The following is a 72,089-nucleotide window of genomic DNA, read 5'->3' on the forward strand; positions in this document are numbered from 1 at the left end:
AGGTCTGGATGTACTCCGGCTGTTATTCCCTGTTAAAAGATTTAAACCATCGGGGTATGATAGGTCCCTTTGATGTTTGCTAAGCACAGAGCTAGGGAACAAGGGAGAAAGGAGAAAGAGAAGGAGAACGGGGGGAGAGCTGGGGTGAGGTGTAGTGATGCTGGTGGTGATGCAGGGCAGAGGCTTGTTACTAGAAGGCAATCATCTCCGTGGAGCCACGGCAGAGGAGGGAGGAGAAGCGTTGAACCTCAGTTTCAGCGCAGCCACGCCAACAAAGGGAAGATAAAAGAAAGAGGTTGAAGCCAGGGCCAAGACCCACTGTGGAGCAAAGATTACTGCCAGCACAAAGTTTTGGCACTTCTGCCACTCCAGCAAGTTTTACGTTCCTAATTGCCCCAATTTGGCTCTTATTTATAGAGGTGAGAAGAGGGTTGGGCAACACGGTTAGAGTGAGATAATTTTTCCTACTGTAGCTTAACTATGTGTAAAAAAAAAAATAAAAAATGTCTTTTTAAATATAAAGATGAACAAAATTCTCATGTATGCGGGTTGATAGAAAAGCTAAGCTGTAAAAAAATACATACATAGCTGCAACGGGGGCAAGAAATGCAAGAAGTCAGACAATTGTACAGGTTGTAAACTAACCCCCAGGTTCCTCCAAGTGATGTCACCTGGAGGCATTTTTCAGCAAGAAGTAGAGAGATATATTTTGATATTTGGACAGTGAAATTCTATTAGTAATTCTATTGTACTGTATTAGAAATGATCCGGGACAAAATTACTTGTCGGCTCCAATCATTTAATTGCTTAAATATAACTATAGAAGTGGCACAAAGCCTAACATTAGAAACATTTACTTCAGAAGTTTTCAATATTTCAGAAATTTTGGCTTCAAAATTCAATCCAAAAAAACTATACTTTATTCCGTAAAAGTTTAGGTATGGTTTCCGTTAATAAGAAAAATTAAATAACTTTAAGTAGGGCTTGCTCAAGGGGGATTTCTTTGGGTTCTCTCTATACATCTTTATAGTCTTGACTTTAGTTTGTGCCTCGAGATGACTTTGTTGTGAATTGACGCAATATAAATAAAGTTGAATTGAAAGTAGCCTAGTAAATAAAAATGTTTCAGAGCAGCACAGAATTTAAGATAATTTGTAAATGCTGCAGCTCAGCACAAATGTGACATTTGTCCAACAAATGAGTCTACAAGATTACATACGTATCACCTCCATTTCTTTTACTTGAGGCAGTTAATATCGCCAAATTATACAAAGTCTCCCAACATATGAATCACTTAATGCGGATATTTTGGAATGTTGACATCTCTGTCATCATAATTTGACATGGGCTTCATTACCTTAACTTGTGTGATAACTATGGGTCTATGACACTATACTAGGATCTCTTCTATATGGTTGGTGTGTAGTAGACTATGGACCTGAGAGACACCATTACACCCAAATACTGTGGTTAGTAATTGTCTGACTGCTTGTGATTGTAGACACACTAAAGCTACTTATGTTACTACTTTCTCACAGTAACTCTATTCCTAGTAATAACTGACTAGTTTGAGCTGGACAACATTAAAATACACCCCCACAACTTTAAGACATACTGGTTTAACTGGTACGTGAATAAGAATGATGGTATTACTGTAACTTGTGGTTTTAGATGGTTAAATGTCTGAGTTTCCTCCTCTTCTATACCACAGACATGAGCTTGGTATCAGTCTCTCCATTTCACTCTGGTTAACAAGAATATTTCTCTAAAAATTCCTTGGAGTCAGTTTACTGTCACTACAATTGTATGTATAGTAGGGATTTAAGTGTAGATACGTAGAAATGTGTGATCAATGTTAAAAGGAGTTAATGGATGGTCATTTTCTTTTGAGCTCATTAGCTGCTGTGCTGATGTGACAAGAAATAATCAAAGATGAAATGTTTAGGCTTTGATCTGCACCACACATTTAAGATGAGTTCAAAAATTAATGGGAGTACCAGAACTTTTAGCCTCTAATGAATGAGAAATGCATAATTAGCCTTACACTTGTCCTATGTGTTTATATGTGTACACCAGTGTCTGTGTGAATGTATGCTGCAGCCCCCATCACGGTACAGCATTTGGGAGACAGATGGAAGACAGTCTCAGCAAAGGGAATGCTAAAGATCTGAAAGCGATTTAGGAACAATTAAAATCTGTGATGGTTTATTCTGTTCACGTCAAAAGCACCAATCCTTCTGGTTGAATTGCTTTTGATGACAATTCACTTTTAATTTAACTTTATTTATATACTGCAGCACCAATTCACAACAAAATCATCTCAAGCAACTTTACATATTAAGGTCAAGACAAAACAGATTTGTAACAGATTCCCCTTGAGTGAGCACTAAGGAGACGGCGGAGTAAAAAGTCCCTTTAATGGAAGAAACCTCCAACATAACCAGCCTCCGGGTGGACGGCCATTTTTCTTAACAGGTTGGGGGTGAGTGGAAAGTGGAGAGAGACAAGAAAAGAACAACAACAAGAAGCAACAACACAACATTGGGTTAAGTCACCTAAGCCAGGTCTCCTCTTGGGTTCATCAAAATGAAAAGGTTTGGGCCTTGGATGTAGAGAAGGTGTCTCATAGCTGGGGGCTGGTTCCACAGAAGAGGAGCTTGATACGTAAACCCTTTGCCTACCATTCTACTTTTGGAAATTAGAAACCACGTGTGGACCTACACCCTGTGATCGAATGCTACTTACGAGGTCTTTGAGATACAAAGGAGCTGGACCATTAAGGGTTGTGCATGTGAGGAAAAGATTTGAAATTTATTTCTAGATTTTATGGGGAGCCAATGAAATTTGATATGACTGTTAAAAACCGTTAGCAAACACTGAAAAAGCACAAACTGACACTAGAATATAGAACCTTATGGCACAATTGTCCATCCACCCATCTGTTATCTTTGCCACTATAACCACCCTGCCATGGACATCAATCTTATCTGAGGGTCACCACAGAGAGACATACACAGACCCCACACCGAAAGGCCACAGCCAGTCAGTGGATTAATCCTAGCTGAAAATGAGCATGTGCAAAAAAGTTATTAAGAAATCAATTTGATGTTTTTTCTTCAACATTTTGTGAAATAAATTAAACCAACAATTAGAGGCCACGTGTTTTTTTGGTGACTTAATCTCGGGGTAAATGTTCAGCTCTGAGGTAATTGCCAAATAATTGTTCATTTGCACAACATCAAACGACAAAAGTCTTATCAAACTGCCTAAGTAGCATTATTCCGACCTATTTCATTGCTGTCTTTTGCATGTTCATTAGACAGTTAATCACGGGGGGGAGTACTTTATAGATGGGGGGATTAGTTGAGTCAGGGAGGCTTTTTGACATTCTGACTGTGCTCCACAGGGTTACCCTCCTCACTTTCCTCAGTTCTTCCTGAGATACTCTCACAGTCTGTCATCTCTGGAGATGGAATTCTTTTGACTGTCTTTAATTTAACAACAATCGAGAGGAAGATCTTCACTGCGTCCAAACCTTTCATTAAAGTGTTGATAGTCTAATAATGCGGTTTTATTGTTGTCACACGGCTGTTGTCAAATTGGCTGTTGTTTTTAAAACCTGTCAAACCAGTAAAAGGTGTTTGTACACCTTTTGTTTTGCGGGCTTATTTTTAATAAAACATATGTTTTCCTATTTAATTTACACATCCTTTAGTGGAAGTCAAATCACATTCTGTCTGATGACCCCAGACTACTGAGATTTGCACATGGGCATTGCGTGCAGTGTGTTTACATTTGTCTAAAAGCAGTGTAAATTGAATTCTGCTGTATGTTCCCGACAGTGACTACAAGTGTAAAGTGGCGTGTACAGAGTTGTACATACCACTCCTCTGGGGCCCAACCCTCCCTCATTGTTCCATCAAGGCTCAGGATGATGTCTCTCAGAGCAGGAGGAAAATAATCAATAACTCACGTAGCTTCCTGCTTCCAGGAAGATTCTGCCGTAAATTAACTTGACAATGGGGATGAAAAAGCAGAGGAAGCTGCTGTGGATATCTGTTTGTCGGCTCTCTTCCTCAGATGCGGCGGGGAAAGAAGTACCAAACGGGGAGCAATTGAATGCAAAGTGCTCGTTTTCTCTCCGACTTTTCTGCAAGCGCAGCCTACCCCCCGACCCCTCGAGGCGAGACCAGCTGAAACCTGCATCAGATCAAAAGGTGACATATCAAAAACCGTGTCACAAAAAAAGGCAGTAATGGTTGCCAAAGATGTGGCAGCAGTTCTAGTTTTCTACTGGGCTTTTTCTATTGCTCCCCTGTCTATTGGGATTGTATGGTATCAGAGGGAAACGCACTCTCAGGCCTGCCATGTAGAAGCAGGATTTGATCTTGATGGCTCTATGACAGTTTGGGATGAGGGATAGCGGTTAGTGCTGAACAAGAGACTCGGAGCTGATCAATGGGACTTTTCAGACAGGCCTATGTGCAGAGAAGTTATGGGATGGTACCTCCGTGCTGCTCAGCTGCTCCCCTCTCCACTTTTTCACTTGTTAATAACCACTTTTTTTTTTCTCTTTTCTTTAGTCTCCAAAATCACAGGAGTTTCAACATACAGCGCTGGAAACTGACCTGCCGCCAGCTCGCATTGTTTTGTTCAAGAAATGATTCGTAAGGAGGAACAATCAAAAGACGTGGATTTGGTGGGGAGTGAAAAATAGAGGAAAATCCAAAAAGCTTTTAAGGCAATTATCAGTAGTCAGCTGCAGCCAGTGTATTTTAATTTTAATGAAACGCTACATTATTACTGTTGTGTTTCAGACAGCTAAGCACGACTGTGTTTAAATGACAGTTAACTTTATTTATGCCTTTCAGAAAGACCAGCACAGCGGGAAGTCTGATTACTGTACCCTATGAGTTTTTAATTCATTACCCTCAAAGCTCTGGGACACTAAGGATTTGGGTCTGGAAGCAGTTCATCCTAACACCATCTTGAGCTCATGTTATCTTAGTGAAGTAGTGAAGAGTTTGGCATTATTATCTCACTGTCCACAGACATGAGAAGATACATAAGCATTTTGTCTTGATCTAGTACATTTACACTAACAATGTGACTATTATCAGTAATGTAATACTGTTTATACCTTATACCTAAATATTATGTGGTTGATATTTTGGGCAGTGGAGGAAACTTTCAATGTTGAGGAGCTACATTTTGTGATTCTACATATACTAAAGGTTGTTGTATTTTTTAAAAGTTATTTTCATTTCCATTTTTTCCTCTTCCTTATTTGTCCTTTAATTTCTATTTGTTAATAAAAATGTAAAGCATTTCTTCATACTCTTTTCCTTTTTTATTTTTTTTTAGTCTTGTCTTCATCATCAATGAATGTTTTTTTCTCATAATTTTCATTAGGGCAGCATGATGGTGGAGTGGTTAGTGCTGCTGCCTCACAGCTTCAAGGTCCCTCGTCCAAATCCCTGGATGGTTCCAGCCTATCGCCCAGTGACAGCTGGGATAGGTTTCAGCCCCCGGCAACTATGAACAGGCTAAATGGTTAAGATAATGGATAAATGGATAGATGGATGGATAGTTTTCTTTGATAGGATCCAAACTGACTGATGCTTCGTATAGGACCAATTATGACCTGGAATATAATCCAGTAACTACTACAGAACTACTTCAGTTATTTCTTTACATTCTTGTCACTGAGATTCTTAGAGATCTCTAGAAATATAGTGAGGTCACAAGCTTGGTCTATGTCCTGAGAGATGAGATATTCTTAAAGGTCCCTCCGAATTCTTCTCAGAACCTGATCAAAGGGCTGCAGACAGGACCACAGATGAATGAATGAAGCCATCCAACAACTGTGCCATGATGACAGGTTGCAGAAGTGCATGGTCACCAAAAGAAGAAACATGTTGAAGGTCAAATGCCAGCAACCACATGAAATCAAAGGCAAAAACACACAGTAAGGCACCTTTTACCATTTAGAAGCAGCAGTAGAGGAAGTGCAGGTTTCATTATGGATGTAATGGAGAGATGGCCAAGGTCAGAAAGCAATCATTGTTCTGACACCTGGCCCAGCAGGCAGCTCTGCTCCTCAGAGCATCACCAGAGCTGTCTTACACAGAACAACAACAAGCAATAGAGGCCAAAAGCAATGTCACGGTCCACCCCTCCAACGATAAGAGCGCAAAGGACCTGCAAGAGAGTTTTCTCATAGCAGAAAATAGGGCCTGTCAGCACGTAAAATTCTGGGGCTTCATGTCAGAGTCCAGTCAGTGATGTTAGGTGTGGATATGTTGACTTGACATGTGTCTAAACTGGCTGGAGATGCACTGAGTGAAGAATAACTGTCTCTTTTATAGAAGCCAACTGAAGCTCAGCATATGGCAGGGCCCGTAGGTGCATAAAGTAAAGACAGGAAGCGAAAGAGTGTGAGGTTCTTCCCAGGGATGAGCCGCCATCCCCGTAGAGAAGCCCTGTAATTAGCAGGGCTAATGAAGAATAGGGCTGAGACTAATGTCCCCACTGACCTCTGAGCCCTGTTGGCAGGCTGAGAGGGTGGACTTCAACAGAGCAGAACATGATACTGTGCTAGAGCCATTAACCCTGACCCAGCATTCCCCTCAAGCTCACATCTGGTGCAGGACTGGACCGGTACCAAGTCTCAGTGGGCAGCAAGACTGAATACCTGGGTCCACGGGTAATGAATTGTCTGATGAGCCCCATTATCCCTCATCTACTCTCCAACTGTAAAGTCAACCTTTAGGAGACAGTATGTTATTGGCGGGCTGTGCTTTTTCATAGTTCTGCCATTGACTTAAAAATGCAACTCAGAAGTTCATCCCCAGCATCCTCATGAGTCCTCGCTTTAAATCTGCACACTGTAGATATTCCATCATTATAAAAACTGTTGTTGTCTGTTCCGCACAGCATGGGTCCTCACACTGTGATTACATACCACATGAAGACACCTGTCACGTGGAGCTGTTACTAGCTGTTACCGGCTGTCAAGGTTTCCTACTGATTGTTTGCTGCTGATACGAATGCATAGGAAAAAATGACAAGCCTTAATCCTGAGGAGTTTCATTTTATTTGTGCGTATGCCTAAATCCTAGTTTTAGAAACAAAATGGCACACGCTAAAGAGGCAAAACAATCACAGAATGTGGGGAGGGATTTAGAAGCACTTGGAGGTATTTGGAGCTATATGTTTGTGGAAGAAACCGGGATGTTACTAGCAGGTGGCGGGGATGAGAGTGAAATTAACAAGTGAAATCGTTCTCCAACGATGTATATAGCACAGACTGTACATTTGATCAGCAGTCAAAAAAAAAAAAAAACATGAAAGTGTAATTGCAGAAATTGCAATAACTGTGAAATGATTTCTTTAGTCCTGATAGCAGCATTGATCCACTGGTTGGCGAGTTGTTCTGCCGCTTTCCCCAGACTGAACGATCTCATCAGCGATTTCAAGACTTGATGTGAAAATTTTGTACGACAGATATTCTGCGGAATGAAGCTCGATGAAGACGATGAAGCACCATCATCTGATCACAATCTTAATTTGGCCAATAGTTTTTGGTTCTTGACCAAATAGTTGAGAAACATTTGTACCAGCGTCCGATGTATTTTGTGTTAATTACTAATTATTAAATGCTAACATGCACATTAGCATGCTGGTGATAGCATTTAGCTTCAGTAGAAACTTACAAGTAAATGTTCAAGTATTTGCATCAAAGTACTTATTATTAGGATATGCAGAATATTGTAAATTAACGATTGAATTACACTTGTTGGTGTTTTTGTCATCTTCATAGTAACAGTGGGAGGAATTTTAACTTAATAGCATAATCAATAACATTACATAATGTGCAGTATTATATTATATTATATTAGTGTGCATCTAAAAACTAAAGATGTCAAATGCATGGAGTAGATCAAAAGTAGCATGGAATCAAATTACTCAAGACCAAAGTACATCAAAACTGCACTTATGCAGTACAGTATGAGTCAATTCACATTCACACTGTGTATATTTACAGCTTCAAAACTAACTGTCACAATTAATTGTGTATTGTTATTTAAGGACCTAACCTCACAGGGCTGTTTATCAGCTTACACATTAAAAGTGCCAATCAATAAATCATGTATTTGTGAAACAGGTGAAGTTGTCTGATATACTGTACAGGGTCTTCAACACAGAGGTGTAATGTGTGACATCAAAAAGAGATCAGTAGAGTAAATGGAATTAAAGGCTCCTAAAATAGTGGGTAAAACAAATTAAATAAAATGACGAATGGGTTTGTATGTCTGTTTTATGAGGCCACGCAGAGGAAAAGGGCAGATAAATATTGTATAAATGAATTTATTGTGTAATGTGAGCAATCAAATTAATTAAGGGGTCCACAGCTGTTGGAAGTGAAAAAGGCCATGAATTTTTCAGTGCTACCACTTCTCCCTAAGATTTTACAATAAATATTTCTGGAGGTCTTGGATGAATTTTTCATGGCTGAGTGGGGGAGATGAAAGGAGAATGAGGGATCCAGGGGACGGGAGCTCGCTGCTGCTGACACGCCACAGCGAGGTGCATCGGCTCCAATCTTTATCAATGAAACCAAACCGGCACTATTGCTTTAATTACCCTGCTTTGTCAAGCATTCCACTATCAATAAGGAAAGGCTGGGCCATGTGGTCAGCTAAGGGCGGAGGGAAGCCGGGCGATATCGTAAGGTCCACTTGTTTTCATGGCCTCCCACTTTAAAGGAGGAAATGGTGTAACTGTAATCGAACAGAGGAGTCTGGACCACCTCATCCTCACTGCAATACAGCTGCAGCTCGTGTTTTGTTTGGGAGCTCAGAGGGTTTCGGCGCGATGGTCTGAGAAGCAGCAGCAACACGTTTAAATCAAGGCTGTATCATTTATTTATCCGTGATATCCTTGTAGAAGACAAATCAATAAAACATCAAACTGCTATGTCCACACTGCTGTTTATTATGTACCATGAAGCCATGATGAGCGCCATTGATTTGCATGATGTTGTCTAAGCAGGTGCCATAGACTGAATGAATAAATCAGAAATGTGCCCATGTACTGTATGTTTCCCCTGATTTGGTATTCAGGCTGGTTCCTGAGGTAACAAATTCTGGAGAGACATATGTTTGGTGGGCAATACACCAGCAATATTCCACCTGGGATAGCATACATGAGCAGCATCTACTTCCTTTGCACCTACAAATAAAGCAGAGGGAACAGAGAGCAGAGGTGTTGGTGGAGGTTGTGTGTGTGTTTATCAGCAGGATATGGCGATTTTAACAGGAGTCGTGGCAGCATGACAGCTAACATCACGGACATCAGTGTGCGAAGGCATTTGAAATTATTCTTAGTTGAGTTGAGTTATTAATTAAGTGTGAAATGGACAAGCATCTGTGGACACCTTTTTATTTTTGCCGGGTTTTTTTTTCATGGCTTGGACAAGGTGTCTTTAGTCCAGTTAATGGGAATCTTAAACCTGCATTTGGTTATGTCGTTGTTCACATATTATCACCCGAAGCTGAAAGGGGGAAAGGGCTAACCGTTGCACATTGTCGAAAACCAAATGTTGGTTTTCGACAATCTGAACATTCTGAATGAAGGTTGAGAAGAATTTTTCGGGGTGAGCAGAAACACAAGCCGTTAGCCATTTTCCTTACACTCAATATTACTATTTCACTGTTATAGCAGCAGATTAATGCCCATGGTTGTGGAATCACAAATGCATGTAAAGTACATTTGTTCTAACATTTCCTGACGCATGGTTTTCATTACAGCACCACACCACTACGTTAATCTATTAACAGAGAGGGAAGCAGGCAACAGCTCCACTCAGCACAAAGGAGGACCGATTGTTTAATTCTGTTATATTCTCACCAATCAATGCCTTCACTTCAAAGCGATGGGAAACGCTCGCACCCAAAGTACATTGATCAGTTCTAATACAAGTCATTAACATACAAGTTGTTAACAAGTGAGGCCTCTGTACTGTATCTAGGAATCAAGAGAGTCATCGATAAAGGCAATTTAAGACTTATAATGTCTTAAAACCTTGAGTACACAATCTTCCACTTCAGAACGGGATCAACCACTGTTAAACTGTTTTCTTTCCCTCTGTTCTTCATTCACTCACTCAACCTAAGCCACTAAACTTGAAGCCTGTGCTACGGCATGAGACCGCTGGTATGTTTTACTGATGATAAATTTATAAGCCAAACTGAGGGGAAAGTATTCACCAACCTTGCGAATAGCCCGGGTTTGCTTTAACCGCGGCATATCCTTTTCATCAACAGAAATAGCTCTTCCGAGGCAGTAAAAGCATGCTTAGAAAGTAAAAGGCCATTTTAACGGACGAGGCCGACAGTGGGAGGGGTGCAAGCAGAAACAATCCAGCCTCTGATAGCCCACAACTCCCCACTCCTCCACACTATCCCCGACGCCCGGCCACACCACTACCAACACAGCACGTATCCCGCTCCCTAAAAAAAGCTAAATCAAGGCTTTGAAAAACATACAGCGTCTTTAATAATTCAAGCACTGGTGGGTTTGAATAGCCTCTTTAGCGGAGAAATATACAGTCTCCTGATATAAGATCAGTCCCTCAGGGGCTGCCTCACCATCTTACTGCAGTGTGCCCCTTCCTAACTGCACTAGGGGCTTCTGCTTAAGATGCAACTACCTGCCTGATTTATCAGTCGAACATATACAAGATTGTACACAGTGTACCAACTATTTGAAAAACACACACACACACACACACACACACACACTGAGGGCACTCTGAACTGTGACCCCCCTTGAATCTGTGCATCAAGTGCAAAGTTTTGCAGTAGAGCAATTATTGCAGTTGACTAGCATCTTTACTGAGGTTGTGGACTAACACAGGATTGTAAATATTTAACTATCTTTGCACCCAATGCACATTCATATTTTATCAGGTTTCTTGCAGTTTATTCTCAAAGCAAAGTGTTGGACTGCATAATTATTTCAATTTAGCATTTTTTTCCCAACCTATTACTTCCATAAATACAGGAATTTGAGTTATAGCTCCTCTGAGGGCTAATTTAAGAAAAGCATGCATTAATTAATACAACCTAGATGGAAAGAAGGAAATCCCTAAGTAAGTAAGCTGTTGGCAGATATCAAGGATGATTTTCGCCTTCAAAGGAAATGGGGATGGATTTCAGAGGATGCGGCGGTTTAATCAATACTGTTGACTCTTGAGGTTGGCAGGTGCGGTTGGTGCCTACCTCTGCGTAAAAGAATTTCCACCATTCAGGAAGGAAGCCGCAACGCGGCCGAAACTGGAAATCTACCCGCAACTTTCCAAGGGCCCCCAGTTGTCATTCGAAGTGTTTAATCGGAGTTCGTTTGCGTTTTTTTGTCTTTTAAAAAAAATGAGAAAACCGTGCTGAAATATTTACACTGGCATTTCTTTGTCTTGACTTCAACCACTTCAGTGTACAGTACTTTAAACCTTTTGTTGTATGGCACCATTTGTGTCCACGTCCATTCTCACATCCAATGTGTGGAATAATGAAATAAATATCAAACTCATAAATATTTTAGTGCATTCTAGGAGTAAAGTGGAAGTGTTTTTCTGACAGACCTTGCCCTCCCTCCCCCTCCACACACCTCTCTCTCTCTCTCTCCCTCCCTTTCTCTCTCTCTGCACAAATGCATTGTGTGCACTGGCCGGCCCAATCCATCACTCGGCGTCTGGCGGGTGAAAAAGCACTTTCCCATGGTGGGTGTTTTTTAGTTCTGCCAGCGCTGCTGTTTCAATGGGCACCCGTGAGACCTCACTGATGGACACTCTGGTCATCACTGGCAGGGAGCCTTGGGACTCTCTTCAACCTCCCATCCCTCCTCTCCCCTCCTGTGCTCTCCCACCCCTCCTATCTCCACCTCAGCCGGTTCCACTCACCTCATGTTTTCACTAGCACCTTCCTTTGTCCCAGCAGTGTTGTGCACTCCTTTTTGACAATGATGACTACTGCACCTGCCTGAGTTCTTCCTTGCAAAGTGGGTTGGCCTTCAGAGACCATCTACACTTCATTCAAGGGTTGGGGCCTCTCTCAGGATGTTGAAACGGGACTTGAACAGATTATTACAGTGTGAAAACGAATAAAATGGAAACACTTTCAGCAGAAGGCGAAAATGGTAGAGGAGGCAGATTTGAGATTATAATTGTAATAGATTCGTATGTATTTACGTTTGATGCTTCCATTTTCAATTCTGGAGGGATTCTCAATGGCGCAGCCAGCGAGATATACACAGTGGCTCCCGCTCAGCCCCATTTTGGATCATAACCATGCAAAGTGTAGAAGAAGAGGGTTTTGTGCACGTATGCTCGAAACAATTATGTAGAAATAGATTTATTCAAATTGAAGTCTGCTCTAGTTTTCCTCCGACAAACTGAGATTTGATTTCCAAAATGCTCACTCGTCTCTTCTACACAAAGAAGCCAGCGGGGAGAGGGTGCAATCGCTGGAGAGAAGTGGGCTGGAAGGCAAATCTAGGTGATGCGTATGTTCTTAGAGTGCCCCTGGGTCTTCCATGGGTAGGTAGGATCTGACAAAAGAGATCTGTGCAGCAAAAAAAATCCTCCACTCTGCTTGAGCATGGGAAATTAAGCCCAGATAAAGATTCTCTCTTAAACACACTCCCTTTTCCCTTTTCATCCCTTTTTTTTTTTATTCCCTCCCTCTGCAGTGGCAGAAGAAATTACCCATTGTACCATTAGATAAACCCAAACAACCCTCTCCGTAAGACCTCCAGTTTCTTCTCCAGTCCCAGCTTGGCGTCCCTCGGGTGTTTGTTCAAAAGGAAAACTCTACGGTGCCTCCAGGGGATGTTTAACTCATTGCAATGGCAAGTATTTAGAGAAAACTCAACAAGTTTGAGGCTGTCAAAGCTCGAATACAACTGTCAGGCAGAATTATGTCTCAGAGGCGTCTGATGTGAGGTAATGACCAATTGCATCATTTTGAGAAACCCACCATCGATGAGAACTAGGGCAGACAGCGATTGCTTCTGCACAAGTGTTTCATTTGAATTTGAAACACCGCTGCTAAAAGCATTAAATGATGCTGATTAACTAAGATTATAGCTGCAGCAGGGATGTGATTTCTGTTTTGATAAAGAGCACAAATTGAGGCAGAGCAAACAGTTTTTTTTTTTTTTTTTTTGAGTGGCTGATGAATTATTGAAAGTCAGCAGAGGGTACATCAATAAAGTGGTAATGAAGCGTATTTGTGTGAAATTTCTAATTCTCAAACTCTGTCACTCTTTAAGCTTGTGTATAACACAAGCTTACAGTCAGTTAGATTCATATTAAATGGAACTCTTTCCACAAATAATTATAAATATAAATAACTCTGCATCAAACAATATGATTACTAACACCACTGCTACAGCTTATTATTATTGTAACCACCTACTTTTGTCTTTTGGTCTTATTCACCAAAAAATAGAAGAATATTAAGTAGTCCCATATTATTAACCTCCCAATCCTTACTTAACCCTTTCTATTTCACATTATACCTATTTTATTAATATTTTTGGAAGCTCAGCTCAACCCTAGAATTAATGCTATTATCATTAATTACCACTCTGATCACTACTTTTTCTTGCCCTAACCCTAACCCTCAAATTGTGTTATTAACCCTCTGGGTGGGGCTACAGTTATATTGAACATACAGTACAAAAAAAAAAACTCCTGTTTCTATAAACAGTCTGTTCAAAACTGAGGCTTTGGTGCCCTCTATCTCTCACAGTCAGAATATCACCGCAAAACAAAACAAAACAAGTGATGTCAAACCCGATTCATTGTTTCCTGACCGTTTTATTGATTCGAATCTTTTTTCATGACATATAGCCACATGTTTGCGATGATAAACAGAAAGTCCCGACACACTGTTGATCTACCCTGATGCTGAGGTTGTAAGTGATGGTAACTAATTCAGTTTGAATATTTTTTTGTATTTACACCGATGTCTACAGGTCACTTTCTTTGGAGTAAAACTGTTCCTTTGTTCTGCCTTTTTCTAGCACAGTTGTGGCATGTTGTGTCCACCTGGAGTACTGTTGACCTTCTGCGAGGCAGCTACCTAGTTAAAGAAGTCCATTTTCAAGGCTGTTCTTGCTCATATCAAAACTCCATTATAGATTTTACCTCCAGGGGAACCTAGGGCTCACAAGGTCCTTGGCAATTTTACCTGAGGAAGAAGCTAAAAGGATTTGAATCTCCAAGGATGGGTGAGGAAGGGGAGGGTGTGAGGACGCGAGAGAGGGTGGGATACCCACCCCAGGACCCGAGCCCCTAATCTTTCTCTGCCAAGCAGGGAGCAAAGCAGAGCACAACAACAACAACAACAACAACAACAACAAAAAAAAGGAAAAAAAAAAAAAAAAAAAAAGATGGAGATTTAGAAATGGTTCAGTTGCACTGAACCCTGAACACCAGGCAGGGCCTGCAGAGGTGGTGGTGATGGAGGATCCAAGGAAACCTTGAAAAAGAAGAGGTGGGAAAGAAACGATGTGAGATTGTTGTGGAAAGGTCGCCATGGGAGCTAGTTTCAGCTCCCAGAAACAGCTTCCAATACATTTAACATATATGAAAGAACAACAGCTCTCTCCTCACACCACCCATAACTATGTGTACTAACAAGACAGATGGAGGCCAAAGATGCAGACAGATCACATCAGGACATCTGTCACTTCATGGCAACAGCCTCCTTAATAAGTGACAAGGCTTCCTCACCCATGGGCACAGGATTGTGGTGGGAGGAGGGTGAAAGGGGGGCCGAAGGTTAGTGTCTTGGAGCGGTGGATGTGGGAAGCAGCCGTCAAAGTCATGTGGTGCACCCCCCCCCCCATTCCCGCCCCCCGCCCGCTATTTTTTTTCTTTAAACAACTTGTCCCAATTACAGCCAATCACAGGCGATCTGTGCCTCTGATTATCATCCTGGGCAGTAGACATCAAAGCTGCCGTCTATGGGTGCTGACATGAGGCTGTGCAGTAATTAGTGGACTTCACTGAAGAGAGTTTCATCACCGAATGTTTTGGAAATACAGAATGTCTTAATTTGCAAGGAGGAGGAGGAGGGGGGGGGGGTTCACGTGAGGAGAGAATGATGCCCTACAGAAATAATTAAAACATAATTACAGCTCCTCAGCTGTACGAGGGCCTCACAAAGTGCTGTCGCTGAAGATCTGTCGCTGTCCTCGGGGCATCAACAGAGTAGCAGGGCCACATGCAGATCTAAGATTCACCCCACAACCGCTCTCCCACCAAAGACACGATATGTTAACAGATTTATCAACGTGAAAAAAAAAAAAACAAAAAGCCAAATTCTAATGAATTTCACAGTCACAGTGGTGCTTACTGTATGAGTGCTTGTTATCTGTGATAAACACCTGCATTTATGAAAGAATATGCTGTCTGCCAAGGACAAACCCGACAGCCCTCATCAAACCAGAGAGCCCAGAGTGCACAGCAGGTCGTTAAAGCAATAACTCGTCTCCTTGGCCAGTGTGTCAAACTATATGCGATGCACAGATTGAGGAGCCAGTCGACCTTTTAAATTGACATCATGTTGGCTCTGTCCCCAGGTCACAGTGTGGGTTGATGGCCATTGGTCCTGTGATGACCACTTCATACAAACATGGCTGTGAGTGCAGTCCTGCAAGGGGAAAAGTGCAGGCTAAGTGTTTGTGACGAGTGCTAAGGACGTTGCTTGATCCCAAGGAAGTAATGAAGGCTGGACTGTAGGCGATGTGATTTTCTTTATCCACCTGACGGCAGGCTTTTAACAACCCCGGTGTCAAGCCGGCTTACAGTCACGCATCCTCTTTCTGCTACTCCTCCAGAATTATCAAGACGTGTTTTCCCCAGCCCAGAGCCATGGGGCCAAATGTCACAATTGTCACAATCGGCCTGATTTGATGATGTAGATACTGAATACAATTCAGTGCATATAAGCTGGGGGATACGGGAGAGTGGGTTTGTTTATTATCTCTCTCTGCTGAACAGAACACAGATGCAGTATGAAAATATAGAAAAGTATGAAAATATAAAACTTAGGCCCACTACTGATGAAGTATATGAAGGGCATCAGAGTGTAGAGCCACTCCTCAAACTGCTGTGCTGCTGTAAGCAAATATAATGACATGTTTAAGCTTATTTTGTGTCAACATACATTAAGTATTGATATGAGCAGTTAAAGTCTCTTTATTGACCATCAATAACAGTTTTTTTGCTGTTAATAAATCCTCAAAAACACTGTATAACAATTGCATGATTGTGCATATGTTCACTGTTATAAGGATTTATTTTTCTTTTTAACAGGCTAATCGTGTTTAATGTGTTTTAAATCTATATGTAAAGCAATTGACATAATGATTGATGAACGTATATTTTCTGATTCTGTTTTCTGATCAGACCCTCAGTAAATGTTTATGCCTCATATGAAGTGCTATTACAGTGATGAAAACTACTAGAAACATATATTTATCTCCTCCAAGTATGTTGTATCATTATAATGTATTATTCTTTGTATTATGCAGTTATGACAGGGAGGACATGAGGACATTCGTGACTTACAGTAACTAAATAGTACTCAGCTGGTGAGGGTAGACAGACAAATGAGGCTGTCCCCCCCACAGAATGTGGAGAAATGTGGCCATATAAGCAATTTTTTATTTATTTTTTGCTGCCATCAGACTTTCCGGGCTCCGTAACTCCCGCAAAACTCAACTTACACACTTTGTTTTCTACTGTCTCTAACATACTTTATTGTATATTGTTATTATTAGTAGTAGCAGTAGTAGTATGCGATTGTTCTATTCATCTTTTATGTACTATCTGTCTATAAATATTTATAGATTGACTATATGCTGCTTAAACTTTTAGTTTTTAGTGTTGTGATTAAGTAATATATTTGAATAAAAAAACAGAATCAGCTTTGTTTCAGGTATAAGCTACATATACCTGAAATTCGCTACCAGTTGTCGGTAACTCTGAAGGCAACTTCAGGGTATGGACAACCGCAGAGGTGGTAGAAATTTACACCCTCAATAGTACTGTGGAAAGTACTTGCCTAAAAATATACTCCATCACAAGCGGATGATAACTGTCAGGTTGTTCTGCCTGCATCAAATATACAGAAACTTGCTTTTGCACTGATCCTAATCTCTGATGTTTTCAGTTCAAGGAGCCTTTGATTCTTTGATTAGAGCTCATGAACATAGAGCTCAGGAAAACTGGTGTCTCCACATTCATTACTGTCAATATATATGTAAACCTGCCCAAGCCGGTCTCTCAGCACATTTAGGTACATGTACATGTGTATTCTTATCACAAACTCTTAACTTAGCTTCTGTAAATACATGTTTCACAGCAGATACAAAATGTAATAATAATGTAATTCCAGCAGAGGGCAACACTATGCAACAAATGTGTTCAGTGTTGCACAAGGTTAAAGAACAAATGTAGTGGAATTTCCATTAATTTTAGATTGTGGTTAGATGGTTTTCAGTATTAACAAAATATGTAGGCCAATAATTTTATCCAAGCTGATACACCACAAAACTTCAGTGCTGCAGTTATGTGTGTGTGTGAAAAAGCAGCAACTACCAAGGGCTCGATACAGAGACAAAAGCAAGTCCTGAGGATCGAGGTGAAAGGGAAGAGCAAGGCCCGGGTTACACCCTGCCGGTCATCAGAAGCCTAGCTGGCATTAAAAGCTGGCTAAAAAAGGACATAAAGGCCACTGACATCAAAACAAGGAAGCTCCTTACAATACAGGGAGGGTTTCACCCCAAATCCAGCATCCTAAGACAGTGAACAGAGAAGGAAGGAGGCCTTAGCGAGCTTCAGAGCCACAATCCATGAATACATCAGGAAGATGGCTCTAAGTGATGATGTGCTTAGTAAACACCTCAGGCAGCAGAAACCAGAGGAGCAACTACCGGCAGATAGAACAAACACTGAAAAATCTGACCAATGGCTGTACAAAGCTGGACTGAAAGACAGCACGGAGACACTAATCGTGTCAGCACAGGAACACTCTAAGTGCAAGATCAGTAAAGGCTGGGGTCTTCCATTCCAGGCAGGACTGTGCCAAGTACGGGCTGGAAGTCTGGTTGACTTTGACAAAGTTAACATCCTGCAGGACTTCCAGATAGAGCCTGACAAACTGGTAATGGCCAACCAACTGGACATACTAGTGGTGGACAAACAGAAGAAGGCCAGGGTGATAGATTTAGCAATTCAAGTGAATGCAACATCAGAAAGAAGGAACACGAGAAGCTTGATAAGTACCAAGGGCTGAAAGACGAGTTAGAAAAGATGTTGAAGGTGAAGGCACAAATTGTCCTTGTGGTTATCAGAACAATGGGGGCTGTAAGAAAGTGGCTCCAGCAGATTCCAGGGACAACGTCTGTCTCTCTCTCTCAGCAGTTATTCTAATTATACTGTATGTTTTTGAACTGTGGTTCAAAACCCAGAGGAAACACATGCATGGTACACAAACTCCCCACAGGCATTTCAGGCAGGGGCCTTGCTTGTAGCTGTGAAGCAGCAGCACTAAACCTTCCACCACATTATTTATACTGATTTATGTATTGTCAAATAGTGTACCAAACAGCAAGGGGAAAAAAACAACATTTATTTACTTATAAACCTGAAGGAAAAACTTTAAAAACTTTTCAAATTGTATTTCTTTATTTACTTATTGGTAGCGATTTATTGGAAATCCAGACATTCAATGTTAACAAAACCGAAAAAAAAAGGTAAGACTCCACTATCTGGATGTTTCTAGCTTCTAAATTATTATGGCCATTTCTAGTTTTAAATGATAGCAATAATAATAATCATTAATAATTCTTTCTTTAATAGCACATTTTAAAACCAGTTGTACAAAGCGCAGTTCAGAGAAAAGAACAGATACAAGACAATGAACACATAAAGTAGATAAATAATTGTTGACAAGACAGAGTATTATAATATCTATCGTCTATTCTCCGAAAAAATAAATCAGTTATATAATGACATAATGGCAAGACTGAAGACGGAGTAGCAGAGAAAAGAGCCAGTGGAATATTTAAAAGACAATTCCTAAGGTAATAAGAATGCAGGGTTATATGTGGCGGCTCCTAGACGTCGGTCCTACGGTCCAATTTAGGGCCAAAGTTCAGTAGTAGTGGACACACGGGACAGAGGAGACGGTATTGTCAAACTATTGTTTTTACTCAAAGTAAACAATAAAAAGGGAAAGCTATTTATACAGGACAGTCCCGGAGTGGATGGAGGCCCGGCCTGATCACATTTAGCACAACAGTTGTTTCACTCGGTTGTTGCAAACCTTCTGTTTTAACGAGTTTTAAGTGATCTACCTTCAGTTACTTTAGTTGCTGTTTTTGTAGAATATAATTAAGTGATTGCACTGTGTGCCCCCCACCGCAAAAAAGGTCAAATCTGGAACATGACCCTAGACCAACCAAGGAACACGGAACAACACAATTTGCTTATGTAAGAAATGTTATTGTGGCTTATAGTCAACGTGTTGTGTATGAGCACATTCTGACTTGTAGTGAAAATATTTTCTCACTAGTTCCTGTAATGGTACAAAGCCACATGTTGAGATATCTGACTTATCTTATTAAGTATCTCTGTAATAACAAATCCTAACAGTGAGATCCTATCGAGGGCAGCAAGGATCCTGTCTCTGGAAAGAACATTCAGAGTTTTTTTAAATATAATACTCGGATCAGCCACAACATTACCACCGGTGGTCTCAATAAAGTCTTGGAGGACAAGAGTCAGCCACTATGTGCAGTCTGTAGCTATACAGCTCATACACAGCAAAAAGGGCAAGTACACAAACTCGCTACTCAAATAAAAGTGCAAGTCTTGGTCTAAAAAAAAAAATGTGCCACTTCAAATCCTGAATCCAAAAAAGTAGTCCACCGAGAAAACACGATTGATTATGGTAGTTATGGTAAAACATGTACCATAATTAATAAAAAAAAAGAATCGTCAGTGGTCAGGTGGAGCTGATTTTAACATTTTCTGTACTGACAGGTGGTTTACCCATAATGATGTATTAGCCTTTTTCTTTGTGCAAAATATTTTTTTTTTTATCAAAATCATTTTAATACTTAAAACCAGCAGGTGGTTTTAATTGTTATGACTGATTCTTGTAGTATATTCTACTGTTGTGAGCACTGAGAGAAAATCTGTAAACAAGATCTGGCCCAATGAAATTTCAAGTAGCTGCATAGCAAGATACTGTTACCAGAATCTGGGACATTTGTAATTTGAATGAACCAGCATTTATAAGAGGTTGGTCAGGTGTATCTAGTCATTTTAAAGTAAACCAATATAAATGACATGGATGAAAAAAAATCACTTTTTTGAATATACAAATGTTTATACATGTAAATATTTTTGCATAAAAAAGTCAAAGATACAAGCATAGTGATTTAACTGCTCTACACATTAACTTAAAAATAAATTAAAAGTATAGACTTAGGCCATGATCATTTCTAGAGTTCCTCTACAATTTTTCCAGTAACAACCAAGTATGTGCTCTGGTATGTACGTGTACTGCAGTGTACTAATATTGTACCCTAAATCATCTTACTGCATGATTTAAAAAACTAAGATGAAAACCCAACCATGACTAAATCTGGTGTTCCTTTTTTTTGGGGTTTTTTTTGTACACTGTCCCTTATTAAATAAGCCTAAACATAAATATCTGATACTTGATGTAGGTCAGAACTAGCGCCCATCACTTAGACACTTGCACCCATTTGCAAAAACAGTATTCGATTCCTGATTGATGCTCTCTTTGACCTCCGTGGGGAGCGAGTCGAACAGGTGATCTTCCACAATCAGGCAGCTCCTGCGGAGGAGGCAGCACTGCCCAAGCTGAGCAGGCAGACGATCCAGACAGTTTCCCTTTAGTTCCAGGTGTGTGAGCTGTGACAGCTGGGCAATTTTCTCTGGAATGTAGGAGATACAGTTGTGACTAAGACTTAATGTTCTCAGCTTGGTGCACTTGAACAGTTGCTTGGGGACTAACTCCACTTTGTTTCCTGTAATGGCAAAATGTAGGAGGTTCTGCAGGAAGCCAATCTCGGGGGGTATCACCACTATGGAGTTATGGCTAACATCGAGGTACCGTAGCTTGAGGAGGGTGAATAATGATGAGGGCAGTGTCTCGAGCTTGTTGTGTGAGAGATACAGCAACTCGAGGTTTCGGACGTGACTAATTGATAAGGGAATTGCAGTGATCTTATTATGCCAAAGTTTGAGGCATGTTAGCCTCTTGAGGTGCTGAAAGCTGATGACCTCCTCGATGGTACGAATGTTGTTGGACTTTAGATCGAGCTCCTGAAGGTTGTTCAAACTGAAGATGGCGTGGGGAATCCGCTCCAGCTCACAGTTATGAAGCTCCAGGTCAGCCAAGTTCATCATTTTCTTCAAACTATTGAGCACCAGCAGCTTTGTACCATCGTTATGAATGACCAGCTTGATCAGATGTGGGGACAGATCCGTTATGTTCGTTGGTATCTTTGTGAGGTTGCTTTTCAGCTGCAGAACCTTTAGGTGTCTGAGATCTCGGAGAGACTCAAGTCCGATCATTTTATTGTTCTCAGAGTTCAGGTTACCAACCAAGTACAGTTCCCTTAAATTTTTTAACATGTACACCCAGCTAGGAATCTCAGCAACATCTGTGAATTTGACATAAAGGCACCGGAGGTGATCACGAAGAAAAATGAAAGCAGTCTGCTCAACCTTGGCTGGACAGTGATAGAAGTGGAGCTCCTGAAGATTGATCATTTGTGAGATCTTAGCTGTTATTCGGGCCTCTGGGATTAGTTCTAGTTTGAGGATTTCCAAATCTGTAAGCTCAAACACAGCATCTGGCACTCCGGATAGCATGAAAAGATGAAGTTCCAGCTTTTCTTGAGGATTGCGTGTCACATGCTGCCGCAGCTTCTCGAAGGTCCACTCGTGGTTCAGGCTGATCTCACGAAGTTTGTTTTCACTGACTTCGGAAAGAAAAACCCCAAACCGCTTTGAATACAGCTGGTCATACTGATCGACCATGTGGAGGAGGAACGCAAAGTCGTTCTTAACATCAGGAATGTCACTAAAGCTGCTCTCCTCTCTGACTTTCTCAAAAGAATACTCCTTAAGTGGTCGTCGAAAAAGCCAGAACAATGTGTATATACAGATAACGCCGTAAACACATATGACAGCAATATAACAGACAAGGAATTTCTTTAGCATGAAAGCCATGTTGTGTGTGCAGTGAAACTTAGTGTAGCCGGTCAAGTGCTTTATTTTGGGCTCACACACATGGTCAAAATCTATAGAAGCAACAAAAGTCATGGTGTAGCACAAGATCAAAATGAATTTGAGAGTTTTGATGACTGTCTGTATGGCATACAGCCTGTAAATCAAGTCACTGTCTTCCACGTGGGCGCGGAATTTGCGGACCTTTTCGAACAAGGCCTTCGCTTGCTCGCCATCTTTCTTGTCCAGAATGGTCATGGAGGGAATTTCGCTCACGGGCTTTTCGGCAGAAAATGTGACCCCAGATTTAGCCAGCGCTGGTGCGCACTGGTTCGGACTCCCCTCCTCACTGCTTGTGGACAAATGTTTCAGGAGGGTGGAGGCACCAGCCAGTCTCTGCTTGTTCTCCTCTGAGTCTTCGCAGGCAGTTTCAGACAGTGCTTTAGTTGTCCAAGGGGATTCAAAACATTTTGCAAGTATGGAAACAAAGTGCTCTACTTTGGAACTTGTCTTTGGATACTTGAACCAGAAGTTGCTACTGACCATTAGCACAATAGTGTGGATTAGGGCGAGGTACGGGAAATATTTGGAATACCAAGGAAGGGCAACATGGTAGCACATCTGGTTGACAAAAACATACTGCTGAAAATCCAGCTTGGTCCTAACACCTGTAGGCTGGGGCTGCCCAAACGGGGCCGGCTGGATGAAGTGAACTGTGGGTGTGATTCTATCAGGTGGCCTTTTAGCCATTAGCGGGGCGGCTTGCTCCCCAATGGCACTTTCTTTGTTCCAGAAAACATCCGCTGTCTCCGGTGGTTGGCTGCCCAAGAAGCTCCCAAGCCCCTCTGGTGTTTGCTCCATAATGGGAAGACAAACCACTTGGTCTTTAGTTAACTGCATGGTACCAGAAAATATGGCCAACATCAGCATGACAATACCAAGGTAATCCATGAAGACATCCCACCATGGTTTAAGTATTCGATAAGTCGGCTGGATGTCGTTCAGGGAGGCTACTTCTGTAAGGGTGAACATTCCTGCAACAGAGAATATGGATAAACATGATCTGTTGCTTTTCTGCTTGGCTTAAGTTGAATTTCCATATGTATGGTTCTTTCATGCTGTTATGTAATTTACATATTACTGACAATGTTATGTTTTTAAGCTGTGGTAACCAGCATGTACAGTACAATTGAGTTCATGTAAAGAATTATAAATCACTGCAGGACAGAGATTTAGGCTTAGTTTTTGAAATTTGAATGGGCTATCGTGACTGATTACAACTATTTACAAGTTTACTACCAGGAATTTGACCTTGAATGGGTAAAATGTATTAAACCTTGCAGTGGTGGTAGAAGAATTCAAATCTACTACTCCTGCACTGAAATGTAACTTAAGTAAAACTATAATATAAGTGTCAACAAGAAAATGTGCCTAAAGTCTAAAAATTAAAAGTACTAGATGCAAAAACTCTCCCCTCTCACTGTAACACTATAGTATACTGTTATCATACTTGTGTATTTAGTTATGTGAAGCTTATTTTTAAGTACAGTGCAGTAAAAACTGGAATAAATTGCAAGTACATCAAATGTTGAATAAATGCACTTAAGTTACATTTTACCCAAGATGAGTTGAATTTCACTATTACATATGGTGGACGACAGCAAAAACTAAAGGTAATTGCTTTCATGCAATGTCCCTTTTAGAAAAGTGTATATGTAAGGATTGTACCAGGCTGCATGAAAGTAAAACACATTTTTAGACAGCAGATAGGACAGAGCAAGCAATGTCCCCTCAGTTTGATTAAGTTCTTTGAAAAATGCCTTGTCATCCTCTTTATTTACGTCCTGCAGAGGCTGATTCACTGATCCATTTTATGTGAGAAACGTTCTGCACAGTATCTAATAAAAACCCCGAAACCTTAAAGCGACACAGTAATAGGGAGGTGTTGCTTGCTGTATTTTGTCATGAAGATTTACGGGACCACTTTGTTTTGTGGTGTGTTCCTACTATTTCTTTACTCCAGACAAATTATTACAAACGCCCAAACCAAAGTACACCCACACCAAGAAAACGGTTGGCAATGGGCAGTTTTTTCTACGTTAGCATCTATTGTAGATATGCTGCATTGTCCTAGTTGGTGGCTTTGCTCATCTCTGCTCACTTCCTGCACATCTAACTGGGAAAGATTTCCTGGTGAGCACAAAATAGATAATACACTGGTTTTGTCCTAGTAATTTCAGGCAAGAGGAGGCTCACAGAGGGTCTTGTCAGATTGTTATGGATTTACAGAGGACGCTGCCCTTGAAGTGGGACACGTATGCACATACGGAGATTATGCCGGTCATGGGCAACACAACTTCTGCAGACCTGAATAAAGGCTGAATGATACAACGACTATGTGACTTGTCTGTGCAGCTCGGTTTTCTTTGCATGTGACCCCCTTCCACAGAGACTACAACCATGTGCCAAAGTACCTCACATTGCAGTTATTAAACTGGTTATGAAGACTTGACATGTAGATACAGTTTACAGTGTGGACCTACATTAAAGACTTGACCTGCATGTGAAGCTATCATTAAAAACTGACAATGACATATTTAGCATTTTTCTTGCACCTGCCACAAATTTGTATTATACGTGTGCTGCAAGGATGAAGGTCACTGTTTTCAATGCGGCTGCAGATCAGGCTGAGACCGGCTCTAGCAGGAAGATGCATCTATGGACCTAAAAAAAAAAAGAGGAGGTGAACCTGATGTCCGTGAAGCCCTAAACGCAGCACTAAAATCTGTTCTCCGTTAAATAAAATCACGACGTATTTTATATTTGAAGATGGATATTCGCCGCTTCTACCCACTAAAGCATATTATAACGTACACCTACGTTATACAGCCTGCTAACATCACCGGATGATGATAATTTCAGAACTCAAACTCACCGATACGCACCTTCAGGAGGATCCGATCTACTTATGTGGATGTCAGCAGTCCCGGACAAAGCCTCTCCTTACACGCCATGTTTGTCCGAGGACACGAAGCCGGTCATTCTTCGCCCCAGTTCCAGCGTGGGCCTGCTGACCGGGCTGCGCGCAGCTTAGCCGACGACCCCCCCCCCCCCCAACACACACATACACACTCCGCCTGCTCGGCTCCTCCGTCTCTCATCACAGCCGGTGTTGCACCAGCCGCTGGAAGTGTGCTCGGCTTGGTTTACGCATTAAATCACAGAGGTTAAGCCTTACTGAGTGTCACCGTGAACATCAAGCACACAGCTGATGTTCATTTTGTCTTCACATGAAGATCTGATGGGATGTTCTGCAGGAAAAACGTCTGGAAAACCAGTAAACGGACACATTGAAGTTAGGGACCGTCATAAATGTGCAGAAGGGGGGAATTTAAAGTTTGACCTTTTTGTCCCCTTCAATAATATTTAAATGTCTGTGAGGGTGAAAGTTTTATCTCACTTATAGTAGTTTGTTGCATTTAAGGAGAGAAATCCATTTCCTCACTTCATCTTCATCTACTGTAGGTCTCCAATACCATTTTTGTACCATTTTGTTTACCTTTATGTTAAAATGAGCTCTTCTTATTGTTAGCCACTTTAGATCAACTATATTTCTTTTCTTTAGCACCTGATTTAACTATATAAAAAAAATTAGATTTATCTTTTTTGCCTTATTAATGTTCACAAGTGACATCCCACAACTGTGAAACACTATTTCACCAAAATGTGCAAATAACCCTTTCAGATGTGGCGTAATGGAACAGACTGAATTCATGATTTTTCCAGCAAATGTTTAGTTAATTCAGCACTATTTCTTTTTAATATTACAGACTACAATCAATCAATCAAGTCCAAAATCTGTCACTGTTTTTATTTGACTTTTGCATTGTTGGAACTTTCATAAACTCCATACTTAATGGCATTAACAAAGAAATCAAATTTTATTGGTCAACAAAATAAAAACAGATGAAAATACATTTTTGCTCTCGCACACACACACACACACAAAAAAAACACAACACTATGACATAGTCCTTTAAATTTAAGGTGAATTACAGCAACATCCTTTTATGGTACAGAATTGTTCAACGAAGAAATTACGTGTACTTACATAAGATTTGTCTAGTTTCCATATCCCTGCCGTGGCCCATATTACCGAACAGTCTTTTGAAGTAGATAAAAGACTTTATAAGGGCACCATGAAATATATACACAATACAGCATTAGTCTACTAGGCTAAATTTAAGTGAGGTCCTTAGTTTAGATTTACATTCAGTACTCAAATCAGGCCTATTTTAATGTAGCGGTGACAGGAAATAAGCTTTAAAAAAACAAACAAAAAAAAAAGGTGTAGTTCATTGCTTTCTGGGATAAACTCAGATGAAATGACTGACACCACTCATGTTTATAGGCTAAATACAAAAAAAAAAAAGGTAGAGCAACCAGACATATAGCTTAGAAAAAAGGCCGTAGCAGGTGGAAGTTACTAGACTGGCTCTGTCAAGTGATTAAATGGTCCCGTAAGCAGCAAATCTAAAGTAAACTTTATGATTTAGAGACTGCAAAGACCATAAGAGACTAGACTTTGTTCTAAGCTATGTTAATCTCTTGCTGTAGCTAAAAGGTATGATTTAGGTCTAAAAGGTAAAACACTGGGTTTAATTTCATCAAACTTTCAGCAAACAAAGGGTGCTTTTCCCAAAATGCTAAACCATTTCTTAAAGAAGCATGAGCCAGCTTGATAATATGATGAAACCTACCAGAACAAGCCCACCTGGGGAGCCAGACTATTACACCTTTCCCACCGAGGCAGTTCCACGGCTGGTCAAGAACCAGTACCTACTTTAGAACCAATACTTTGCATTTCAACAGCAAAAAAAGTGGGTCTGGGCCAGAGTAGCACCAACTCTTTGCTGGTTTGGAACCAAGAACCCATTTTTTCAGGGAGTTGGGTTATTGTGACTAACAAGACCAATTAAAGCTTTAAATATTGATGTATCATTTATTAATTTGTATAACTGCACTGGGACTAATTCCAACGCAGATAGCAATCAGGTCAGTGATGTCTGGATGCCAATGTCGGCTCACAAAACCAGAAGCAACATTTCGTAATGCGAGGGTTGTTGTGCTTAGTGTTTCTGACATAATGACGTGGCTCTGCGGTGGCTCTCCAAGCCTTGGGAAAAGCTAAATGGTTCTCAACAGGTTAGCAAATTAGCAAACCAGCTCCGAACCGGCAGCACCAGTTCAGGACTAGCACGAAGTTCACGTTAGTCAAAAATGGTTTATATGAGCTATATTGAAAGTAACTTTTCCCTCTTGTAAAACTCGTAAAAAGAAAAAAACAAAGTTCTTAAAAAAAAAACAACCTTTAACCTGATGTACTATTTGTGAGTTCATACAAAAAAAGCTCTGATTTGCTAAAACAGAACAAACAGGCAGTACGGCTGCAGTAAGGCATCTCACTCAGCCCTCATTTGGTCCCTGACCTCCGAAGGCAGAGTTTCAAAAAGTGTCTCTTCCACGATAAGGCAACTGCGTTTCAAAGCCCGACAGTAACCCAGCTCTTGCGGCAGGGCCTCAAAGTGGTTGCCTTTGAGCTCCAAGTGTGTCAGCTGAGCTAGGTAGGAAATTTTGGGTGAGAGTATCGACAGCGAGTTCTTTCCGAGCTTCAGCGTCTTGAGCTTTTTGCAAAAGAAGAGCTCATCCGGTAGATTTTCAATTTTGTTACAGCTGACAGAGAAGTACTGTAGACTCTGAAGGACTCCAATTTCTGGGGGGATGAATCGGATGTCGTTGTTGGACAGGTCCAGGTAGCGCAGCTTGTTGCACAAGAACAGATGTGAGGGCAATATCTCAATCTTGTTGTGGCTGAAGTAGAGGCGCTCTAGGCTGCCGAGCTTTTTGATGTGCTCTGGGATATACATGATGCCATTGTGCCAGAGTTTAAGGCAGGTGAGTTTTCGAAGATGCTGGAAGCTGATGATCTCTTCTATTGAGCGAATGTTGTTCTCTTTGAGGTCAAGCTCTTGCAGATTTGTCAGGCTGAAGATTGCGTGCGGGATGCGTTCCAGATCACAACGCACTAGCTCTAATTCGATCAGGTTGGTCATCTTTTTCAGGTTGTTGAGCATTACTAGCTTAGTTCCATCATTGTGCAAGTAGAGCCGCTGCAGATGGCTGGAAACATCCACTATCGACTGGGGTATTTTGGTCAAGTTACTCTTGAGCGATAACGTCTTCAAACACTTCATTTCCCGCAGCGACTCAAGCACGATATTCTTAGAGGCATCTGTGCTAAATGATCCAATGAGATAGAGCTCCTCTAAATTGCGGAGGCTGTACATCCAGTTTGGAAGTTCCCTGTTATCGTCGAACTTCACACGAAGCACCTTCAGGTTTTCTTTGAGGAAAGAGGTAGCTGTTGTGTGCAGTTTCAAAGAGCATTGGTAAAGAGACAGCTCCTGAAGGTCTTCCAGCTGAGAGACAGAGGCAGGGATGGTGACATTGTTGATGATCTCTAGTTTGAGTGACTGCAGCTCAATCAGTTCAAAGACAGTGTCAGGTAAACCCGGAAGCATGAACAGCTGAAGTTCAAGTCTGTTGTTGACATTGGTCTGAATTCGCTGACGGAGTTTCTCGGCAGTCCACTCGTGGTTGAGGTTGAGCTGTTTCAGTTTGTTCTCACTGACCTCCGACAGGAAAACCGCAAATCTTTTGGAATAAAGAGGGTCATACTGATCAATCATATGGAGCATAAAAGCAAAGTCGTTCTTGACATCTGGGATGTCACTTATGCCCGTTTCCTGCCGCACGTACTCGAAAGAGTATTCTTTCAGGGAGCGGTAAAACAGCCAGTAGGAGGTGTAAAGGCTTGTCAGTCCATAGACAGCCACTAAACACAGGTAACAGTAAGAGAGCTTAGAAAACAGGTGAGCCATAGTGTGATTACATTCAAACTCTTTATAGCCAGTCATGTCTGTGATCTCAACTTTGCACTGAACTCTATGCTGCACTTTATTCACTAAAGAACTATTATAGGCAATGATTAGGATGAATTTAAACACCTTGAACACCGTCTGGCGAACATACATGAGGTACAGAATGTCCCCTTCCTCGACATGCAAACGGAACTTCTTTACTTTCTCAAAGAGAGCTTTGGCTTGTTCCCCCTCTTTTTTATCGAGGACACTTGCCTTGTCAGCTACAATCTTTTCAGGGATAGACCGCAGGGACTGCGTCTTTTCCAAGCTGCCTTCTCCGGGAGACAAAGCAAGGTTGCTACTCTTTTTACTGTCCTTCTCTTCGGGATTTTCGCCGGACACCTCCGACAGGGCCCGCGTGGTCCAGGGAGAGTCGAAGCACTTGCCGAGCATGGAGACAAAATGCTCTATTTTAGAGCTGGAGCCGGGGAATTTGAACCAGAAGTTGCTACACACCATGAAAACCACGGTGTGTATGAGAACCAAATAGGGAAAGTACTTGGCATACCAGTGTAGAGCCTTCTCATAACACATCTGATTGATGAAACTGTACTGCTGAATATCCAGATTGGTCTTCAGGCCTTTCATTTCCCTGGGTGCATCTGAAATATTGGACTGCAGGTGTATCAGTGACTTCAGCTCCACTTCACTCGTGTTCGGCGACATTCTCTGAGGAAGGCATATGATTTTGTCTTGCATAACCTAAAAAGCAAACGCAAACATGAACAATTGTAAAATTTGGACACTAGGACGTCATTCGTGTATAAAGAAAGCTGGATAAGGCTCCATAGCCTTGTTGCCATTTCACTAAGGTCATCACTCACAACTGTAAAATTACCCAAAGCAGATTTTTCCTTTAGAAAATCTGGCGTCTGGCACCACTACAACAGGCAATGCCTCCAAAATAAGGTTGGTAGTACGAGAAATTTGATCAGTGACCTGAGGTGAAGAGTTACCGTGTGGTTCTGTAATAGGACACACAGTTAAAAAGGAATACCCAAAAACATAACTATACTCAAAGACCCCCCTTTTTACCGGCACTAAGCACAACCAGAGGCATCACACTAAAAAAGTCTGACAGCACAATATTGTAGGTTCAGCAGTGACACGTATCGGTCAGTGGCACAAATTGTTGACCATATTTAAAGGAAAATTCACTGAGCATTTTGTACATTTGATTCTCAAAGCCTTTTTAAACTCAGTGTGTGAATGCAATTTCTTTGTGTATTGTTTATTAGCCCCCTCCCCAATGTAAAACCCTTAGTCTGTCTTTGTTTCTTTTGTTCTACTGTGGATACAAATAGTTCTTTGAAGTTGAACTTGCTGCCTGTACTCAAGGTTGCCCAGTGACCACATGACATGTAGACCATTTTTCGATCACCCGCGTAACGTCGTTTCCTCTGAGCAACCTGGTTTACAGCATTGCATATAAATATTAGCCATAAGTGGGCATCAGTAAACAACAAGTGCCTTTGCTATTTACTGGTAATGTAAATAATGGAAAACAGATGCTCCTCTCTGCAATGCTAATAACAGGAAATGGAAACAGGAGACTTTAAATCAGTGGTTGCGGCAGAAGAGGAGACATTTTGTGCACTCTGTCCAGCTCCCCGATAGCATAGCCCTATGATCCTAATCTACCGCAGCATTAAAATGCAAATAACGTAGACTTATGATGGGAAAATAAAAAACCAACACAACTATTGTGCTAACAATGCTTTAGTGCTGCAGCACATCACAGATTGAAATGCTAAGTCAGGCCTGCTGAGGTCTCTGAAGAGCAGCTCTGCAGAATTTTATTCTTTTTCCCCTTTAACTCTAAATGCCGGGATTATTGTGTCGGGCAGCAAAGTAATTACACAACATGCCAATGTTGATGAAGCTGGGAGTTATAAAGTAAACTTGGCTACGTAATTAACTGCCCTCTCAATATAATAACTATTAGAATGTGTCCAAACATTGTTAGTGAGAGAGGGGAGACAAAAGGCTGCCTCTGCCCTGATAAACATCCTGCTAACAGTTTTTCTAAAAATGTTTGGTATCGTTCCCAAAAGTTTACACTAAATACTCGCACCAGGGCCAAAAAAAAAAAAAAATCGTCCCTGTTCAACACAGAGAGAGAAGCAAAGCATCAGGCCAGAGGAGCTTGGAATCTGGTGTTTACTAAAAAAGGGGCTGGGTGGGCAAATGTTTCCACTAGTAAACTCCTGAAGGACTGAATGCTCCCTTTGCTCCACACAGTCTAGGTTGAAAAAGTCTTGTAAAAAAAACAAAAAGGTTATAAAGAGCGGTTTTGAGCTGGTGCCAATGCAGGAGGCAGAGCAGCAGAGAGCCTATAGGCTTGTTCCAGTGGATTCAATTACTCCAGCTGTAATAAAAAAAAAAAAAAAAAAAAAAAACGTGGAGCCACTGCTTTTATTTTGTTAACATGTTGCAGCTCGTGTATCATGTTACATTAGTGCACAGTAGGTACATTTCTCCTACACGTTCAGAGATGGTTGCAGCGATAAAGTAACCACCAGTGAGTATTTATAAATCAGCACAAGCAGAAAAAAAAAAAAGCCATTAGAAGAAGCAACACATAAAGGGAGAGATCGGCCCCTTAAGTAGAAGCATCCTTTTGGAGGCATTTGTTACTGACCTGAAGTGTGCATCCAAAGACACCAATCATGAGCATGATTACAGAGAGGTAGTCAGTGAACACGTCCCACCACGGCTTTAGGACTCTGAACGCTGGCTGCTGTTCAGTGAACTGCCGGAATTCCATCATAGGAATCATGATGCCTGATACAAAAGAACACAGAATTAGCCCATATGACCTTCAGCCAATAACAATGGGACAAATTATTTTTCCATAGGGGGTTCAAACAATGACATTTTTATTTTATTTTTTTATTTACAACTTAAAAGGCAATCAACTTCATGACATCACTATATGTTTTAGGCCTGCATTTGTTGTGTGTGAATGGAAATGTAGCTAAGCCTCAGGTGTTTGTGTCAAAACATTAGATCAAATGCTCAGTTTTTTCAAATACTTTGGTTTATGGCCACTTATGGTTGGGAGCAAAAATTTGCATCGTACATTTTAACAGTATTAAATAGGCATAAAAACCAAAACCTTTTTTCCCCCATCAACATAATATTTAATGCAGCTATTACAAATGTTCTTATGTCTTATATACACTAATTCACCATTTTTGTTACTTCTCCTGATAAAAGAATATCAATAATATTTAATGCTGAATGTGCATTTAATATTATATTGATAAAGATACAAACTTCAGCACCCAGCTGTACCTGTACAAAGTAACCATGTTCCAACCAGCTTCAGTTGTACTTTGTGTGTATTGGTACTAACACACTAACAAGTGAACATGTTAAACATAACAGTGTTGCTAGCACGGATTCTTTACGCCACGTTTAAAGCAACTGTAGCCTTGCAGGGAAAGAAAAAAAGAAAACAAAACACAGGTCTTTTATTTACTTGAATAGAAGCTAGACTTGTTGCAACTTCACGTTCATTCATTTTCACACACACACACACACACACACACACACACCCACCCACCCACCCACCATTGAAATGAATAAGAAGGGCTGAACATCTGGGTGAATTCAGCTTTAGTAAAGCTAAATCCTGAGTCAAAAACGCACAAAGTCCTTTACAACTCTGTCATCATTAGCATTAACTTAGTGGGAACAGCCTGGTACTGTAAAGTCAGGATGGTTCCTCAAAGTTGTGAGCCCCTCTCTGGACTTTTAACATTATACATCATTTCGGCTTATTCCTTGAGTTCAGGGTAACACAGAGGCTCATTGTCCGGATGTTGATTTGGCACAAATGTACATTACAAATCACAATATTCAAAAGTCAGAACCCATGAAAACTAATATTGCTGAGTTTGGACACAAAGTCTTCATAGTCCAAGGAGCCCACTTGTTTGCAAAGTGCTTAACACCAGGTAGTGAACACTAAATGGAACACAATCTCAGCCCTTTGGTGGATTTACACCCAGCGTGGTCTTGAAGCTATTCATGTCTCAGAAGCCTGTGAAAAATCCTGTCTTTGTTAACAGCAGCATAACAAAACATAAAAAATAAAAAAAAGGAAGAGTGGTGTATCCCTGGTGCTGCTTTCTGTTCCCACTGTCTGTGATCACCATCTGTAAAAGTCCTCACTAAAGCTGCACGTATCACGTTTCCAATATGTGTCTGCCCATGTCTGCAGCGGCATTTCAAATTAAAGGACAGTGGCGATGAAAATTCGGAGGGAGCCATATTTCAAATGACTCTATCACAAGGTTTCAAAGAGCCGGTGTAATTTAACATAAAGTACAAAAATGAAAATCATCTTTAAGTCTAGGAGGGTAATGAATAATCTACAAGATGCCAGACCACAACGTAGTGGTTTAATATCTCCAGCCAGCGTCATAGGGAGAGGTATTGTGAACAGCCGAATACATCTCCACTCAAACTGGAGTCCATTAATATTGAGTTTAGCGGTATGATATTGTTGAATCCGCTGCTAAAAGCCCGAGGCTTTCAAGAGCTCTTATTTTTGTTTTTATAGTTCAATTAAGTGTTTCACACAAAATGTCTTTTATTGATTTTACCATTTCCCTGTCATAACAGGAAGAATTGAGAGTAGCTATCCAGGAGATGTTTACATCCTACTGATGGCTGACTTTTAAGGCTCAAATCAGCCGAATGACATAAGGATATTTGTCTCACTTAGTCCATTAAGTTCGAGATATCCATCTCTCTGGAATGTTGCTTTTGGCACCAACAAATGTTTTGAATTTTGACACGATACAAAGTTACTCTGGGTTAGACTATGAACATTTGACTACAACTACTTTTTGCTGTCACAGAGCTGTCACTGTTTTCAGTGAGACTACACAGTAGGACATTAAGTACATTTACTCACACAGCAACATTATAAAGTAGCCCATTCATTTAATTTATGTACTTAACCGTATATATCTTCAGGGCTCTTTAGTATAACCTGATACAATAATCTCTTGACTTTTCCGATGATATGTGCCCATGACTTGTTAGACTTCTTGGTATGTGACAGGTCTACATTAAAATGGCTCTTGCATATAGGATTATTGGATGAGACAAGTCAGTATTATAGAAAAGTAGTTGAAACAGGCTCCACAATCCACCACCACAATCAGCTACAGTGTTAAAATGCTGGTTATGTTTTCATGCACCAATAACAACGGCATCATTTACAGTAATCTACAAAAAGAAGAAGCTATTTAGCATAATATGTACTTTTTATTTATGATACTCTCTAATCCAAGTCTTTACTTCTATCAGAGCTTTTGCCACTTTGGCGTGGGACTGTCCAGAGTTGCCATAAAAATCTTTAAAAACAAAACAATTCATTGTATTAATGGGGTATTCCAGCAATTTCATATTAATATCCCATAAAAACTATGCACTCACAAGACAGAGTTCGTCAAACAATTATACAAATGGAAAAGGTCAAGATACAGTATCATGACTATTTTTTTTTTTTTTTAAATCTCCCAAACCACTGGATCCTGCTTTTCCCATTTTGCAACCCTATGGCATCTTTGATTAAAGCCGTGCTCTCGCGCCCACTTCTTTGAAACCACACACTTTATAAATCCGACTCTCTGTTGGAGAGACTGACACCAAAGCAGAGCTAAACTTAACGACATCCTCCCAAGAGCTCAGTGTTGCAAATAAACAAAAGTTTTGGTGATGTCAATCTTTAAGGTCAATGTAGGTGGATGTCAAAACAAATCAAATTTGTATACAAGAAAGAATATCCTCTCTCTTTTTTTTTTTTTTTTTTTTTTTTGGTAATTTGACTGATTAAGCTCTTTTACTGTTTAGACTGCAGGGTGTTCATGAAAAGGCCCAGAGAAAAAAAAACCTTTCCACTGGATGAGTCAGCCATTGAGCTGAGCTGACCAGGCCATATCCTTGTCCCTTCCTCACAGGAAATTTGTCTGAATCCCAGAGATCTAAAAACAGACATGTTAGAGAACACACCCAGCCGCAAGCACACCGGAGTCCTGTCTCTTTAGGGATGTGCAAAGACAGAAAAACACCCGCATTGCAGAAAGGAAGAAGAAGATCTTGAGTGTTTGGGAGAGCGACACATGTTGGTCGACTTTACAGGGAAGCTCCTGACAAGAAAGAAAAAGAAAAAAAAAGAAAAAAAAGTGCGAATATAGTCATCAGCTCCGAGTCATCCTGTGGTCAACACTAAGCGTCGATAGATGAGCCGGCTAGAAGCTCAAGTTCGGCTACAGAACCCTGAGGAGACATTCAGAGCTGCACTTTGCCACGACAGAGACTAATGCGCATTCACACTCGCGAGCAGGTAAACTAACGGTAACCTCAGCACAAACTAGTTGGTGCGACGCTCTCCAATGTGTCCGAGGCAATAGAGTAGTGCGGATTTCGGCTACCTGTCTTTTGATGAGTCCCGGACTTGAGGATCTGGGTGTAGGACTTTCATGCGATGAGGTTTTTTTCAAATCCACACGCGCGCGGTCCCCTTTGTTCTATGTCCGCCAACCTTACTGGATCCCGGACCAGACCATGCAGGCATGCACTGCCAAGCCACAGGGGCGTGGACTTACGAGGAAACCCAAGCAGAGACTTTACTGTCTGTGATGTATTTTGTCTATGTGAGACAGCTGTGTGTGTGTGTGTGTGTGTGTGTGTGTGTGTGTGTGTGTGTGGGGGGGGGGGGGGGGGGGGGGGGGGAGTGACAGTGGAGGAGGGCGGCAGCAAGTCTCCTGTAATAATATTCAAATGCGGCATTATCAGAAAAGACTTATTCAATTATTTATGGATTCTCATTTGCCTTGTTAGTGTCCAACTCAGCAAACATGTACTGCATGTGTTTTAATAAAAGTACTGTCACCAACAGTAGCCTAGTTAATGGAATAAAAAAAAAGAAAAAAGAAAAGTAGTTGTTCTACAGACAAACGAACAGGCAGAGGTCGCAGAGGTCAGGGTCAGGCTCAAAAGTTACACTGATCAGATTTCCTTCTTAAAAAGAGATGATCAACAAGCGCAGGAAGATAAGATAGTAAGATGATAACGATAAGAAAATTAAAAATCCGAGCCAAAACAAAAGGTTTCTTAGCAGCACTGACTTCACAGTAACTGGACCACTTCCAATCCTGGCTAAAATCTACACCATGAAGACAAAATATAAAGCAGGTCATCCTCAAAAAAAAAAAAAAAAAAAACTGAGGGAGGCTAGTGAGAGAGGCCACCACCCCTCCTCTGACTCCCCCCAGCAACTGAGATTGTGAAGCAGCACAACTGTTAGCTGGGTTCTGCACTCAGGTACTCTTCATTTGTGTGACGTCTAAACCCTAAGTAAATGCAATCGGCTGTTTCCTGTTTTATATTTTAACGACTTAAGGGTCCCTTTGATATGAAAAAGTTTATTGTTGTAATTTTTGTGTTTAAAAAAAAAACCCAAATTAAATGGAGTGGGACCCAATGTTAAAAGTAATAAAAAGGGATGCTGAACATTTTTTAAAGCGCTGTATGTAAAAAACTACTTTGCTTGTACTGGCTGCTGAATACTACATTAGGTCAATTAAAAATGACATTTGTCTCTAAAATTAAGTAAAGAATGACGTAAAAGAAAATGTCTAAAAATGTTATTTATGTACAGGAATACATGTAATTAGTTACTCTACCTTTCACTGATGTCATACACTGTGTAAACTGATATTTCCGTCCACTACATATGCTTCATAAAACTTTGGGAACTACTGGCTCCTCGCACTCTGCTCTCCCCACGTGGTCCCTCCACGGGCAAAAGCTATTTTGAACTCCATCTGCTTTCACACCTGTTTGGAACTATCACGCTTTAATGACCTAAAAGCTACACAGACTGGCATTGGGACAGGTCGTGCTTGTGGTGGACATCAGCCAGGATGGTGAGTCTGACCAGAGGTTGTTAATTATGGACATTGATTATGAGACATATCTAACATTATGTCTGGCCCATTTAGACTCCAAAACAGAGGTTCTGTTTTGAGGGGAACAAACTAATAGGGTGAAACGTAGTGAAACCTGGGCTTTTCACTCACAGCGAGCAGGTAAACACAGGCTTACACCTCAAGCCGTGGATCTTTGACTATGTGCAATATTAACACCAAACTTTACAGAAGTAAATGTTAATATATATTACACCATTTCATGAAAATCATTATATGGCCTCTTGAACTCCCCTTGGCATTTCGTAGCAGACTACTTAGATAGAAGAACTAAACCCTATGGTTAAGATTTGATTTTAGGTATTTTTACAAAATTCCTAATTTATTTTCCTTTTTTTTATATGCTAATATGTATTTGATAAAACTTCATTGTCACTTACAATAGAACTCCTGTTTAGGAGCCTGTAGACAGAGAATTCTTGAGAGGATCCCACAACCTAAAATGCAAAGTGCCTGCATTCCTACAGGAAAATGGCTTTATAGGCAAGGGAGGAAACTTGTCAAGACACAGAAAGTCCTCTCTTTAGTGGGCAGTTTCCTAATCTGGCCTAAAGCATAATGGAATAAACATTTGCCAACTCATAAGCTCTGATACTGTCTGTGGACCGATGTGATTCTTTTGTTTGTTTGTTTGTGAACTAACACTGTACTTGATGCAGAAACACATACTAAGCTACAAAAGTGCCTGAGTTTTACATAATTATTTATATCTACAAATAGAATAATGCAGGATAGTTGTGTTTCTCTGCCTCTACATGTGGAAGAAAAACATGCCCGCATTTCTTAACCAAAAGACTAAAAAGCTTTCCTGCACACGTTTGACTTCATCACGCTGACAGCCTGACTTGGAACAGCCGTGTGAACAATGCTTTCATGAATGCCTGTGAAAACATGAAGATGGGATAAGCAACAAATTGGCCTTGGGGAGAGTTTATCTAGGCAGCTGTGCACCTATTATGTCATGTGACCAGAAGTTCAGGAAGCACCCATCATTTCTGATTTGGTGTGATAGAGAGAAGAGCATGGAAGAAGTGACACGTTTTTTACTTGTCTGAGTAATTTTTAAGTACGCCAGGTATAGTTACTGCTACGACAAAGCAAATGTATTGATCTATACTATACTGTGTACTATGTTTGTTACAGCTGCTGCATGTCACAATCACAGTGCAATGCTTCCTCTTTTGAGAGATGAGAGATTTACTATTATGTGGCTCAAACAGTTGTAAGTGATGACATAATATGACAAGGATTAGTAATTGTCTGACATCTCAGTCGAGCGCTCACTTTTAAGTGAGTAATGAATGAGTGAATAGGAAGGGATTTTTGGACACAATCATTGTGTCCAGACAACTCAATCTTTGTCTCATCTGACCATAAAACATTCCTCCAGAAGGCTTTTGGCCCCGATTGAGTTTGGCACAGGGTCTTCTTTCTCGGATGACAGGATTTATGCCAATGTAGAACATAATGACTGTTAAAAAAAATGGCTACATCTCCTCATAACTTGTATTTACACAGTTAATTGAATTGAGGATCTTGAAATCTGCAGTTGTTTACATGTGGCTCCAAGAGACATTCCAGACATTCACCATCTTCAAGGCCCCTTGTGAGTCTTGCCTCCTCCTTTCACATCCCATCAGAAAACAATGATGGCTGGAAAGAGCCTCTTGTTGACTTTGTCAAAACAACTAAAAAAAAATCACCAAGGTTTATTCTACTACACCCTGAGGTGTGGTTTAAACTCGGGGGTCGCTTTGATGAATCTTGAAGAAGAAAATCACTCAACATGAAGCTAATGCCACACTCCTTTTTTTTTTTTTTTTTTTTTACTATTTTATCACTAAAGTATGAGGGGACGTTAACTTCGTTCTGCTTCTTCTCCATTATCTGTAGCCTATAGGTACAAAATGCTAATTTCCGACAACTGTAAAGGCAGCGCAACCGTTTCCAGCGTGACTGCATGACGTCTCCTCTTCCTCACCGCTGTGTTTGCGTAACACACTGTTAGCTACTACAGGTAAGTTGTGAGTGCTGCTGACGGTGTAACTTCGGCCACCACATGATACGTGCTTCTAAAGAAGACTGATAGGAGCTGTCATTAAATTCACATTTAGTCCGCTTAGCGGCCATGACGAATCGGAGCTAGCCTAGCCGTTGTTTTTGGGATCTTCTTGCGGTCACGTCATGTAGTCACGGTGCCGTATGATTGGACAGCAGACAGGAAGAGAATCAGCAGCTGTCCTCGTGAGTGCCACTTTGTTTTCATTCGGTTGTGAAACATTTGGTTAATCTTAAGAAGAAATAACGTTAACAACGGAGGCTACGCAAAAGAGACTTCATCGTTGTCTTAAAAAAAAAATCATATCATATTTGCCTTGGATAAAATGAAATTTCATACAAGTCAACTTAGTTTCAAACCCAGTGCAACAACTATGCATCAACACATTGATTTGACATATTTCATAATTCATGCAGCATACAGTCAGCCATCCTCTTAACAGATGTTATATATATAATGTCATGGATATGGACCAAACGGCAGTTACGAGGACAGCTCTTCTTTTTAGTAGCTTTTATGAAAGCGCCCACTGGTGATAACCAGATAAAATAGTCACTAGAAGATCTGAAACACCTACATTCGCTAACACGCGTCTTTGCCAACAACACGCAGTTAGAAACTAAAACCTGTGGAGCTTTTGTTCCCTGACAGTTTTCATGAGTCCGTAGCTGTAGCGTCAGAACGTCGGAGCTGGACCGGTGTGTGCTACACTGGCGCCACCTACTGTTGTACTTTTGCACGACTCCTTTTATTATCTTCTTGAAGTCTCCTCTGTTTATCATTTACACGCACATATGTCGCAGTATTCTGTTGTTTTCAATTTTCAGTTTTAGAAAAAGCAAAGCCAGACTTTATAGCAAAACATTTTTTGCAAATAAATGTATTTAACATGCTGGAGCTAGGAAATATTTGACAGGTTGTCTCAGGTTGTCCAAAAAAAGACAATAACCTTCTTTGTGAATAAATAATAAGATTTGTAGATTATTAATTTTCTTTGCCTGTCAGCACACACAGATCTGTGGTGACCTTTTTATTTAGATCTCTGTTTTGTGTAGTGGAAATACAAACGTGTGTGCATCTGTGTGACAGAAGCAAATATTTATCCAAAAGACTCACTTAAGATTCACCTAATTTTGTTTCTTCTTTTTTTCTAGCATGAACATTGCACAGCAAGTCCTGAAGTGTTTCAAGTTCTCTTGTCATTCAGTTAATGTAAACCTCAGAAGAAGGTTTCCAGCTTCACAGGTCAGTCCACTGCTTAATGTTTGCTAAGTGATAACCTTGTTGGCAGGACTTGTGTTATTTTTATGTTTAAAAATAAAAAGTGAACTTTAAAAATCATTGTAACAACAGTTCACTGCTGGATATATACATTGTTGAGCAATGCTGAGCTTCGAGTGGTTGATGGAGCGTTTAAGCACTGCTGGCTCACAGCTAGAAGGTCCTTGGTCTGAGTCCACTGGCTGGCTGCAGCCATTACATGTGGAGTTTGCATGTTCTTCCCGTGTTTGCTTGGTTTTCCTCTGAGTGCTCTGGTTTTTATCCCTTGTTCTGAAGACATGCACGTTAGGTTAATTGGTGACTCTAAATTGCCTGTGGGTGTGAATGGGAGTGAGGGGTTGTCTGTGTATATCTCTCTGTGTTGGCTCTGAGATACAGTGGCGACCTGTCCGTTGTGTACCCTGCCTCTTGCCCAGTGACAGCTGGGACAGGCCCCCAGCCACCTGCGACTCTGAACAGGATAAGCAGTTAAGATAATGAATAGATAGATGGACCACTTTGTATTTCCATTCTGCTGCACTCAAGGCAGTTGTTAGGTTGCTGGCTCTGTAAAAAGTGTTAAAACACAATGCAGCTAAGCACCTAATAAAATGTTTATTAGGTGTAATGTATTTCGGGAGAATGATGTAATGTGGTTTTGTGTTGTAGCGCACAATGTCATCACGGCACACAAACTCCAAACGAATTGAGGGGCTGGACAAAAATGTCTGGTAAGTGGCTGTTTGTACGACACATGAGTAGGTGAGTTCTGACTTTTCCAGCTTACAGTCAACGTTCTCAGGGAAGCCGATTTCTTTATTGTCATGTAAATGGGAAACCTGGTTTCCGTAATCGGGGAAGGGGATTAGGGAAACCTGATTTCCTCAGGTAGATGTGTCTCGGACAGTGGCGATTTCTCTGCCAATGTATCCACAGAACCAGGTTTCTAATCAGCTTTCTCCAACTTATCGTGAAAGTCTTCTAGATTTCTAACGTTAGACAAGAGAAAATTCAGACTGACAGGAAGGGCGTATAGCACAGTAGCCATTTATTCTTTATGCTATAAATGTGTCGTTTTATGTAATTCATGTCATTTGGACACTTTGAAGGCAGTTGGGGACCTTAACTACAATTTTATAAAACAGACAGTTTCTAATGGAATATTTTTTGATCCTGTTTCTGTACAAACCACATTAGAGTCTCAGTGGATCAGCTTTCAAGATTATTTACTCCCTTTTTGCCATTTGGCCAGAAACATTTTGTAATTATTTGTTTCTCTATCAATTCAGGGTGGCGTTCACATCAGTGGCAGCAGACCCTTCCATTGTCAACCTAGGCCAGGGTTTACCCGATATCCCTCCACCTTCTTATGTGAAGGATGCACTGGCAAAGGCTGCATCAGTGGACAAGATGAACCAGTACACCAGAGGCTTTGTAAGACCCATATTTATGGTAGACTGCTACAGCACAAACCGCTCGTTCATTCATTTGGTAATGTACAAAGCGAGAACCTAAAATGGATTTGTGATGGACAAAACATGTGAACTCCACCGATACACCCCTCATGTAATGAAGCTGCAGTTTATAGGTACAATATCCTAGTATCTTAGTACAGTATTTTCATGTGGTAGTTGGTACAAGCAGATATCTACAAGTTGCTGTATGGAGTGTTTAATGTCTAACTTTGGTCTTGTATTGAATTTAAAGGGTCATCCATCTCTGGTGAAGGCCCTTTCTCAGGTTTACGGGAAGGTCTACGGACGTCAGATTGACCCCCTTAAAGAAATCCTGGTCACAGTGGGAGGTTATGGTTCTTTATTCAGCGCCATGCAAGGACTTGTGGAAGAAGGGGACGAGGTACAGACATCCCATGATGTGTATCTAATGACTATACGTGCATCCATTAATTCAAATGCTCACAGTGTGTAGAGAAAAATATTTTACAATGTTTCTTCCTCCAGGTCATCATAATAGAACCTTTCTTCGATTGCTACGTACCTATGGTGCGAATGGCGGGGGCCCACCCTGTGTTGATACCACTGCGCCTTGTAAGTTTAAAAGAGCTGCCATATAACCACTGCTCTGGTTCAGGAGCTTGAGAAAACAAGTATATTTAACTTGCTGGAGTTAGGAAATATTTGACAGCTACATACCCTCGTTTGTTAATAAATGACCAAAATTGTGGATACTGTGGTTTCTGTTCTTGTTGGAAAGGGGATTTAAATACTCATAAGATCTGTCATTTGTAAAATCCTAGAAGAAGTCTGGAAAGAAGACAATCACAAGTGCTGACTGGTGTCTTGACCCAGATGAGCTTTCCAGTAAATTCAGCTCTAAGACAAAGGCTATCATCATCAACACCCCCAACAATCCTCTTGGGAAGGTACGTATGCGTCATAGCAACACTCACTGCGTTTGAGAAATGTTGCTGACTTGACATGACGGGAAGGAAACACCCGAGCTTACGTTGCTTCCTGTTCTCTTCTTGCAGGTTTTCACCAGAGATGAGCTGCAGATGATCGCTGACCTCTGCATTAAACATGACACTCTGTGCTTCAGTGATGAGGTTTACGAGTGGCTTATCTATAAGGGACACCAGCATATTAAAATTGGTATGGACTCAAGTCAGCACAGTGTTGGCATTTATGAGTCCTCCATCTCTTATGTTATAAGCTGTTCTCCATTGTTAAGCACATTTACAGGGATGAAACTCTAAACCATTTTGCAACACCTGATTTCGTTGCACGTCCACATGCATTTGCGGGCAGCTGTGGCTTTGGGGCTGTAGCGGGTCATTCACCCCTTGGGATACAAAGCATCGCCCAAACGGCTAAATGCAAATTTTATGGATGCTGTTGCAAAATAGGTGATTCTAGATGCTTGTTGACGGCCAGTTAGTCGCATTCTATCTAGCTGTTAACATGCAAGCCTCAGCCAAGTTACAATATTCCACTCATATAGTGGGCTTGTTAACTGTAAACCCCCTCACCACCAACCGCTGTCTCATGATTCACTGAAGTGTCTGGGAGTGTCGGCCCAGCCCAGGCGATAGCATGCTGCTTTAAAGGACTCACAAATGTACTGTAGTCTTTGAGTACACATCATCGCTGTTCTACAGATACAGATTGGTTTTTTTTTTGGACAACTTAAACATTGTTACTGACCTTAAAAGATAAATATGTTGCACTGACCTTTGTGTCTTATTATTTTCTTTCTTTTTTTCTTCTTTTCCTTACTTTATGTCTTTACAGCCACTCTACCTGGAATGTGGGATAGAACAATCACTATTAGCAGCGCAGGGAAAACGTTTAGTGTTACTGGATGGAAGGTGAGATACATATGTGTGGATTTAGAAGAAGATTTCTAATATTCAACAATGCATCATGCAATTAAACTGTGTGTTCTAGCTTGGTTGGTCTATAGGACCCGAGCACTTGATAAAGCATCTTCAGACCGTCATGCAGAACTCTCTGTACACCTGCGCAACACCTTTACAGGCAAGTCTGCCGAACATTTTGATACTGTTGATGCTATCGGAGAATAATCTTTTTACTGCTTTTCTGTACCATGTCCTTGTCTGTTTCTCTTCAGGAGGCTGTGGCACAAGGTTTGCTCCAGAACGTGGAGCTGATGGGTCAGCCTGACTGCTATTTCTCCTCACTCGCAGAAGAACTTGAGGTCAAGAGGGACCGCATGGCTGCCATCGTGAAGGAGGCTGGTATGAATCCTGTGATCCCAGAGGGAGGCTACTTTATGCTGGTGGACGTCACGTCTCTCAGTAAGTTGCTGCCCGTTTGAAGTGACAACACATACAGCGCATTGACGCTCGTTAAACGAAAGGACTGTAGACATTCACATCTTGGTAGATCAGTGATCACAGAGTGAAACTTAAAACTCGCTATTTTGAAGAAGAATTATTACTAGAGCACAAAAATAGAAAAGACGAAGAAATAAATTGGCTGGTTTTTAACTAGATAATAATTTTTTCTGATAAATGACTGCTGTAAATGTTTAAGCTGCCTTATGCAAATTGAAGATTTGATAAAGTTGGACCCTTGCCAACATCATTAATTAATACTGAATCAGCAGCTGGACTGTCTGAAGGGATCCCACCCTGCAACTAATTATTATAACCCTGCTCTGTTTTTATTATAGATCAGGATCTGTCTGATATGGGTGATGATGAAGCTTATGACTACAAGTTTGTCAAGTGGATGATTAAAGAAAAGGTAAATTACCAGTGCTGTGCAGTGCAGTATATATTAGTGTGTGTAATCTAGTGACGCCCATGTTGCAGCCTTTTTGTTTTAATGTAAAATCTTTAGAAACTGGCCTCCATTCCAGTCACAGCATTTGTTGGAGAGGAGTCCAGGAAGCAGTTTGAGAAATATATTCGCCTTTGCTTTATTAAGGTAAATACAAACTTATTTACATCCCAACAACACAGAAAAGCAAAAAAAAAAAACAAAAAAAAAAACATCAAACATCAGATATCATTAACATCAATTGTATTTCTCTTTAACAGCAAGACAGTACTCTGGATGCAGCAGAGAAGATCTTCAAAAACTGGACTAAGATTTAATGGTGCCTGAAGACCTCAACACAGTATTGGTGAATTCTGATTAAGCAGAAGCAAAGTGGTTTGATTGCAAACTAGTGCACAATGTGGAAATTACTAACGTCTCTCTAGGAAACATACTTGAAAAAGGTGTGTACATACTTTAACATGTATCCTGATCCCCAAGCCAACATGATTTAAATGAAATGTTCTGATAAATTCGCTTTAATGTAGTTTGAGATTACTGTTGACTGTTGACATCTTTTATCACTCACTTGATACAAACAGGCACTTATTCATTCTGAGTGTCATACTGAAGAGTTTGATTCAGGATTTTGAGGGGTTTTATATTAGACATACTCTGTTGACTTTCTAATAAAACAATGAAATGCAGATGGTTTTTGGTGCTTTTAGTTTACATAAGTGTAATTAACAAATGCATTGATAAAGTGTGTTGTTTTTAATGTTAGTTTTCTGACACCCAACAACTCCTTTTTCTTTATTTGAATTGCAAACCAATATGTTTTTTTCTTTGTTACATTAATTAGCAAATATAGAAATAAAATGTTCAAAGCTTGTTTATGATTTCCCCGTGACATTTATGCTTGTTATAAGCTTGGTTTACTGGTAGAATACTACTGTAATTGTACGTTTCCCTTCATGGCTGTGGCTGATCTGATCTGATGCTACATATTAAATCATTTCTATTCCTTGAATATTATAAATAGTATAATTGGGCACTCTTTTGATATTTAAAATTGCAAGCCAGAATATTGCTATCGGTTTATAAGTTTCAAAAAAAAAAACCAGCTGACCTATATTAAGCATTTATATTTTTAAATTATGAATCAAAATTATTACGTGACGTGACGTAAGTGGCCGAGCATACGGAATCCGCGGGTTCAGATGGGTGTGTCTTTTTATTTATGTATTTATTTATTTATTTTTATTTTTTTTCCTCAAGTTGCCATAAAAGTTCATGTTTCTGTGGACAGCAGACGGTCACTGCATTAACTCTTTATAAATAATACCGAGGTGTCGTCGGAGCGATTTTCACTGAACTTCCTCAAACAGCTCACTCAGGTAAGTTAGCATGTTTTAGCTAGTTGTGCATTTTGGGCCAAGCCAGGCTAAAGCTCACGTGTCAGTGTGCATTAGAAACGTTTGAATATTACACATGTGTTACTATCGGTGTTACAGGGCCAGAAACACTAAAAAGTATTAGGTTTTCTACTCATTCAGCCTGAGAAGGAGGTGAACCTCTAGCTTCAACGCTGCGAGTCATTTAAAGAGGACACGTGAACCCGGACTCACTGTGCGTGAAGGATTCAAAACTCAGAAACTCATATGCGTAAAAGACTTACAGATCTCAACCTATTTCATCTTCGTGGAATTTATTACATATGCTAATAAACATGTATGTAGTATAACATTTGCTATAAACATAGCCTCCGCTCTTTAATCATTTGTCACAGGGCTCTATTTGGCCACATACGGGCATATGTACATTTATTGACGTGACCTTAAGGCCTTTGACTTACAGCATGAAGTGAGACAAAAGTACAGTGAGACAATGAGACACAACTAAAAGTACAACATTCAGCCCAAACTTGCATAAGACTAAAGGAGCCAGGGATTGAACCAACGACTGTGAGATTGGTGGACAACTGCTCTACCTTCCTGCCCCAGTTAAGGTATGATACGTGTATCTGCTAAAAATATTCAAAAGAAAAATTACATATTATCTTTTTTGACTAAATTGCCATTGTGGCGTTGGCACTGAAATGTCACATTTAAACAATTTTGTTCTCAGTCACAAATTGCAGTATTTTTATGCCGAGACTAACTTTATACGTTTATCACAAATTGTTTCCATGAACTGATCATAGAAATCCTGCAACACCTGTGTTTTTTTTTATTTTTTTATTTTAGTTATTAGACCTAAGCTTGAGTTTAAGTTGAGTGGACCTGCTCTATGATGGGAACAGATATGGAATTGGGACTTTGGACAGAAATTGGACAGAATTTTATCCAACTCCGGTCACAAAGACACCCATCTGAATTCTTTTACAGATATAAACCTGTAAATTATTAAATGATTAAAGTAAACATTATCAAACTGAAACACGAGAAGAGCTCCAATCAGGCAGAATAAATGAAAAATAATCTGAAGGGTGTGCAAGCCCTTTAAATTTGTTGCCTGTGTGTGGGCATTTCCTTGCCGTGCGTCTTTCGCCGTGCACCGCACGTCTCTTAAGGCCTCTAATTTGTCAGGAGAGAACAAAGATGTCTGTAAGCAATTAATGCATTACATAAACATTTTAAATGTGCTTTGTACACTGTCATGCATCCCCTGAATGGGTTGTTTTCAAGGTGGGGTAGCAAAAGCGAAGGGGTCAATAATGAAACGAATTATGGTTGAATTTCATTTCCTTCTTTGCTGCCATCCATGCTGGCTGTCAGTTAAATGCAGTGGACTAATTTTTACTGTTATTTTACTGTTAACAACCTCAGCGCAACTACAAGTGACTACAACTTTATGACTTTAAAACTGTGTGATCTGGCATCCGATTCCAAAATGAATGATTTTTCATCATATGGAGTTCAGCGTATTTGGCCGGCACACGAACAAGGTCACAAGATTTTTATATCTGCTAACGTGTAGTCGTCTAATTTAATTGAATTGCAACAAAAAAAGTGCATGTTCCTTCTTCAGAATTTCTTCAAGATGCAAATGTTCTCTATATACAGTCCACACTGTAGAGCTATAAGCCAAGTAGTACCACCACAGTTAATCACTCGCACCACTCGAGGGAGACAAAGTACATTTAACTGAAGCAGAAGTGACAATGCACATTTAGTATTTTCAGTGTTTAGTAGAAATATGGAGGTATCAGCAATGGTAATATTAAAAGTAGAAGAATACTGTACGTGCTCTGCCACAGTGCAGGATTGTCAGACCCGAGACCTGAGTTCAACGTTCACTATGGTAACACAAAGACTGTGGGTTGGTTGGAAGTTGGATAAACGTGTGTGAAGTGACATAGTGACAAGTGTCATATATCTATGTCTTTTTAGCCGGTGCCATGAAACAGTTAATGCTGTTAATCACAAACTGAAAGTGGAACTGCAACAATGTAATGTGTTGAAAAGTCTAATTCCTGATAAACCATGATGCTTACAGGGTTTCAGCGGTAACACAATGCTAGACCGTAACCGTGGATTTTAATGAGCCATTTCCAGTGCAGCACTTACAGTACCAACTAATGTTGACTTGGCAATTAGGTCATAGCAACATCACAAGCCCAAAGTGTATAATAGGGAAAGGTTGGTAAGTTAACACACGCTATGACCCCTTCTTATGCAACCTCTCTTCAGATGCTCTTGAGCATCTTTACCAACATGTGTAAAGGAGCATGAAACAGAAAGTTGCATCACTTTCATACTAATCCAGTGATGAAAAACAGGAAACTACCTGTAAAATACAGGGTGAGAAGTGTTTTGTCTGTGTGCCTAAGGTGTGACATCTGAACACGAGCTGCAAATATTAGGCGTTGTCCTGTTTATAAAAAGTATTTTTTGTTGTTGAATAAAATTGACGACTACTTCCTGTCAAGTGCAGAACTCAAGCAGGCCCACGTATAGCATGAGGGTCTCTTGGACAAATGACTTGTGTTTCACATCTAAAGCACGTCTTTGTGCGCTCTGGCAAAATTGGCACAATAAACCCCAACTTAAAGCTATTTCCAGCTGTATCAGTCAACAGTGCTATGTCTGCTTTTAATCTAGTGAGGGAAACATTGCACGGTGAAATCCTTTTAATTGTAGCCTCAGAGTTAATAGTTAATGTTCCGAGCTACTTGGCATGAAATTGTGCTGCTGGTAGGGATGAAGGTGCTCTGTTCTGCTGATAAAATGGGGAAGGTGAGGAGGGTCATTGACATCCCCCCCCCCCCCCCCCCTCAGATTAACATCTTTACACCACGGGTGAACCTTTAAGTGTATGCACACTTATGTAATGGAAAAGGAATCCACATTAATGCATAACCACATAAAAATGACACCTGTCTGCGTAGAAAAACATCAATTCCCTTCACGTAGACCTGCATCTTGAGTCCTCTCTCCTGCCACTATGTCCCCAGTCTCATGCTAGCAGACTAGCAACAGATAGTGTATGTATCTATTAGTGTGGGACTTTAACCACTTTCAAACATTGAGTCTGCAGAACTTTAATTTGAGCATAGTGAAACTGTTGAAACGCAATATTGATAGATGTCCTTTTTAACGTTTCCACTGGGCCAACTTTAAAACATGTGACCTTTTAATATGGGCAATGTAATGAAATGTATTTCATTACATTGTGACCTATTTACTAACTTAGTCACACTGTTTGTGGAATTTACTGATTTTTACCTTTGTTCAGTTTCTGGGTCTAGTATTAACTCGCACACTATGCGCCTTTTTGAGTGAATTTTTCATGTGTAGGAATATCTAGCACCATGAATGTATAATGCCTGTAAAGTAGGGTGAGAACTGATGCTGGGAACACAGCAACTGCATTTAAAAATCTGAATAGGATTATAATGTAGGCTGTTGTTATCAGACATATTCAGTGTGCTGTTACCAGATCCCTTGTGGATTAGATGTCTGTCTGCGTAATACCATGACGATTTATGTTAATTATGATTTGTGATTTAATATTGTGTCAATAATCTAATGTCACAATCCTGTCATGGGGGCAGAATTAGGCTTTGGTTGCCCTTAAAATGGGACCAGTGTTTTGATGCTACCTCTAGGTGGCCATGTTGGTCATATTCTGTATCTGAATAAAAGCAAATGCTTTTCTTCCTGTACTCTAACCACACTTTGTTTAGCAAACAAGGTGTCTGATGTAGTACACGAGGATGGTCTCTGTATCGTTACCACATTTTTTTTTTAATCTAGCAGTTTGCACAGCTTCCCATCTTTGTACAGATGGTCTGTCATTAGACCTTTAATGCCTTCTCATTGCCAGGCAGATTTAACCTCCAGACCCAAGCAAACCCTGAAAAATATGGACTGGACACTATGGGGGGATTTGTTTTCGAACTTTGGGACCACCACTCCTGAGTGGTAGTTCTCTTTATGATGAGTAAAGTAGTCTTCATGTGTAAAACTGCACCACCTCTTTAATAATTCCTGCAGTAAAAGAAGCATGTTAAGCTAAGTCCAGGAAACAAAAGGTGTTTAGAGCTAAAAGCATTTTTTTTTTTTTTTAATGAGCTATGTCAGTGGTGGAATGAAGTTTTCAAAAGAAATTAAGAAATGACAGATGGATCCAGATAAAGCACCAATCATCCAAAATATGAATCATAAAAACACTGTTCGAAGTGGGCAGCATTACATAACATGTGAAATACAGTTGAGGGAAACAGTCTGCATTCCCTTTCCACTGAAACGAAAAAAGTTAAACCTCGAATGTTTTTTTATTTTCATCCGAAGAAGGTTTAAAGAACATTTAGCTAGTCATCATCAGAAGTAACAAAAATGGTAAAGGCAATTAAGGTTCTTGCTAAATGTGCAGTACATTTTCTGTTTGTTTTACTCCTATTGCCATTTCAGTGTGAGGAGATATAAAGTTTTGCTCTCAGCTGTATGTATTGTGACCAAGACATAAATATGTGTGAGAATTTCAGGGCTGTGCCACTGCACCCCCCAACCCCCAAACAATGTCCGCTCGTACACAGGCCATATGGCAGTGTGTGCCCAGCTCTTATTGCCAGCCTCTGCTCTGTGCACACGGGCTAACAGCTTGGTGGACACATAATTAATTTGCTTAGGCGTCTGCCGTTTATTTTCCAACCTACATTTTGTTAATTGGACAGAGGAGGTTAAAATCAAATGTATGTCTCTGGGTATGTTAAGGCTACTAATTGCACGGAATTTACAAAATAGCGCTTGCTGGTGGGAATACAGAGTCAGGGGAGATGCTGTGGAGGTCGTTGGATAGAAATGCAGTGAAAACATGATATGTTTTCCTAACGTGCAACGTAGGACTTATTCTAGAGTCTGCAGAGATCACACTGACGATCATGGACGAAAATTTCAATTGTTATCCTTTTGAGAAATGATGAGAAGTTACAGGAAATCAGTGAGAAGACCCCTTCTCTCAGACGGACATGCCTTCAATGGCTCATATAGATTGTGGTGTAATTTCTCATGTCCTGTGTTGTTTACGGCCTAATAGAATCTGACGTAGCACCTCCCCTTCACTTTTATCTGTTGTATCATTTTATCCGTGCCACTACTAAATTCACTGGAAGCACTATCTCTTTAACCAAAGTTGAATCAGACTTGGAACACGGCTTTAATCAAGTTAATTGTCTAGTAAATACAAATGTTATTAGGAGCCAGATATGTGGCATAAATGTCAATTATGCCCTTTTAGAGGTCCATTTTATAAAAAAATTTTTTTGTAATATATCTTCATTTAATACATTTCCTTCATATGGAGTATTTAGAAACGGCTGCGGAGTCAGATGGCAAATTAGATGAGATTAGACATATTTGGTGTCACAGAAAAATGAATGTCCGTATAGCTGTCTTCTCATATTACGGAACTGCTTAAAGTCAGTTTCAACAAGCTGTTCTGTCTGAATTGTTATTTAGGGTTGAGGAGTGAAATTATGGGTTTATAAGTACTGAGGCATGAAGGCAGTGCACTTAGGGGTTAATGACAATAAAAGTGATTGCACTCATTCAGGCTTTCGAGGGATCATCCAGCTAGCCAGTGCCTGCAGCAGCTGTGTGGAGGAAGGGGTGTTTGTATGGTGCCCCCATAGAAGAGCAAAACAGGACACGTTGTCCACGGCGGCAATCCCTGCCGTTGTTAATAACCTGCCTTCCACACACTCACACACACACACACACACACACTCTGGTTCTTTCTGTCTCTCTTTCCCCTGCACTGATTTGCAAGCACAGATTAATCAGAGCATGGGGGCCTTGATGAAATTTTGCTGTTATTGTTCCCAATTTTAGCAACATCTTTTATTGTCTTCATCATTCACTTACAGGAGGGAGAAGGGGGGACTGTGTCAATTATGCAAATGATGTTGCACACTTTTGCAGATTACTTCATTCGGTTCCCATTGTTTGTGAGAATTTAATTATTAAATATTATTATGCTCATGTTTCCTTCAATTTTCTGAAGCTTTGTTTCAATTTGATCTCTCCTCCAGCTGCTCATCCCTCTGCTCTGAGACAGAATCAAAGCAGTCTGGCACACCAAGGCCAAACAAACTCCCCTCAATGTAATGATTTTGAAGTTAGTTCCTCACTCTCATCTGTGGGCTCAGAACTATGATTGGAAAAATGCAGTCCACATCCAGTCTAATGACCAGGAATTGAATTCAAGTTTATTTAAAATTGACATTCAATTATGTGGCACCTAATGATATTTTAATCTCTTTTCTTTAATTCCAAGGAATTGGCTTTTCAAAGGCTTTGTCTGGCAGCAACACAGACGGTCTGAATAAAGAATACAGATTGGTATTAGATCCCAGCGATGATAGGGAAATTAAACCTTTTATAGTTCACACATTCAGAGGAAAAGGCAGAGTTCCCTTATTAGACATTTCAATCACTGTTTCTTGAAGCCATCGCTGCCATCTTTTGACATGATAAGTTGGAAATTTTTTAATATTGCAGTTCGTTTTACAAAGCATTAATCAATTTCTATAAACTCTTATTTGATAATGCTTGACTATTTTAGATTGCGGGAAATCTGCCACATGTAGATGGGCTGATGATATGATTTTGATCATGCTGATTGATCCCTCTAGGTTTTATCATTCGTCAAATCAAAGTACATCGGTATATAAAACTAGTCTCTGAATCAGAAACTCTACTTGTGGCTGTTTCTTACATGCTGCTTGACCACAGTGGTTTGAACATACCTATGGTGACCACTTACCAAAACTGCCCTTTGGAAATGTCTAATGGATATTTGGCCATTTGAAAATAATCATAATAATCAACAGCCCAAGTGTGCACCTCCTAACTAGGCTAAAAATGAAACACATGGCCCTAAATATCAAACTTGCAAGAAGTATACTTGAGATTGTTTAAAAGAAAAAAACTTTGCTGAATGTAAAGAATAAGGAAAATGTTGGTTCACAGTTTATTTACGTTCCTTAACATTTCCGATAACAAAAAAAAATGTATGTATACATTTATAAAAATGGTTGAATGATAGGAAACAAATACCAATAAAGGAAAGTTTCCACTATATGATCATTAGTAGAGGCAATTTAGCGTAAAGTTAAACAAAATAAATATTTTTTACTATGCTAAAACGGCCCTATTCAGAAAAATGTATATAGCTTTAGTTAACGTATTATCCATAACGACAGTAATCTTTTGTATGTGGCGTCATAATAGAGGGCGTGTGTCACAAGAAATGTGATACATTTATTAACCATCATCATTTACATTGTGTGTCTTTTTTGCAATTATTCTCTCTCCTAAGTTTGCCAGGAGGAGTAAATGTGTTATTTTTTTCTTCAATTTTCGTGATTGGATCCATTTGGGCTCCGTGATTCTTTTGCCTACTGCAGTATCACCACTTCCCCTCCTTCCTGACACACTGTTTATCGAATGTATATGGTTTTTCTCACTACAAGTCACTGGTGGAATTAAACACCTCCACCTTTGACTGCACCAATTTAAAGCATTAGGACCAGGTCTTGAGAAAGCCTTATGAATGGTCTTATGGAGGGGAACGTCTGCTTGATAAAGGGTTGGGGGCTGGACCTGAAAAACATGACCCTAGGAAGATTTTCTTGCTGATTACTCAGTGACATTTTCCTGCCTCAGGATACTTCTATTTCTGAGTTGCTCCCGCAGTGGGTGCATTCAGCGGCATGTCCGGCGCCACTCGTCATGTTAGCCGTGGCTGTGGCTGGGAGGAACAGCTGTCTGTGTTTTAACGAGGCCTTAGCCACACAGACCAGCAAGGCGGCGGTGCCGGAGCAGACCCGAGCTCCATTCAGGCTCCATAAGGCCGCGGGACACGTAAACAATGACTTAATGAGAATGCGTGCCATTACTGTAATTAACACAGCTCACGTCAAAGCACTGTCAGCTTTCAAGAGTTTCAGGAAGGTCTTGTGTTACATTGAAAAGGATGGCGAGCGATCACCAGAGGCCACCTTACAACATTTACAGCACAGCCTATACACAGCCTAAACGTTCTGAATAAAACCACCATCCATCATCTGTAATTAAAAACAAAACAAGTATGAAATTCATCATCCACGTCTTTAACGTTATTGTGTATAAATAACTGTATATTTCTATCTATACTATTTTCATTCGGTAAAAAAGTTTTTCCATTTTTCATATTTTTGCTTATCTCACTCACATGTGGAATTTATACATGAAGGCTCCTTAACTAGCACAATCTGTTTTAACATTTATTTTATTAGCTATTGCACTTTTTGAGTTTCCCCTTTGTTCTAAGGCCAAAATTATTATTCTGCGTGCCTGCACGTGCATGAAGGTATGTAGTTTAAGTTTGAAGACATCACAATATGTCTTTCTGTTAAGGTGAAGTTGTACTTCTCATGAATACACATACATGTGTACGTAGGCCTATGCAGAAAAAGGTGTGGGTCATGTCAACTGGAGGATTGTCGCATTCAGCAAACCATAATTTTGAAATCTGTTTTCTTTATTTATGATGTTAACCAGTCAGCTTGTTCAATGCACGGCTCTCCACCGTTTTAAGTCTGGGAGGTGTCCACATCAGGGCATCTGCAATCATCTGCAACCTGTAGTTACCCAGAACACTATTCTCTGCTTAGGCCTGCACAGACCTAGTTAGTATACGCCAGCATAATTTAGTTTTTAGGATTAATCTGATCATACCGGAGCAAATTGAAAGGGAGTAATGAGTAATGCCTATTTTTAAATGATAATTACACTCGAAAATGTTATGTATTAATGTGTGTGTAATGAGTAACTCTTGAGCATGTTGAAATATGCACCTATTTACAAGTATATTAAGTTATTAATTCTTTCAAATGACAGAAGCACAGTTATCTTAATGTCCTGTTTCATTTATCCAGTAGCGGGACACATTGTATTATGTTATCTATTCACAACAAACAAAATGAACAGATCCAAATAACATGTGAATGGACCAGTGTGTGTGAAGAGTCAAGCCTTCACCTCAACTGAATACTGTAGGCCTACCCACTCAAAACTTAAAAACTCCAGTCCAATCCAGTCCAAATTAGATCACTACACAGATCCAGGATCAAACTGTACATACTGTAAATACTGCTGAATGAATGAATCTAATCCTGACAGTGGAATGTGTTATAGTACGGCACAGCCGTAGCCAACAAACAGAGCATAAATAGTGAAAGGCCAAGCTCACACCTCAAAAGGTGGTCGGGGAGGTTGCAAACATGGCTAAATGAGACTCAGAGGTGACTCCGGGTTACAAATTGGACATTTAAGCCTAAGCGACCGTTGTGTGATTTCTTTATATATTATCGTAAACTTTCTCTATCCACTCTCTGTAGGTGGGGGAGGACAGATCCCTGCATGGGAAACCAACCTGCAGGAGCATTTTTCTTATTAGGTAGAATTCTAAGAATTATGATTAATCGCAGCTCTTGCGTTCTGTTAAATTGCCATATCATTTAGAAATGATTAAATATTCACTCCTACAGTATACTGCTACATTATAAATAAATAAAAGTCAAATGCTGCTAATGTAAAATGTGTATAAATGATTTTGGAAACTCACAAGAAGAGAACCATCAAAGTGAATATGGGAATGTGTAATGAACAATTATCTACAAACCCAATTCCAAAGAAGTTGGAACTATGTGTAAAATGTAAATAAAAACAGAATGCAATGATTTGCCATCTTCAACCCATATTGTATTCACAGTAGAACATAAACAGCATATCAGATGTTGAAACTGAGATATTTTACCACTTCATGGAAACTATGAGCTCATTTCGAATTTGATGGCAGCAACATATCTCAAAAAGGTTGGAACAGGGTGATGTTTACCATTGTGTAGCATCCCCTCTTCTTTCAACAAATCTCTGTAAATGTGAGGAGACCAGTTGCTGGAGTTCTAGGAGAGGAATGTTGTCCCATTCTTGTCTGATGCAGGATTCTAGCTGCTCAACAGTCCTGGGCCTTTGTTGCCGTTATGTTTTATGATGCACCAAATGTTTTCTATTGGTGAAAGGTCTGGACTACAGGCAGGCCAGTTCAGCACCCAGACTCTCCTCCTGTGAAGCCATGATGTTGTGATGGATGCAGTATGTGGTTTAGCATTGTCTTGCTGAAGTATGCAAGGTCTTCCGTGAAAGGGACGTTGTCTGCATGGGAGCATATGTTGCTCTAAAACCTTTTATTTACTTTTCAGCATTGATGGAGTCTTTCCAGATGTGTAAGCTGCTCACGGCATAGGAACCAATCCACCCCCAGACCATCAGAGATGCAGGCTTTTGATCTGTCTGCTGATCACAAGCTGAATGGTCCCTCTCCTCTTTAGGCCGCAGGACACGATGTCCAAATTTCAATTCATCTGACCAAAGAACAGTTTTCCATTTTGCCTCAGAACATTTTAAATGAGCTTTGGCTCAGAGAACACGGTTCATGTTTCTGGATCATGTTCACATATGGCTTCTTCTTTGCATGATACAGCTTGATACCAGTCATGTTACAGACCTGTTGCCAATTAACCTAATTAGTTGTCCAATGCTCCTCCATTTATTTTTCATTTGCAGCAGTTACTTTTGCAGCGTTTTGTTGCCCCTGTTCCAACTTTTTTGAGATGTGTTGCTGCCATCAAATTCAAAACAGGCTAATATTTTCAATGATATGGTAAAATGTCCTAGTTTCAGCATCTGACATGTTATTTATGTTCTATTGTGAATTGATAAGATTTTCAAATCATTGCATTCTGTTTTTATTTACGCGTTCCACATCGTCCCAACTGTTTCGGAATTGGGGTTGCAATGAAGGTTAAGAACAAGCATTATCAGTAACTTAAGTATTTTTAATAGTCACTAGTTAGAAATCATGGGAACTAACAAAGTGGTATAAAGTGATTGGTGTCCACTTAACCCGTTGGTATGGTTAATCTTCATATTGCATTTGTGGAAGGCATCAGTGAGTAAGGCCAGTCTAACTGGAAAAGACAAGACCACAGTTTTAACTACACCAGTACAACTCGTAGTGTTGTTGTAACTTATCAGACACATCCTCAGTTAGAAATGCTGCTTTGCATTGTATAATTTTTATCTCTGCAGTATCGTGGCTTAAGCTTTCACTTCCTCCTACACAGAACTTACAGCTCCAGATACTTAGTAGTTCTTGTCTTTCCAGTGGGTTCTAGTGACACTTGTGGCCAAAATACCTGTAATGTTTATTCAAATAAGATGGTTTTATCCATTAGTAAATGTGTTGACAAAAAGAGAAGAACATGGCTTTACTTTTTATGTTTCCAGAATACAAGTAGGACAAGAATGTGAGAATTAATACTAAAATTAATCTGTGAAAATCAACAAATTTTACTCAAATAATGTATAAACAGGCTCAGTCCTTTTTATAACATACATTTTGAGAGCAGCCATGTGGAAAATAAGAGCGTACAGCTGTACAGCATTTTCCAACATGCCAGAAAACAAACCCATGGACAGCGATGAATTTGATAGATCAGGCTAAATCAGGCTGATGTGTACAGTATCTGCCTGGCCTTTGTGTGGATTTTAAAAAATGCATGTGAATGTATGCTCTGTTCTGTTATTTGGGCTTGTTGGCGATGCAGCATACTTGGTTGTAACAGTGTTTTGCAGGGAGGCAACATTATTAACAGTTAATCATGCAGTGAAGTTGTCAGCGGGGGTGGGTGCAGTTTTCAAAATGGCCTAATTTCTAGCAATCACAGACTAATTATCTGCATTTGCAAATGTGAATCCTCTTTGTGACTATGCAGCAACTTTTAATATAGACTTTATAGTCCAGGAAGGAGTTGTTGGGTTATGTCTGTAAAAACACCATAGGGCAAAAGTGCCCCATAAAGCTGACATGACTGTAGCGTAATTAGGAAGGTGAATTTTTAATAAAAGACTTTTCTCATTCCAATATTTTAATTCACTCCCTATCAGGACAGATTATGTAGGATGTACGAATACCAAACTAACCCATTTAAATAAAATAAATCAAAATATCAACATGTATGCTGAGAGTTTATGCCTATTTACTATATAAAGCACTTAAAGCACTAAGATTTCACTCTGCCAAAAATAAAAAAATGGTCCTATTCTTACAAGCAAACCCTTTTAGCTTTGCTAAATCATTTTTTACGTGTGTGTTTGTGTCTGAGGCAGACTGACACAAAGAGAGTGAGAAAGAAAACGGTAATTTGCGAATTCTAGTCATTTCAACCCTATTCATTTTTTGATGTTTGAGATACTCTTCCACTGAACTGTGATCGCTTTAAAACATTTGGACAAATAGAAACAAAGACAAAAATGAAACACAACCATTTTATTATCCGTGGCAATCAAAAGCTGAAGGCTGGTTTGTTAGCCTGGAAAATTGTTCTAAAACGTAACTGTTGTGCCCTTACTGTGCAATTACACTCAACAGATTATCAGGATGTTGCAGTGTGACACATGCTTCTGTGATGTTATACTTAAGTCGTTCATATTCTTTATTTTATTTTGATTTAGGTGATGTTTATTTATGTCCACTAGATGCCATGAGGTTCACATATAAGAATTTAACGGCAGCATTTAATGGGATGTATAGTAGTAGTTTTAACATTTAGAGACAGTGTCTTCTGCAAGACAAAATCAGTTTCTCCAGGTTTAAACATGCAGTTTTCATCAGGGCTCGGCAACTTTTTTTGCCCACCAGCCCGAACACCTCACACGGTGCCGCTTTCAAAGGAAACGCGGTTGACCTACGCTTTGTTGTGTCGTAAATGATCCCTGCCTGCAAGACGCAGCAGATCTGCATCTTTTGACCTAAGCCGATGCTGCGTTGGTGTTTCTTTTAATGTAAACCCCACGCACAAAGGGAAATGGTGCAGTTGCATTCCAGTTGCAAAAGGAAGTGAGAAAATGTCCCACCCAACTACCATCCTGCCATTAAGATACAGAGCATGTTTCATACAGTATTTGTCTTAAGGTGGATGACAAGAACAATATCAATTTGAGCAAAACCGAACAATCAAGTCCATGATTACGTGATAGGCCTAACTCCAGGTTTTGTTCCACTGTCTACTTGTTGATTCTACTGTATAAACATGTTGGATGCTGTTGAATTGTGTTCTAATGCCAGAGGCACATCACAGAAGCTGGGTTAAGTACAGAATCATTTCTCCGTGTAACACAGTACAGTTCGGCAGCAGCGTCTTCCACAATGATGGTACTGTTGTTAATTGTTTAAGTTAAAAAAATTTTTTTTTTTTGTCCTTTCGTCTTATCCCGTGAGTTCAGGGTCGCCACAGCAGATCATTATCCGCATGTTGATTTGGCACAGTTTTATGCCCTTCCTGATGCAACCCTCCCCAATTTCTACCGGGCTTGGCCCGGCACTGCACAGCTGGGGAGGGGAATTGCAATTCATACTGCTGGGATAAAATGTGTTTGCACATGAGCCTAGAAGCAAAATATTGACATTGCTTTCAGTAGTTAAAAGTAAAGGGGCGGCTGTAGCTCAGTCGTCCACGGACCAGAGGGTCAGTGGTTCAATCCCCGGTCCAGGCTATATGTCGAATTGTCTCTGGGCAAGACACTGAACCCCTAACAGCCCATTCCCCTCCCCAGCTGTGCAGTGCCAGTCCAAGCCCGGTAGAAATTGGGGAGGGTTGCAGCGTCTTACTTGACCAGGTGACAGCAGTCACGTGTCAGGCTCAGATGAAAATAAAAACAACCCGGCTCTTGGTACACAACTGGCAAGACGTTGATGTGCTAGTTCAGTGAATAGTGCCACGCTGTCTGGTGGAACTTCCATCAGCATCTGTTTCCATAAATCTGTGCGCCACCTGTTCAGCAGTAGACTTCTGTCCTCCAAAGCCTGAAAAGGGCAAATCTGAGTTCATCAAAAATGTAAATAAAAACAACACACTGGAGTATGTGGACAACAAATGCAGTGATCTGCTATAGGTCACCTAGACATGGCGTTGCTTGTAGACCCCTGTTTCTGGACAGTTTACATAAGATGAATATGTAAGATATTCTGCTCTTTGCTCAACAAGAGGCGCTTTATTAAAAAAAAAAAAACAGTAATGTTCTCATTAAGTTGTTTTCTCATTTGCATAGCCACAAAGCTAAACAGATTTTTGGCAATATTTGTAAGCCCCAATTATGCCTTTATTTGACAAATTGTGCTCTTAATCTCCAGGTTCACTTATTTGCCTTTTTACTTGCCATCTACTCAAATTTACTCAGTTGTCATGGAGAATATGATAATATTACTCCATCTGCTAAAGGAGGTGAGAAACTGTTGAAAGCTTCAGAAAAAGCTGCGAAGTTTAACAACTCCGACAGATACACCCAGAGGTGTAAAGAGTACTACAATATTTTACTCAAGTAAAAGTACTGTTACTATAGCGAACTTCAGAAGATGAAATAATAGTAGAAGAAAACTATGAATTACTTTTGCTCTTTTAAGTAAACTTAGCTACTAAAAATGTAACAAGCCACGATTATAACAGGAAATATTAGATTGTATAAAATGATTCCCATCATTTGTTCCCCTATACATCACAACATCAACCAAGTCTGAGATCATTGTTTGTTGTTCCATCAGGTCTGCACAAACACGGAACCCTGTGAACTACATTTAAAATTTGGTGGCTACAGTTAATTAAATTACCTTCACAGGGTTGTGGAGGTTTGGTGCAGAATTTTTTTTTTAAGAAACAAAGCTGTTACATTTAGGATTTGTAGTTGAATGTATCCGTTTCACGTTTAACTTGTGTCTCAGCTGAACTAAATTGGTATTCTTTAGGTCCCGATTTAGTTCCTGTCCATTATTTCCATGTCCTTTTCTTTTTAGATCCTCATTAGCTCACATTTACAAACATGCACGTATGCGGACATTGGTAATGCTATTTGTGAAGGCCTTCATTGCCTAAAGAGATTCTTGTTACTTTATTCCAAACCTCCACGCTTCTTATTCTAAAACTAGTCCAATTCAGGTTCAAACCAAAAAGAAAAACACTTAAAAGGAAGAACTGGAGATTAACCACAATGTCATCCCTTTGCAAAAAACCCCCCACAATTTCTAACACACCCACAGACACACACTACATTCAAAGGAATGAATGGGCCACTGTGTGCATGTCAAGGATTGATGACTCTACACCACTCAAGTGTTGTATATCCTAGTGTCTTTTTAATTAGCGTTGAATTATTGAGGCTTACACAGCCAGTGTTTGTTTTAGGTTTTAGGGGTGACTGAGCCACAGAGGGGAACGGCCTCAGTTTTCTTTTGTTTCTCTTATACTTGATACTAAGACGTCTGTGTTAACATTTTTTAGCCTTTGGCCATCAGTCGTTCAGCCTTTGGGCATTAATGCAAAAGTTGAAATTTGTCTATAAAAATAAAATTTACTGTTAATTAAAACTAAAACTCAAATGATAGTATAACCAGTGTTTTTATGTACTTTGTAATTGTGTTTGTAACAGTAAAAATTGTGAAAAGGCATAGATCCCATTTGGTGCCATGGGACCACAGTGGACTCATTTGTACTGTTCACAGCCCCTTTTCTTCTCTCTCTCTCTCTCTCTCTCTCTCATTTGCTTTATCTCTGCATCTCTCTCTGTTTTCCCCACTCACATTCTTTCCTTCAGAGAAAAGATGGCTATGCATTAATGAGTCAATGTGGAGCTGTATTATGTTTAATTAGGTAGTTTATATAATGAGGTGTTCATTTCTAATGGAGGGACATGCTGTGAGCAGCACATCTGCAAGAATAACTCAGGCAATCAGTGGCATGAGGACCCATGGAACTGCAAATGAGACTTACTTACTCAGAAATGAATTATGTCTCAGTGCCTTTCCCAAAGCCCATTAATTAAATCCACTGGCATCAAGGTCTTTTTCTTAATTTCATGTACCATTAGCATAATAAACACAATTTGAGTTAGCACAATGTGATCAGTTTAATGGATGCTATTTATTTTACTTTATTATTTAAAGCTCTAGTAATGGGGGGAGAAACATAAATATAAATCTGTGGCTCCCTCCATGAAAAACTCCCATCAGGCTGTGGTGTCAACACAGATGCTCGTTACATTGGCCCCATACATTCGGAGTGCTGTGGGTGCCCTTATGAGTGTGCAGAGTGGAAAGGTGTTACGCGGCTATAATTTTAGGGCACTAGTCTGTGGTTCAGGCCAGGTTTCACATTCATTAAAAATGGGCCTGCAGTCTTATATGTCACGATCTCCATACCCATAATGTTTGGTGTTTAGAGGTGTACAGCATTTCAGCAGTTTTTTTTTTTTTTTTGCTCTTATGTGAGAAGCAAATTAGGATTTGTAGGCACTTGCACGCACTGTGTATTTGAGGTATAAGTGCAGTCCATAGCGGCAGGAATCCATGTGCCTTCATTAAAACAATACAAGGACTTAATGTATGGCAGTGAATTTGTTCTGACCTTAAAGCGATACCCCAGAGGTAAAGTATGATTAGCGTTATTGTTGAGGACAGGTACATCATTATCTCAATGTACCTCAGCCATTGCCAAGTTCCAAAGCCATGCTCCATCCTCTGACTTCTGCACTGGCACAAGACATAATCTTTTCTCAGGAGCAGAAATGCACTTAATCATCTACTCAAGTCTCAGGGACTGCCCGCGAGTGCTCTCGTCGTAGTAGAACCACGACAACTGCTCGGCAGCAAACTGCAGCAATGTTTTAAGTTCCCAAATTAATTGCCTAATGGATTAGGAGGTATGGAGTGTCCTACTTTACTGGGATAGAGCAATAATTTAAATTGTGCCAGGTGAGGACAAGGAGAAGTTGTATTTCAGGAGAATGTTTTTTTTTTTTTTTCTTTAAAAAGAATACATTTTTTATTGCCCCAAATACAGTGATGCTTCTTCCCCCACTCTCATTGGCATTCAGGGGTTCATTAGACAGTCTAGGGTCTTGAAGGGAATTACAACCAATAGTTTCTTGTTACTTTTGTACATGGCCTGGCGCGAATACATTCTAGCCGGCAGACGTTGACTTTTACACATTTAATACGGCAGGATAATATCTCATACACACTAGATACAGTGCAGCTGTATGCTACCAAGACCACTTAACGTGCAAAGATACAAAGAAATAATGGTGTTTTAAAAGGAGGGATGTCTTTAAAATAGACTCATTTTTGGACGATCTAAGTGACCAAAAGTCGGGCTGTTACTTTGGCATACCTCATCGTAATGGACATTAAAGTGGAGTGATTGAAGGTAGAACGGTTCCATGTGTCAAGTGTTGAGTGAAAAACACATGACACCAAAACCCATTAGTGTCCTCTGGAGAGACAATGCCCAGAACTCTCGCTCCTCTTCCCCCTCCTCACTCCAGACTCAGGGTGCTGTTTCTGACAAAAGACTCTCTTTCTGCTACAGATAAAAGGCCCCATGATTAGCCCAGGGGTTGAACTGTGCTCCATTCCAGTTTGACTTTTTTTTTTTGGTAAAATGAGAACTTGAAATGATGTCAAAGTCTGGTGTAATGAAAGTGAGTGTTTTTCTATAATAGATCTCAGGAACCCAGGAAATCATCCAATTATCTTTTCGCTAAAAGAACATTTTATTGGAAATGCTGATGCTCAGAGATGGTTTCTCTTAGTGTCTATTGCATGAATTTAGATTGGCAGTTCTTTGAAAAGTAAATTCCACTTGGATTCTATAATGCTTCCAGGTAATTATTGTGGATTTCTGGGATTTATCTTTCCATCTTTTTGTAATATTTGTTTACAACCCCTTTCCCTGATGATAAAACTAAATTAATAGTAACCCTTGAAAACTATGATGAAACACAGAATTAAACATGAAGTAGTAATATTATTACAAACATACATTGTAATCGCTTTAATGCAGTTTTGTTCTTGCATGCTTACAGTCAACCTTCGATGATAGCTGTGATGGATAATTCCTCTCGTCTGGTCATAAGTGGACCTATTTTCTTTTGTGCATGGTTTTACATTAAAGGAGAACTAGTCATTTTCTAAATTAATCATATTTTCAACATTTTCCATTCAGACAGTAAAACCAACCAATGAATTGTCTGTACCCCCTGGGAATCTCATTCAATGTGCCACTTGTGGTTAGGTTGGTTTTTTTTTTGTGCTGTGCCTTAGTTGTTATCCAAAAAATGTATTAACAGTACATCAGGAAGACATATACCGCTCAACTTAGTGAAATGTTTCTTCATTTAAAGCAATTGGTTGGGAAGTTGTAAAAAAAAAAAAATAAATGCTGTCCCAAAAAGCCATAACATTTTCCAGTGTTTGACTACTAATTTAGAAAATGATAAGCAATATCCTTTAAGAACGTAGCTCAGCATAGAGTGTGCCTTTGTTTCCCTGAGGCACATCTGCTCAAGATGTGTTTAGGGACAACGGAGTGTAGGTTGAATCCCTGTTGAATACCAAAACTGAAAACTGAAAAGACCTACTCAAAGGACGACAATCCTTTGAATGTCCTTTGAGTAGTATATATAAGTATGTACCGTATATAATACTCAATATCGGTATATTTGTTGAATATTTGAGTACTGATAATATCATTTGATCTCGCTAATGGTTTGGGATATAGCTTCTAAAACTGCTAACTAATGGTGCAATACGAACAATACAATACAATAACGATAGTATACTTAACTGGCCTTCCTGTGTAAAATGTATTAAAACAAAGCTCAAGAATTTTGACTTTTGTTTTACACAATTATGGGATCAGTGTCAAAGCTAAATCTTTACTAAAATTTCTGGATTTGAGTATATTTACAGGACTAATACATACACAGTCATTTATCAATTAGTCCCAAACTGGACTGACGTTTAGTCAAAGCAAAGGTTTCACTTTTTCTGATTTGGTCACAGCATTTTTTGACATCCTTTATTAAGAGTGTTTGACACAAAAAGAGGCGCATGAGGATCAGTAGTGGAGTTACGATCTTATGTTACCCCGAGAGCCCCGCTGGTCATTGAGTGGCGCCATGAGCTCATAGCTAATGACTGAAGATCGATGGCCAGAAACTTGACTGTGGTTTGTTTCAGTGTTATGTTTACCATACAGTGGCTGATGCTGCACCACTGACATACTTCACCTCAGGGAGAAAAAAAACAGGCTGAGGAAATACATTTGCTGAAAGTGGTTTTAGTTGCTTATTACATTTTCAACTACATGACAAATCTCTGATTGTATTAGTAAAACAAGACAGTCTATCAGCTAAACAAATACCAAAAGAAATTCCCCAGCATGTCACTTGGCACTGTCAGGTTTATCATCTGACATGGTCACAACCAGCACCAGATGATAGGATTGTATGATAGGATTTATGGGAAGTGTATCAGGAAAACTGCATCTGCACACACACATTTATAATGGCACTGCCAGTAACACACAGATGTGTCTTTTCTTCTGTTTTCTAATACATGAGATGAATGTATGATATCATGAAGGAACTATAAGAACATTATTTTAAGGTTTAAATAAAACAAATATGACTTTGTTTTGAATTTGAGACTGTGTCCTTATTTAAGACAGCTGTCTGGAAGAAGCATCTTCCAGTACAACCAGACATAGGAGTCATAGGTCATCATGTCAAATTCAAATTCATTTATATATAGTTATGTGGAATTTAGGCTTAGGGTGAAAATACTGTGGTGCCCGAACAGATTGAATTAAAAAACGGAAAACTGAAAACAAAAGGGGGAAAAAAACATAAAGTACATACTAAGAAATACACATAATAATGTGTACTCGCTTCTCCTTTTAGCTGCACTTAAACAGTCAATGATGTCTTCCGCTGAAGGAAGTTTGAAAACGACTCAGTGCCACCGTGAGCTGCTGTGGTTTTAGGCTCAGAGCCCATGTTCAGACAGAGGCTCATCCAGTCCATTTTTTACAAATATAGACTTATTATTACCTTCCCACAATAAATTGCTCTGGAGGGCTGGGGAAATGATGCTTTCTGTTTCTGTAACAGTGGCATCTCAGATGTCATTAGGAAAGTACTATGGAGGGGGACAGCAGATCAATGGATTCCACCACAGAAGCATTAGTACACTCTGTGTATGATCATTTTACTGAACAACACCGCCTTTGTGTCTCTTACTGGAAACAATTCATGCACTGTTGCAGTGAAATTAATCTCCTGAATTCATAACCTCAATCAGATATTCAATTTGCACTACCCCAAATAATTGTGTGGATACCTACCGATGAGAAACAAATTTTGCAGAGGCTGTTGCAAAACACAACTCTGCCCATTCTGTATGTACTTAGTCATATGTGTGAAAGAGTCATCTGACATTTTTTTGTTGTTTTTTAATCCAAAGACAACCAATTTACAGTAAATACACTGGTCAAATGTTTTCTTTAGAAGATAATTTTGCAGACCAGCGTATGTCATGTTGTGAATGTGTCAGGATTATGATAAATTCCTGGAGAAATATTTATATCTGCAATCCCAACACAATTGTGTTAAAAATATGTGTCTTATATATAAATAGACAAAAGGAGCAGAAATGTGGGTGTCACTGATCCATATACATGAGAACAAAGATAATTTTGTACAAGTTCTGAAGTCAACTGCGCATGATCTTTACTTTGCTACCTTCTTGAGTTGTTGTGTGTAGCGTGCTGAAAACTTGTACTATACAAGGAATACACATAGCTAAATATTTCAGAGGCTATAAGAAATAATGATCCCACTATGTAGGTTACCCAATATTTTTTTTTTTCCCACACGCCCTCAAAATTTAAAGTCACATCTCTTGCAGGAGACAATAAATATTTCAAATGTTGCATCACTTAAGTGACATGTTCAAAATGCGAGAAGCTCGCAGTCTGAATTAAAGATGTACTCTGTACAAATGCTGTGGCCGCATTAGATTAGCCACAACCTGTAATCTGTCACTTAGCTGCAGCATGCCTTGCTGTTTGAACTGATGTAAACTGCTGCTGTCTGGGCACAGAGCTGGAGAGTGTAATGGGGATTCATTGATCCACTGGTCTTTAGCTGATTGAGTCAGATAATTAAAAAGCCTCTTGTATCAGTTCCATTAAGGATTGTTTGTGTTGCTTTTTTTCTTCTCGCTGCTGTTCTTGAACAGCAAAACTTTGAGCTCCATGGAGGGACTGAAAAACAAACTTGTGTCCTCTTGTGTCCAATATTGACTATCTTTAACCAATTCACCATTTTTTTTTAGCTAGATTAAACTCAAATTATATGGCAGTTTGAACCTATTATAGATGGAGATATTTTTATGATGGGATATTGCCATGCAGTGTGTGAAGAAATGAAAACGTGGCTACGTGAATCCGAATATTAAACTGTGTGTGTGTCTGTGTGTGAAGAACTGGGATCACACATGTCCCTCCAAACAGGATCTGGAGTGACTGTGCTGTCCTGAAGCGAGCAGGCGAAGGTCTGCTTTGTACCTCCTCCAACAGGCCAACTGTCCTCTGCTGTCACTGGAAGCTTTGCCAGGCCTCCTCAGCGATGGCTATGATGTCTGCGGCAATGCTGAAAATAGCCATGCTGAGCTCATTAGCAGATTAGGTGTTGCAATGAATCTGTGTGGTTAGAGCTCCGCAGCCTGATATTGTTCCTCCAGGATGGCAATTACAGCTGATTGACGTGTGAGCACATGGGGATGGAGGGGTGGAGCCCTCAGCTCATGCCCGTGGAGGGGCTCCACATGAAGGGCAAAATAATTCTTACTATATAACATACACTATCTTAACACCACTATCCATGTCACTGGCATCAAATGGGACATATGTGAATATGATACAAGTCTTACTTTAGTTTGCATCAGCAGAAATAAGCACTGACACTCTGGTGCCTAAATTACTTGCAGTGAAAAAATGTGAGTGTGTACTCACAGTGGGTTTGGCGACTCTGGGGATTGTTTTCAAATTTAGAACTTGTGGCTCAAAAGTGCCAGCATACTATAGTCCACATGTACTTGCGTACCTGGACACAGTTATACTTCAAGTATTTATTTGTTGTGGTTTCTCACTTTTTGATTTGTTCTCTCTGGGGGTTCTCGTCATGGTTCGTACTGTAATTAAATGAGTGTGCCCTTTTTAAATCAGTGTTGTGTAGTGGGTGATTCTTAATGACACACCGTCCTCCATTTGAAAGAGAATCATTGTCAGATGCCAGTGACCGACTGGCCTTTTTAGTCTTTTAAAGAATACAGTTTAATGTCTTTGTTTACACTGGACATTTCAAAGGAAATATTAAACTTTATTTCACAACATCAATAGGATGTCACCAGTGTCCGGGGGATATTTGATTCTTTGCAGAATGCCGCCAACTGGCATAGAGGCCTCTGATCACTGTCTACAGGGTCAAATGAGTTAATATAACAAAATAACATGCCAACATTTATGAACTTTGTATGTAGTGTGTTTTACGATCAGGGCTTAGGACATTAGATGAGCAGGATGGGGATGAATATGTTATACAATAAAAGAGTAGAAGAAAAATGAAGATCGGAATAATGATATTCACAATATTATTTTGTTCTCAAAAAATAGTCATGTCTCAATATCACCTTTTATGTCATACTGAAGTACTGAGTTTTGATTACTTGCTGAGACTCAGTACTGATATGAGTACTTGTCATTAATGTAGTATTTTTGTCATAGAAATTGCAATTAACAAAATAGTGCTCTAACTAATACCGTCTCATTATACTGAGAACCAGAAGACTCACCCACACATTTTACCTTTTATAGACTGGTTAAGCTGCACCTGATGGTCCTCAGGCAGAGGGGGACTAAGGCAGAAGGTTGTAGTATCTGTATTTTGCACCCGATTGCAACTGCATCAGCAACAGTTGTCTGAGTGAGTAGATCCTCATTAACAACAAGCTGAAGGGTGTGAGCAATAGATGGCAGGCTACGCAGTCCAGCATCACCCATGACCTTTATTAGATTTTTGGCATTGTGCTGGAGCACAGCGTGAACAGATACTTTTCAGACTTTCCCATGTCTGGAGCATATCATCAAATACACCTGCGACAGCTTGGCTTGTGTGTGAACCCAGAAACTGTTACACGTTGAGTATGACTTGCTGGAGAGTAAAATACTTATCAGTCCACTGCACAGTTAAAGCAATGAGAGAATTTGGGCAGATGCTGCTGGGCCAAATATCAGCGGTGCAGCCGAAAGGCTGAAATTTCTTGCAACAAGCTATAAATTAAATAAGGGAAATTAAATAATTTCAACAACCGACAAGAGCTGGTCATTCTGCTGTTTGTTCTGCCCATGGGTTGTCACTGAACAGTTTTTCTCCTCTCCAGTGTTTGGTAGGTGTTGGTTGTCATCGAGTGTGTTTATATGGCTTTAGGTAACCATGCTACAGCCATCTTTCGTGGGAAAGCCTGTTTCTCAACTTTTATGTAAACGGGAAACGCTGGTTTTCAAAATTGGGACACAGACTCCCTGATGTTTTGGCAATTCAGGAATGTGGTACCTCCTCTAGAATAGGGAGACCGGGGCACCCTTCTGGAGCCAGACCTGGGAGGGCTGCCTGGGAGTGTCTGGTGGCTGGATCTTTGCCCATGGGGCCCAGTTGGGCACAGCCTGATGAAATAACATGGAGGCACCACTCTGTAGGCCCACCGTGCGCAGGGTCAGGAGTCAGGGTTGTAAGCTAGTTCTAGGTACGTGGAATATCACCTCTCTGTTGGGAAAGGAGCCGGAGCTGGTGCAGAAGGCTGAATGATAACAACTAGACATAGTTGGGCTCACCTTTACACATGGCACTAGCTCTGGAACCAAATACTTAGAGAGGGGTTGGATTATGTAGGGAACAGCGCATATTGCAAAGGCCATGAAGTGAGGATTTACTTTTAACTGGGTACCCAATGGATGTAACTGTTACGGAGTGTCATCATATTCCTGTTCCTGCTGTACAAATAATTTCTTAAAATATATATTAATTTTAATTTGCTTTCTGTATACATTTAGTTTGCCCATTTGATTTTTTTTTGTTTTCAGTTATTATTATTTGTAACAATTTACACATTTTCAATATTTATCAAATGTTAGTTAAGGTTGAACATAGTTTTCTCTCATATGCTAATATGAAATGGTATTTTTTTTATGATGCAAGAGAGAGAAAGGAAATAAAAAACAAATCGACATTATAGATTTTCCATTGGCCTCCCTGCTCTCTAAAACTTGGTATAAGCGTTATCCATTTAAAACCCAAATTAATCTGTAACAGAATTTAATTCCTTAACCCCTAATGAGGAGAGAGGAACCAAGGAAATGTGTTATTAGAGACATGCGACCTCCCTTTCTCTGAACTGTCATGTGCAGCAATGTCTGTATGTAATGAAGGCAACTCCGCTGGATCAGCTGTCAGTTGGACTTCAGAGTTATGCGGTGACACTGGAGATTATATTTGCTCATGTACACATTATCCATACTGTATGTGGAGTTACCATTAGTGTTTATTTTTTATAGTCTGCTTGTACTTACAACCGTTTCACATCTATAGAATAAAAACCTTCATTTTATTGGTATTCTGTTTGTAAATGAAACATTCAATAGTCTAATCCAGGACTGTGATAGTGATTGTGTTTCATCACACAGTTTTGTAAAAATATGATTTAATAAATCACACACCTTAGGTAAACATAATATACTTGTATATCACAACAAACTGTTTTTACCCAGTGCACGGGGATCTCCAGCCTCATATGTGATTGAATAATTGACACGATGACAGTTTCAGAAATTGTATTTATTGCTTAACAACAGTACACTCCTTGCCCTGCCAATAAAATTACTAGTTGGAAATGACAGATCTTGAAGCAAAACACATACTAATAACTACAGAAAGTTATTTATGGTTCCTTTCAGTCAGTCAGATCAACACAAATCCACTACTTTGGAGATGGTGGATCTAAAAACGAATAAATGCCCGTTCTATAATTAATGTAACTGCACTGATCAGCTTCAGCATCCAAATACAGGGGTGTTTGCAATGGATGATCTTTATGATCTTCAATCCTTGCTCCTCAGAGGAAAATGAGAGCACGTCAACATGGAGGACCTGAATGACTTCCGAGCAATCTTATCAGAGACAAGAGACATAATAATAATGATAAACCCTTGCAGAAGAACAATGGTTATGTATTGTAACCACAGACTCTGACGATATGCGCAGCCAAGTAATAAAAATGTTGCATCGGAAAACATTAACAACTACACGGATTACAAAAATGCTGTAGTTGACTTTAAAGCATAATGATGGAAATTACATTGCAGTATAGATGTTCAGTGTTATTCGGCCCCGTGGTTTGATTTAGCTGCATTGCACAGGATGCCTTCCGTATGTGCAGAGGCTGGATGTAAACCTCACTGCAATGAAAACTTGACGAAATCAAAAGGGAGTAAAATGCAGTTAAAAGTGCTACATTATGTGTTTGCTACATTATGATGAATATGCTCTCACTTTGTTATGTTAAAAGCCTAAGCCTGACATGTAGAATAGCCCTAATCCACTCTGTGTTTTTCTACATTTCTTTATTTGACTGTTATTGATGTAGATTTAGTGTGGCATCTACTCTGTAACTACTTAAGTTTGATCTGCCTCG

General features: G+C 40.0%; 3 protein-coding genes across 10 annotated transcripts; 1 reads left to right on the forward strand and 2 right to left on the reverse strand.

The window, feature by feature from the left end:
- Nucleotides 1–18,909: 18,909 nt before the first annotated feature.
- Nucleotides 18,910–26,133, reverse strand: lrrc8db (leucine rich repeat containing 8 VRAC subunit Db). 4 transcript variants are annotated; one of them, XM_067512811.1, is made up of 3 exons: nt 25,291–26,133; nt 24,961–25,069; nt 18,910–23,379 (listed from the first exon to the last, which is right to left on the reverse strand). In XM_067512811.1, exon 3 carries the CDS (start codon nt 23,375–23,377, stop codon nt 20,822–20,824), a length of 2,556 nt encoding a protein of 851 aa, XP_067368912.1. In that variant the 5' UTR covers nt 23,378–23,379; nt 24,961–25,069; nt 25,291–26,133; the 3' UTR covers nt 18,910–20,821. The 4 variants fall into 4 exon arrangements, with proteins under 4 accessions (XP_067368912.1, XP_067368911.1, XP_067368914.1 ...); XM_067512810.1 differs by having other exon boundaries at nt 25,281–26,133; XM_067512813.1 differs by lacking the exon at nt 24,961–25,069.
- Nucleotides 26,134–26,267: 134 nt separating this feature from the next.
- On the reverse strand, nt 26,268–36,039 carry lrrc8c (leucine rich repeat containing 8 VRAC subunit C). Its single transcript, XM_067512815.1, has 3 exons — nt 35,781–36,039; nt 31,970–32,112; nt 26,268–30,030 (listed from the first exon to the last, which is right to left on the reverse strand). Exons 2-3 carry the CDS (start codon nt 32,105–32,107, stop codon nt 27,808–27,810), a joined length of 2,361 nt encoding a protein of 786 aa, XP_067368916.1. The 5' UTR covers nt 32,108–32,112; nt 35,781–36,039; the 3' UTR covers nt 26,268–27,807.
- Nucleotides 36,040–39,195: 3,156 nt separating this feature from the next.
- LOC137131489 (kynurenine--oxoglutarate transaminase 3-like) lies at nt 39,196–45,794 on the forward strand. 5 transcript variants are annotated; one of them, XM_067512816.1, is made up of 14 exons: nt 39,196–39,354; nt 40,551–40,641; nt 41,326–41,387; nt 41,946–42,090; nt 42,364–42,513; nt 42,618–42,704; nt 42,914–43,039; nt 43,148–43,268; nt 43,908–43,984; nt 44,064–44,153; nt 44,248–44,434; nt 44,812–44,885; nt 44,982–45,068; nt 45,182–45,794. In XM_067512816.1, the coding sequence occupies exons 2-14, from the start codon at nt 40,552–40,554 to the stop codon at nt 45,236–45,238; spliced, it is 1,353 nt and encodes a 450-aa protein (XP_067368917.1). In that variant the 5' UTR covers nt 39,196–39,354; nt 40,551; the 3' UTR covers nt 45,239–45,794. The 5 variants fall into 5 exon arrangements, with proteins under 5 accessions (XP_067368917.1, XP_067368919.1, XP_067368920.1 ...); XM_067512817.1 differs by lacking the exon at nt 39,196–39,354 and adding an exon at nt 39,371–39,581; XM_067512818.1 differs by lacking the exons at nt 41,326–41,387; nt 41,946–42,090.
- The last annotated feature ends 26,295 nt before the right edge of the window (nt 45,795–72,089 follow it).

The sequence above is a fragment of the Channa argus genome, chromosome 8 (genome assembly GCF_033026475.1).
Source record: "Channa argus isolate prfri chromosome 8, Channa argus male v1.0, whole genome shotgun sequence".
NCBI lineage: Eukaryota > Metazoa > Chordata > Actinopteri > Anabantiformes > Channidae > Channa > Channa argus.

Excerpts from the sequence above, each read along its gene's own strand:
- lrrc8db (XM_067512813.1), bottom strand. The coding sequence starts at position 23,377 with ATGTTCACCCTTACAGAAGTAGCCTCCCTGAACGACATCCAGCCGACT.
- lrrc8c (XM_067512815.1), bottom strand. The coding sequence starts at position 32,107 with ATGATTCCTATGATGGAATTCCGGCAGTTCACTGAACAGCAGCCAGCG. Across the intron at positions 30,031-31,969 it reads TCTTTGGATGCACACTTCAG|GTTATGCAAGACAAAATCAT; the intron begins GTCAGTAACAAA and ends TTTGCTTTTTAG.
- LOC137131489 (XM_067512816.1), top strand. The coding sequence starts at position 40,552 with ATGAACATTGCACAGCAAGTCCTGAAGTGTTTCAAGTTCTCTTGTCAT. Across the intron at positions 41,388-41,945 it reads GGGCTGGACAAAAATGTCTG|GGTGGCGTTCACATCAGTGG; the intron begins GTAAGTGGCTGT and ends CTATCAATTCAG. Across the intron at positions 44,435-44,811 it reads GGTGGACGTCACGTCTCTCA|ATCAGGATCTGTCTGATATG; the intron begins GTAAGTTGCTGC and ends TTTTTATTATAG.